This window comes from Passer domesticus, chromosome W (assembly GCF_036417665.1).
Source record: "Passer domesticus isolate bPasDom1 chromosome W, bPasDom1.hap1, whole genome shotgun sequence".
NCBI lineage: Eukaryota > Metazoa > Chordata > Aves > Passeriformes > Passeridae > Passer > Passer domesticus.
Window position 1 is genome coordinate 6,786,735 of NC_087511.1, and position 71,113 is coordinate 6,857,847.

A 71,113-nucleotide genomic window follows, 5' to 3' on the forward strand; every position below is an offset into this window, starting at 1 on the left:
GCAGGAGGCACTTGGCACTGTCAAACCAGCCACAGTTGCCTGTGGGGGCACGTTGCATCTGGGACGTATCCTCATCCGTGCAGAATTTCAGCAGGCCGCCGGCCACTCCGGTCCTAGATGTTTTGGATATGAACCATGGCCTTTCCCCAGAGAAACAAAAGTCACCAGGCCAGATTCCTGATGTCAGTTTGCAGGAGGCACTTGGCACTGTCAAACCAGCCACAGTTCCCTTTTGGGGCTCCTTTCATCTGGGAGCTATCCTGATCCGTGCGGAATTTCAGCAGGCAGCCGGCCACTCCGGGCCACCGGGCACTGGAGAGGAACGATGGCCTTTCCCCAGAGAAACAAAAGTTACCAGGCCAGGTTCCTGATGTCAGTTTGCAGGAGGCACTTGGCACTGTCAAACCAGGCACAGCAGCCTGTGGCGGCAACTTGAATCTGGGCGGCATCCTGATCCGTTCGGAATTTCAGCAGGCAGTCGGCCACTCCGGGCCACCCGGCCCTGGATAGGAACGATGGCCTTTCCCCAGAGAAACAAAACTCACCAGGCCAGGTTCCTGATGTCAGTTTGCAGGAGGCACTTGGCACTGTCAAACCAGCCACAGCTGCCTGTGGGGGTACTTTCGGTCTGGGAGGTATCCTGATCCGTTCGGAATTTCAGCAGGCGGCCGGCCACTCCGGGCCACCAGGCATGGGACAGGTACAATGGCCATTCCCCAGAGAAACAAAACTCAACAGGCCAGGTTCCTGATGTCAGTTTGCAGGAGGCACTTGGCACTGTCAAACCAGCCACGGTTGCCTCTTGCGGCGCCGTGCATCTAGGCGGTATGGTGATCCGTTCGGAATTTCAGCAGGCAGCCGGCCACTCCCGGCCACCCGGCCCTGGATAGGAACCATGGCCTTTCCCCAGAGAAACAAAAGTCACCAGGCCAGGTTCCTGATGTCAGTTTGCAGGAGGCACTTGGCACTGTCAAACCAGCCACAGTTGCCTGTGGGGGTACTTTCGGTCTGGGAGGTATCCTGATCCCTTCGGAATTTCAGCAGGCGGCCGGCCACTCCGGGGCACCAGGCATGGGACACGTACAATGGCCTTTCCCCAGAGAAACAAAACTCACCAGGCCAGGTTCCTGATGTCAGTTTGCAGGAGGCACTTGGCACTGTCAAACCAGCCGCAGGTGCCTATGGGAGCACCTTGCATCTGGGAGGTATCCTCAATCGTGAGGAATTCCAGCAGGCGGCCGGCATCTCCGGGCCGGCAGGCCTCGGATAAGAATGATGACCTTTCCCCAGAGAAACAAGTCACCAGGCCAGTTTCCCGATGTCAGTTTGCAGGAGGCACTTGGCACTGTCAAACCAGCCACAGTTGCCTGTGGGGGTACTTTCGGTCTGGGAGGTATCCTGATCCGTTCGGAATTTCAGCAGGCGGCCGGCCACTCCGGGCCACCAGGCATGGGACACGTACGGTGACCTTTCCCCAGAGAAACAAAACTCGCCAGGCCAGGTTCCTGATGTCAGTTTGCAGGAGGCACTTGGCACTGTCAAACCAGCCGCAGGTGCCTATGGGAGCACCTTGCATCTGGGAGGTATCCTCAATCGTGAGGAATTCCAGCAGGCGGCCGGCATCTCCGGGCCGGCAGGCCTCGGATAAGAATGATGACCTTTCCCCAGAGAAACAAGTCACCAGGCCAGTTTCCCGATGTCAGTTTGCAGGAGGCACTTGGCACTGTCAAACCAGCCACAGTTGCCTGTGGGGGTACTTTCGGTCTGGGAGGTATCCTGATCCGTTCGGAATTTCAGCAGGCGGCCGGCCACTCCGGGCCACCAGGCATGGGACACGTACGGTGACCTTTCCCCAGAGAAACAAAACTCGCCAGGCCAGGTTCCTGATGTCAGTTTGCAGGAGGCACTTGGCACTGTCAAACCAGCCACGGTTGCCTCTTGCGGCACCGTGCATCTAGGCGGTATGGTCATCCGTTCGGAATTTCAGCAGGCAGCCGGCCATTCCCGGCCACCCGGCCCTGGATAGGAACCATGGCCTTTCCCCAGAGAAACAGAAGTCACCAGGCCAGGTTCCTTATGTCAGTTTGCAGGAGGCTCTTGGCACTGTCAAACCAGCCACAGTTGCCTGTGGGAGCACCTTGCATGTGGGAGGTATCCTCAACCGTGAGGAATTTCAGCAGGCGGCCGGCCACTCCGGGCCAGCAGGCCTCGGACAAGAACGATGGCCTTTCCCCAGAGAGACAAGTCACAAGGCCAGGTTCCCGATGTCAGTTCGCAGGAGGCACTTGGCACTGTCAAGCCAGCCACAGTTGCCTGTGGTGGTACTTTCGGTCTGGGAGGTATCGTGATCCGTTCGGAATTTCAGCAGGCAGCCGGCCACTCCAGGCCACCGGGCCTTAGATAGGAACGATGGCCTTTCCCCTGAGAAACAAAAGTCACCAGGCCACGTTCCTGATGTCAGTTTGCAGGAGGCAGTTGGCACTGCCAAACCAGCCACAGGTTCCTGTGGGGGCACCTTGCATCTGGGAGGTATCCTCAACCGTGAGGAATTTCAGCAGGCAGCTGGTCACTCCGGGCCTACAGGTCCAGGATATGAACCATGGCCTTTCCCCAGAGAAACAATAGTCACCAGGCCAGGTTCCCGATGTCAGTTTGCAGGAGGCACTTGGCACTGTCAAACCAGTCACTGTTGCCTATGGTGGTACTTTCGGTCCGGGAGGTATCCTGATCCTTGCGGAATTTCAGCAGGCAGCCGGCCACTCCGGGCCACCAGGCCCTGGACAGGTACAATGGCCTTTCCCCAGAGAAACAAAAGTCACCAGGCCAGGATCCTGATGTCAGTTTGCAGGAGGCACTTGGCACTGTCAAACCAGCCACAGTTGCCTGTGGGAGGAACTTGAATCTGGGAGGTATCCTCAACCGTGCGGAATTTCAGCAGGCGGCCGGCCACTCCGGGCCAGCAGGCCTCGGACATGAATGATGGCCTTTCCCCAGAGGAACAAGTCACCAGGCCAGGTTCCCGATGTCAGTTTGCAGGAGGCACTTGGCACTGTCAAACCAGGCACAGTTGCCTGTGGTCGTACTTTCAGTCTGGGAGGTATCCTGATCCGTGCGGAATTTCAGCAGGCGGCCGGCCACTCCGGGCCACCAGGCATGGGACACGTACAATGGCCTTTCCCCAGAGAAACAAAAGTCACCAGGCCAGGATCCTGATGTCAGTTTGCAGGAGGCACTTGGCACTGTCAAACCAGCCACAGGTGCCTGTGGTGGTACTTTCGGTCAGGGAGGCATCCTCGTCCGTGAGGAATTTCAGCAGGCAGCCGGCCACTCCGGGCCACCAGGCCCAGGACATTTACGGTGACCTTTCCCCAGAGAAACAAAAGTTACCAGTCCAGGTTCCTGATGTCAGTTTGCAGGAGGCAGTTGGCACTGTCAAACCAGCCACAGTTGCCTGTGGGGGCATCTTGCATCCTGGTGGTATCCTGATCCGTGCGGAATTTCAGCAGGCAGCTGGCCACTCCAGACAACCGGGCCCTGGACTCGAACCATGGCCTTTCCCCAGAGAAACAAAAGTCACCAGGCCAGGTTCCTGATGTCAGTTTGCAGGAGGCACTTGGCACTTTCAAACCAGCCACAGTTGCCTGTGGTGGTACTTTCGGTCAGGGAGGCATCCTCGTCCGTGAGGAATTTCAGCAGGCAGCCGGCCACTCCGGGCCACCAGGCCCAGGACAGGTACGGTGACCTTTCCCCAGAGAAACAAAAGTTACCAGTCCAGGTTCCTGATGTCAGTTTGCAGGAGGCACTTGGCACTGTCAAACCAGCCACTTTTGCCTCTGGCGGAACCTTGCATCTAGGCGGTATCCTGATCCCGTCGGAATTTCAGCAGGCAGTCGGCCACTCCGGGCCACCTGGCCCTGGATAGGAACGATGGCCTTTCCCCAGAGAAACAAAAGTCACCAGGCCAGGATCCGGATGTCAGTTTGCAGGAGGCACTTGGCACTGTCAAACCAGCCACAGCTGCCTGTGGGGGCGCTTTTCATCTGGGAGGCATCCTGATCCGTTCGGGATTTCAGCAGGCAGCCGGCCACTCCGGGTCAGCAGGCCTCGGACAAAAATGATGGCCTTTCCCCAGAGAAACAAAAGTTACCAGGCCAGGTTTCTGATGTCAGTTTGCAGGAATCACTTGGCACTGTCAAACCAGCCACAGTTGCCTGTGGGGCCAACTTGCATCTGGGCGGCATCCTGATCCGAGCGGAATTTCAGCAGGCAGCTGGCCACTCCGGGCCACCAGGCCCTGGACAGGTACAATGGCCTTTCCCCAGAGAAACAAAAGTCACCAGGCCAGGATCCTGATGTCAGTTTGCAGGAGGCACTTGGCACTGTCAAACCAGGCACAGTTGCCTGTGGTCGTACTTTCAGTCTGGGAGGTATCCTGATCCGTGCGGAATTTCAGCAGGCGGCCGGCCACTCCGGGCCACCAGGCATGGGACACGTACAATGGCCTTTCCCCAGAGAAACAAAAGTCACCAGGCCAGGTTGCTGATGTCAGTTTGCAGGAGGCACTTGGCACTGTCAAACCATGCACAGTTGCCTGTGGTCGTACTTTCAGTCTGGGAGGTATCCTGATCCGTGCGGAATTTCAGCAGGCGGCCGGCCACTCCGGGCCACCAGGCATGGGACACGTACAATGGCCTTTCCCCAGAGGAACAAAAGTCACCAGGCCAGGTTGCTGATGTCAGTTTGCAGGAGGCACTTGGCACTGTCAAACCAGCCACAGTTGCCTGTGGGGGTACTTTCGGTCTGGGAGGTATCCTTATCCGTGAGGAATTTCAGCAGGCAGCTGGCCACTCCGGGCCTACAGGTCCAGGATATGAACCATGGCCTTTCCCCAGAGAAACAAAAGTCACCAGGCCAGGTTCCTGATGTCAGTTTGCAGGAGGCACTTGGCACTGTCAAACCAGTCACTGTTGCATATGGTGGTACTTTCGGTCCGGGAGGTATCCTGATCCGTGCGGAATTACACCTGGCGGCCGGCCAGTCCGGGCCACCAGGCCCTGGACATGTACGATGGCCTGGCCCCAGAGAAACAAAAGTCACCAAGCCAGGTTCCTGATGTCAGTTTGCAGGAGGCACTTGGCACTGTCAAACCAGCCACAGTTGCCTGTGGGGGCATCTTGCCTCCTGGTGCTATCCTCATCCGTGCGGAATTTCAGCAGGCATCAGGCCACTCCGTGCCTCCGGGCCCTGGACACGAACGATGCCCTTTCCCCAGAGAAACAGAAGTCACCAGGCCAGGTTCCTGATGTCAGTCTGCAGGAGGCACTTGGCACTGTGAAACCAGCCACAGCTGCCTGTGGGGGCACTTTTCATCTGGGAGGCATCCTGATCCATGCAAAATTTCACCAGGCAGCCGGCCACTCCGTGCCTCCGGGCCCTGGACACGAACGATGGCCTTTCCCCAGAGAAACAAAAGTCACCAGGCCAGGTTGCTGATGTCAGTTTGCAGGAGGCACTTGGCACTGTCAAACCAGCCACTGTTGCCTGTGGGGGCACCTTGCATCTGGGCGGCATCCTGATCCGTGCGGAATTTCAGCAGGCAGCGGGCCACTCCAGAAAATCGGGCCCTGGACTCGAACCATGGCCTTTCCCCAGAGAAACAAAAGTCACCAGGCCAGGTTCCTGATGTCAGTTTGCAGGAGGCACTTGGCCCTTTCAAACCAGCCACAGCTGCCTGTGGTGGTACTTTCGGTCTGGGAGGTATCCTGATCCGTGCGGAATTTCAGGAGGCGGCCGGCTGCTCCGGGCCACCAGGCCCTGGACAGGTACAATGGCCTTTCCCCAGAGAAACAAAAGTCACCAGGCCTCGTTCCTGATGTCAGTTTGCAGGAGGCACTTGGCACTGTCAAACCAGTCACTGTTGCATATGGTGGTACTTTCGGTCCGGGAGGAATCCTGATCCGTGCGGAATTAAAGCTGGCAGCCGGCCAGTCCGGGCCACCAGGCCCTGTACATGTACGATGGCCTGGCCCCAGAGAAACAAAAGTCACCAGGCCAGGTTCCTGATGTCAGTTTGCAGGAGGCACTTGGCACTGTCAAACCAGTCACTGTTGCATATGGTGGTACGTTCGGTCTGGGAGGTATCCTGATCCGTGCGGAATTTCAGCAGGCGGCCGGCTACTCCGGGCCACCTGGCATGGGACACGTACAATGGCCTTTCCCCAGAGAAACAAAAGTCACCAGGCCAGGTTCCTGATGTCCGTTTGCAGGAGGCACTTGGCACTGTCAAACCAGCCACGGTTGCCTCTTGCGGCGTCGTGCATCTAGGCAGTATGGTGATCCGTTCGGAATTTCAGCAGGCAGCCGGCAATTCCCGGCCACCCGGCCCTGGATAGGAACCATGGCCTTTCCCCAGAGAAACAAAAGTCACCAGGCCAGGTTCCTGATGTCAGTTTGCAGGAGGCACTTGGCACTGTCAAATCAGCTACAGTTGCCTGTGCGGGCACCTTTCGTCTCGGTGGCATCATGATCCTTGCGGAATTTCAGAATCCAGCCGGCCACTCCCGGCCACCCGGCCCTGGATAGGAACCATGGCCTTTCCCCAGAGAAACAAAAGTCACCAGGCCAGGTTCCTTATGTCAGTTTGCAGGAGGCACTTGGCACTGTCAAACCAGCCACAGGTGACTGTGGGGGCATCTTGCATGTGGGAGGTATCCTCAACCGTGAGGAATTTCAGCAGGCGGCCGGCCACTCCGGGCCAGCAGGCCTCGGACAAGAATGATGGCCTTTCCCCAGAGAGACAAGTCACCAGGCCAGGTTCCCGATGTCAGTTTGCAGGAGGCACTTGGCACTGTCAAACCAGCCACAGGTGCCTGTGGTGGTACTTTCGGTCAGGGAGGCATCCTCGTCCGTGAGGAATTTCAGCAGGCAGCTGGCCACTCCGGGCCACCAGGCCCAGGACAGGTACGGTGACCTTTCCCCAGAGAAACAAAAGTTACCAGTCCAGGTTCCTGATGTCAGTTTGCAGGAGGCAGTTGGCACTGTCAAACCAGCCACAGTTGCCTGTGGGGGCATCTTGCATCCTGGTGGTATCCTGATCCGTGCGGAATTTCAGCAGGCAGCTGGCCACTCCAGACAACCGGGCCCTGGACTCGAACCATGGCCTTTCCCCAGAGAAACAAAAGTCACCAGGCCAGGTTCCTGATGTCAGTTTGCAGGAGGCACTTGGCACTTTCAAACCAGCCACAGTTGCCTGTGGTGGTACTTTCGGTCAGGGAGGCATCCTGGTCCGTGCGGAATTTCAGCAGGCAGCCGGCCACTCCGGGCCACCAGGCCCAGGACAGGTACGGTGACCTTTCCCCAGAGAAACAAAAGTTACCAGTCCAGGTTCCTGATGTCAGTTTGCAGGAGGCACTTGGCACTGTCAAACCAGCCACTTTTGCCTCTGGCGGAACCTTGCATCTAGGCGGTATCCTGATCCCGTCGGAATTTCAGCAGGCAGTCGGCCACTCCGGGCCACCTGGCCCTGGATAGGAACGATGGCCTTTCCCCAGAGAAACAAAAGTCACCAGGCCAGGATCCGGATGTCAGTTTGCAGGAGGCACTTGGCACTGTCAAACCAGCCACAGCTGCCTGTGGGGGCGCTTTTCATCTGGGAGGCATCCTGATCCGTTCGGGATTTCAGCAGGCAGCCGGCCACTCCGGGTCAGCAGGCCTCGGACAAAAATGATGGCCTTTCCCCAGAGAAACAAAAGTTACCAGGCCAGGTTTCTGATGTCAGTTTGCAGGAATCACTTGGCACTGTCAAACCAGCCACAGTTGCCTGTGGGGCCAACTTGCATCTGGGCGGCATCCTGATCCGAGCGGAATTTCAGCAGGCAGCTGGCCACTCCGGGCCACCAGGCCCTGGACAGGTACAATGGCCTTTCCCCAGAGAAACAAAAGTCACCAGGCCAGGATCCTGATGTCAGTTTGCAGGAGGCACTTGGCACTGTCAAACCAGGCACAGTTGCCTGTGGTCGTACTTTCAGTCTGGGAGGTATCCTGATCCGTGCGGAATTTCAGCAGGCGGCCGGCCACTCCGGGCCACCAGGCATGGGACACGTACAATGGCCTTTCCCCAGAGAAACAAAAGTCACCAGGCCAGGTTGCTGATGTCAGTTTGCAGGAGGCACTTGGCACTGTCAAACCATGCACAGTTGCCTGTGGTCGTACTTTCAGTCTGGGAGGTATCCTGATCCGTGCGGAATTTCAGCAGGCGGCCGGCCACTCCGGGCCACCAGGCATGGGACACGTACAATGGCCTTTCCCCAGAGGAACAAAAGTCACCAGGCCAGGTTGCTGATGTCAGTTTGCAGGAGGCACTTGGCACAGTCAAACCAGCCACAGTTGCCTGTGGGGGTACTTTCGGTCTGGGAGGTATCCTTATCCGTGAGGAATTTCAGCAGGCAGCTGGCCACTCCGGGCCTACAGGTCCAGGATATGAACCATGGCCTTTCCCCAGAGAAACAAAAGTCACCAGGCCAGGTTGCTGATGTCAGTTTGCAGGAGGCACTTGGCACTGTCAAACCAGTCACTGTTGCATATGGTGGTACTTTCGGTCCGGGAGGTATCCTGATCCGTGCGGAATTACAGCTGGCGGCCGGCCAGTCCGGGCCACCAGGCCCTGGACATGTACGATGGCCTGGCCCCAGAGAAACAAAAGTCACCAAGCCAGGTTCCTGATGTCAGTTTGCAGGAGGCACTTGGCACTGTCAAACCAGCCACAGTTGCCTGTGGGGGCATCTTGCCTCCTGGTGCTATCCTCATCCGTGCGGAATTTCAGCAGGCATCAGGCCACTCCGTGCCTCCGGGCCCTGGACACGAACGATGCCCTTTCCCCAGAGAAACAGAAGTCACCAGGCCAGGTTCCTGATGTCAGTCTGCAGGAGGCACTTGGCACTGTGAAACCAGCCACAGCTGCCTGTGGGGGCACTTTTCATCTGGGAGGCATCCTGATCCATGCAAAATTTCACCAGGCAGCCGGCCACTCCGTGCCTCCGGGCCCTGGACATGAACGATGGCCTTTCCCCAGAGAAACAAAAGTCACCAGGCCAGGTTGCTGATGTCAGTTTGCAGGAGGCACTTGGCACTGTCAAACCAGCCACTGTTGCCTGTGGGGGCACCTTGCATCTGGGCGGCATCCTGATCCGTGCGGAATTTCAGCAGGCAGCGGGCCACTCCAGAAAATCGGGCCCTGGACTCGAACCATGGCCTTTCCCCAGAGAAACAAAAGTCACCAGGCCAGGTTCCTGATGTCAGTTTGCAGGAGGCACTTGGCCCTTTCAAACCAGCCACAGCTGCCTGTGGTGGTACTTTCGGTCTGGGAGGTATCCTGATCCGTGCGGAATTTCAGGAGGCGGCCGGCTGCTCCGGGCCACCAGGCCCTGGACAGGTACAATGGCCTTTCCCCAGAGAAACAAAAGTCACCAGGCCTCGTTCCTGATGTCAGTTTGCAGGAGGCACTTGGCACTGTCAAACCAGTCACTGTTGCATATGGTGGTACTTTCGGTCCGGGAGGTATCCTGATCCGTGCGGAATTAAAGCTGGCAGCCGGCCAGTCCGGGCCACCAGGCCCTGTACATGTACGATGGCCTGGCCCCAGAGAAACAAAAGTCACCAGGCCAGGTTCCTGATGTCAGTTTGCAGGAGGCACTTGGCACTGTCAAACCAGTCACTGTTGCATATGGTGGTACGTTCGGTCTGGGAGGTATCCTGATCCGTGCGGAATTTCAGCAGGCGGCCGGCTACTCCGGGCCACCTGGCATGGGACACGTACAATGGCCTTTCCCCAGAGAAACAAAAGTCACCAGGCCAGGTTCCTGATGTCCGTTTGCAGGAGGCACTTGGCACTGTCAAACCAGCCACGGTTGCCTCTTGCGGCGTCGTGCATCTAGGCGGTATGGTGATCCGTTCGGAATTTCAGCAGGCAGCCGGCAATTCCCGGCCACCCGGCCCTGGATAGGAACCATGGCCTTTCCCCAGAGAAACAAAAGTCACCAGGCCAGGTTCCTGATGTCAGTTTGCAGGAGGCACTTGGCACTGTCAAATCAGCTACAGTTGCCTGTGCGGGCACCTTTCGTCTCGGTGGCATCATGATCCTTGCGGAATTTCAGAATCCAGCCGGCCACTCCCGGCCACCCGGCCCTGGATAGGAACCATGGCCTTTCCCCAGAGAAACAAAAGTCACCAGGCCAGGTTCCTTATGTCAGTTTGCAGGAGGCACTTGGCACTGTCAAACCAGCCACAGGTGCCTGTGGGGGCATCTTGCATGTGGGAGGTATCCTCAACCGTGAGGAATTTCAGCAGGCGGCCGGCCACTCCGGGCCAGCAGGCCTCGGACAAGAATGATGGCCTTTCCCCAGAGAGACAAGTCACCAGGCCAGGTTCCCGATGTCAGTTTGCAGGAGGCACTTGGCACTGTCAAACCAGGCACAGTAGCCTGTGGTGGTACTTTCGGTCTGGGAGGTATCCTGATCCGTGCGGAATTTCAGCAGGCAGCTGGCCACTCCGGGCCACCTGGCCCCGGACAAAAATGATGGCCTTTCCCCAGAGAAAGAAAAGTCACCAGGCCAGGTTCCTGATGTCAGTTTGCAGGAGGCACTTGGCACTGTCAAACCAGGCACAGTAGACTGTGGTGGTACTATCGGTCTGGGAGGTATCCTGATCCGTGCGGAATTTCAGGAGGCGGCCGGCTGCTCCGGGCCACCAGGCCCTGGACACGTACAATGGCCTTTCCCCAGAGAAACAAAAGTCACCAGGCCAGGATCCGGATGTCAGTTTGCAGGAGGCACTTGGCACTGTCAAACCAGTCACTGTTGCATATGGTGGTACTTTCGGTCCGGGAGGTATCCTGATCCGTGCGGAATTACAGCTGGCGGCCGGCCAGTCCGGGCCACCAGGCCCTGGACATGTACGATGGCCTGGCCCCAGAGAAACAAAAGTCACCAGGCCAGGTTCCTGATGTCAGTTTGCAGGAGGCACTTGGCACTGTCAAACCAGCCACAGTTGCCTGTGGGGGCACGTTGCATCTGGGACGTATCCTCATCCGTGCAGAATTTCAGCAGGCCGCCGGCCACTCCGGTCCTAGATGTTTTGGATATGAACCATGGCCTTTCCCCAGAGAAACAAAAGTCACCAGGCCAGATTCCTGATGTCAGTTTGCAGGAGGCACTTGGCACTGTCAAACCAGCCACAGTTCCCTTTTGGGGCTCCTTTCATCTGGGAGCTATCCTGATCCGTGCGGAATTTCAGCAGGCAGCCGGCCACTCCGGGCCACCGGGCACTGGAGAGGAACGATGGCCTTTCCCCAGAGAAACAAAATTCACCAGGCCAGGTTCCTGATGTCAGTTTGCAGGAGGCACTTGGCACTGTCAAACCAGGCACAGCAGCCTGTGGCGGCAACTTGAATCTGGGCGGCATCCTGATCCGTTCGGAATTTCAGCAGGCAGCCGGCCAGTCCGGGCCACCAGGCCCTGGACATGTACGATGGCCTGGCCCCAGAGAAACAAAAGTCACCAAGCCAGGTTCCTGATGTCAGTTTGCAGGAGGCACTTGGCACTGTCAAACCAGCCACAGTTGCCTGTGGGGGCATCTTGCCTCCTGGTGCTATCCTCATCCGTGCGGAATTTCAGCAGGCATCAGGCCACTCCGTGCCTCCGGGCCCTGGACACGAACGATGCCCTTTCCCCAGAGAAACAGAAGTCACCAGGCCAGGTTCCTGATGTCAGTCTGCAGGAGGCACTTGGCACTGTGAAACCAGCCACAGCTGCCTGTGGGGGCACTTTTCATCTGGGAGGCATCCTGATCCATGCAAAATTTCACCAGGCAGCCGGCCACTCCGTGCCTCCGGGCCCTGGACATGAACGATGGCCTTTCCCCAGAGAAACAAAAGTCACCAGGCCAGGTTGCTGATGTCAGTTTGCAGGAGGCACTTGGCACTGTCAAACCAGCCACTGTTGCCTGTGGGGGCACCTTGCATCTGGGCGGCATCCTGATCCGTGCGGAATTTCAGCAGGCAGCGGGCCACTCCAGAAAATCGGGCCCTGGACTCGAACCATGGCCTTTCCCCAGAGAAACAAAAGTCACCAGGCCAGGTTCCTGATGTCAGTTTGCAGGAGGCACTTGGCCCTTTCAAACCAGCCACAGCTGCCTGTGGTGGTACTTTCGGTCTGGGAGGTATCCTGATCCGTGCGGAATTTCAGGAGGCGGCCGGCTGCTCCGGGCCACCAGGCCCTGGACAGGTACAATGGCCTTTCCCCAGAGAAACAAAAGTCACCAGGCCTCGTTCCTGATGTCAGTTTGCAGGAGGCACTTGGCACTGTCAAACCAGTCACTGTTGCATATGGTGGTACTTTCGGTCCGGGAGGTATCCTGATCCGTGCGGAATTAAAGCTGGCAGCCGGCCAGTCCGGGCCACCAGGCCCTGTACATGTACGATGGCCTGGCCCCAGAGAAACAAAAGTCACCAGGCCAGGTTCCTGATGTCAGTTTGCAGGAGGCACTTGGCACTGTCAAACCAGTCACTGTTGCATATGGTGGTACGTTCGGTCTGGGAGGTATCCTGATCCGTGCGGAATTTCAGCAGGCGGCCGGCTACTCCGGGCCACCTGGCATGGGACACGTACAATGGCCTTTCCCCAGAGAAACAAAAGTCACCAGGCCAGGTTCCTGATGTCCGTTTGCAGGAGGCACTTGGCACTGTCAAACCAGCCACGGTTGCCTCTTGCGGCGTCGTGCATCTAGGCGGTATGGTGATCCGTTCGGAATTTCAGCAGGCAGCCGGCAATTCCCGGCCACCCGGCCCTGGATAGGAACCATGGCCTTTCCCCAGAGAAACAAAAGTCACCAGGCCAGGTTCCTGATGTCAGTTTGCAGGAAGCACTTGGCACTGTCAAACCAGGCACAGTAGCCTGTGGTGGTACTTTCGGTCTGGGAGGTATCCTGATCCGTGCGGAATTTCAGCAGGCAGCTGGCCACTCCGGGCCACCGGGCACTGGAGAGGAATGATGGCCTTTCCCCAGAGAAACAAAAGTCACCAGGCCAGGTTCCTGATGTCCGTTTGCAGGAGGCACTTGGCACTGTAAAACCAGCCACAGTAGACTGTGGTGGTACTATCGGTCTGGGAGGTATCCTGATCCGTGCGGAATTTCAGGAGGCGGCCGGCTGCTCCGGGCCACCAGGCCCTGGACACGTACAATGGCCTTTCCCCAGAGAAACAAAAGTCACCAGGCCAGGATCCGGATGTCAGTTTGCAGGAGGCACTTGGCACTGTCAAACCAGTCACTGTTGCATATGGTGGTACTTTCGGTCCGGGAGGTATCCTGATCCGTGCGGAATTACAGCTGGCGGCCGGCCAGTCCGGGCCACCAGGCCCTGGACATGTACGATGGCCTGGCCCCAGAGAAACAAAAGTCACCAGGCCAGGTTCCTGATGTCAGTTTGCAGGAGGCACTTGGCACTGTCAAACCAGCCACAGTTGCCTGTGGGGGCACGTTGCATCTGGGACGTATCCTCATCCGTGCAGAATTTCAGCAGGCCGCCGGCCACTCCGGTCCTAGATGTTTTGGATATGAACCATGGCCTTTCCCCAGAGAAACAAAAGTCACCAGGCCAGATTCCTGATGTCAGTTTGCAGGAGGCACTTGGCACTGTCAAACCAGCCACAGTTCCCTTTTGGGGCTCCTTTCATCTGGGAGCTATCCTGATCCGTGCGGAATTTCAGCAGGCAGCCGGCCACTCCGGGCCACCGGGCACTGGAGAGGAACGATGGCCTTTCCCCAGAGAAACAAAATTCACCAGGCCAGGTTCCTGATGTCAGTTTGCAGGAGGCACTTGGCACTGTCAAACCAGGCACAGCAGCCTGTGGCGGCAACTTGAATCTGGGCGGCATCCTGATCCGTTCGGAATTTCAGCAGGCAGCCGGCCAGTCCGGGCCACCAGGCCCTGGACATGTACGATGGCCTGGCCCCAGAGAAACAAAAGTCACCAAGCCAGGTTCCTGATGTCAGTTTGCAGGAGGCACTTGGCACTGTCAAACCAGCCACAGTTGCCTGTGGGGGCATCTTGCCTCCTGGTGCTATCCTCATCCGTGCGGAATTTCAGCAGGCATCAGGCCACTCCGTGCCTCCGGGCCCTGGACACGAACGATGCCCTTTCCCCAGAGAAACAGAAGTCACCAGGCCAGGTTCCTGATGTCAGTCTGCAGGAGGCACTTGGCACTGTGAAACCAGCCACAGCTGCCTGTGGGGGCACTTTTCATCTGGGAGGCATCCTGATCCATGCAAAATTTCACCAGGCAGCCGGCCACTCCGTGCCTCCGGGCCCTGGACACGAACGATGGCCTTTCCCCAGAGAAACAAAAGTCACCAGGCCAGGTTGCTGATGTCAGTTTGCAGGAGGCACTTGGCACTGTCAAACCAGCCACTGTTGCCTGTGGGGGCACCTTGCATCTGGGAGGCATCCTGATCCATGCAAAATTTCACCAGGCAGCCGGCCACTCCGTGCCTCCGGGCCCTGGACATGAACGATGGCCTTTCCCCAGAGAAACAAAAGTCACCAGGCCAGGTTGCTGATGTCAGTTTGCAGGAGGCACTTGGCACTGTCAAACCAGCCACTGTTGCCTGTGGGGGCACCTTGCATCTCGGCGGCATCCTGATCCGTGCGGAATTTCAGCAGGCAGCGGGCCACTCCAGAAAATCGGGCCCTGGACTCGAACCATGGCCTTTCCCCAGAGAAACAAAAGTCACCAGGCCAGGTTCCTGATGTCAGTTTGCAGGAGGCACTTGGCCCTTTCAAACCAGCCACAGCTGCCTGTGGTGGTACTTTCGGTCTGGGAGGTATCCTGATCCGTGCGGAATTTCAGGAGGCGGCCGGCTGCTCCGGGCCACCAGGCCCTGGACAGGTACAATGGCCTTTCCCCAGAGAAACAAAAGTCACCAGGCCTCGTTCCTGATGTCAGTTTGCAGGAGGCACTTGGCACTGTCAAACCAGTCACTGTTGCATATGGTGGTACTTTCGGTCCGGGAGGTATCCTGATCCGTGCGGAATTAAAGCTGGCAGCCGGCCAGTCCGGGCCACCAGGCCCTGTACATGTACGATGGCCTGGCCCCAGAGAAACAAAAGTCACCAGGCCAGGTTCCTGATGTCAGTTTGCAGGAGGCACTTGGCACTGTCAAACCAGTCACTGTTGCATATGGTGGTACGTTCGGTCTGGGAGGTATCCTGATCCGTGCGGAATTTCAGCAGGCGGCCGGCTACTCCGGGCCACCTGGCATGGGACACGTACAATGGCCTTTCCCCAGAGAAACAAAAGTCACCAGGCCAGGTTCCTGATGTCCGTTTGCAGGAGGCACTTGGCACTGTCAAACCAGCCACGGTTGCCTCTTGCGGCGTCGTGCATCTAGGCGGTATGGTGATCCGTTCGGAATTTCAGCAGGCAGCCGGCAATTCCCGGCCACCCGGCCCTGGATAGGAACCATGGCCTTTCCCCAGAGAAACAAAAGTCACCAGGCCAGGTTCCTGATGTCAGTTTGCAGGAGGCACTTGGCACTGTCAAATCAGCTACAGTTGCCTGTGCGGGCACCTTTCGTCTCGGTGGCATCATGATCCTTGCGGAATTTCAGAATCCAGCCGGCCACTCCCGGCCACCCGGCCCTGGATAGGAACCATGGCCTTTCCCCAGAGAAACAAAAGTCACCAGGCCAGGTTCCTTATGTCAGTTTGCAGGAGGCACTTGGCACTGTCAAACCAGCCACAGGTGCCTGTGGGGGCATCTTGCATGTGGGAGGTATCCTCAACCGTGAGGAATTTCAGCAGGCGGCCGGCCACTCCGGGCCAGCAGGCCTCGGACAAGAATGATGGCCTTTCCCCAGAGAGACAAGTCACCAGGCCAGGTTCCCGATGTCAGTTTGCAGGAGGCACTTGGCACTGTCAAACCAGGCACAGTAGCCTGTGGTGGTACTTTCGGTCTGGGAGGTATCCTGATCCGTGCGGAATTTCAGCAGGCAGCTGGCCACTCCGGGCCACCTGGCCCCGGACAAAAATGATGGCCTTTCCCCAGAGAAAGAAAAGTCACCAGGCCAGGTTCCTGATGTCAGTTTGCAGGAGGCACTTGGCACTGTCAAACCAGGCACAGTAGACTGTGGTGGTACTATCGGTCTGGGAGGTATCCTGATCCGTGCGGAATTTCAGGAGGCGGCCGGCTGCTCCGGGCCACCAGGCCCTGGACACGTACAATGGCCTTTCCCCAGAGAAACAAAAGTCACCAGGCCAGGATCCGGATGTCAGTTTGCAGGAGGCACTTGGCACTGTCAAACCAGTCACTGTTGCATATGGTGGTACTTTCGGTCCGGGAGGTATCCTGATCCGTGCGGAATTACAGCTGGCGGCCGGCCAGTCCGGGCCACCAGGCCCTGGACATGTACGATGGCCTGGCCCCAGAGAAACAAAAGTCACCAGGCCAGGTTCCTGATGTCAGTTTGCAGGAGGCACTTGGCACTGTCAAACCAGTCACTGTTGCATATGGTGGTACGTTCGGTCTGGGAGGTATCCTGATCCGTGCAGAATTTCAGCAGGCCGCCGGCCACTCCGGTCCTAGATGTTTTGGATATGAACCATGGCCTTTCCCCAGAGAAACAAAAGTCACCAGGCCAGATTCCTGATGTCAGTTTGCAGGAGGCACTTGGCACTGTCAAACCAGCCACAGTTCCCTTTTGGGGCTCCTTTCATCTGGGAGCTATCCTGATCCGTGCGGAATTTCAGCAGGCAGCCGGCCACTCCGGGCCACCGGGCACTGGAGAGGAACGATGGCCTTTCCCCAGAGAAACAAAAGTTACCAGGCCAGGTTCCTGATGTCAGTTTGCAGGAGGCACTTGGCACTGTCAAACCAGGCACAGCAGCCTGTGGCGGCAACTTGAATCTGGGCGGCATCCTGATCCGTTCGGAATTTCAGCAGGCAGTCGGCCACTCCGGGCCACCCGGCCCTGGATAGGAACGATGGCCTTTCCCCAGAGAAACAAAACTCACCAGGCCACGTTCCTGATGTCATTTTGCAGGAGGCACTTGGCACTGTCAAACCAGCCACAGCTGCCTGTGGGGGTACTTTCGGTCTGGGAGGTATCCTGATCCGTTCGGAATTTCAGCAGGCGGCCGGCCACTCCGAGCCACCAGGCATGGGACACTTACAATGGCCTTTCCCCAGAGAAACAAAACTCGCCAGGCCAGGTTCCGGATGTCAGTTTGCAGGAGGCACTTGGCACTGTCAAACCAGCCACGGTTGCCTCTTGCGGCGCCGTGCATCTAGGCGGTATGGTGATCCGTTCGGAATTTCAGCAGGCAGCCGGCCACTCCCGGCCACCCGGCCCTGGATAGGAACCATGGCCTTTCCCCAGAGAAACAAAAGTCACCAGGCCAGGTTCCTGATGTCAGTTTGCAGGAGGCACTTGGCACTGTCAAACCAGCCACTGTTGCCTGTGGGGGTACTTTCGGTCTGGGAGGTATCCTGATCCCTTCGGAATTTCAGCAGGCGGCCGGCCACTCCGGGGCACCAGGCATGGGACACGTACAATGGCCTTTCCCCTGAGAAACAAAAGTCACCAGGCCAGGTTCCTGATGTCAGTTTGCAGGAGGCACTTGGCACTGTCAAACCAGCCGCAGGTGCCTATGGGAGCACCTTGCATCTGGTAGGTATCCTCAATCGTGAGGAATTCCAGCAGGCGGCCGGCATCTCCGGGCCGGCAGGCCTCGGATAAGAATGATGACCTTTCCCCAGAGAAACAAGTCACCAGGCCAGTTTCCCGATGTCAGTTTGCAGGAGGCACTTGGCACTGTCAAACCAGCCACAGTTGCCTGTGGGGGTACTTTCGGTCTGGGAGGTATCCTGATCCTTGCGGAATTTCAGCAGGCGGCCGGCCACTCCGGGCCACCAGGCATGGGACACGTACGGTGACCTTTCCCCAGAGAAACAAAAGTCGCCAGGCCAGGTTCCTGATGTCAGTTTGCAGGAGGCACTTGGCACTGTCAAACCAGCCACAGCTGCCTGTGGGGGCGCTTTTCATCTGGGAGGCATCCTGATCCGTTCGGGATTTCAGCAGGCAGCCGGCCACTCCGGGTCAGCAGGCCTCGGACAAAAATGATGGCCTTTCCCCAGAGAAACAAAAGTTACCAGGCCAGGTTTCTGATGTCAGTTTGCAGGAATCACTTGGCACTGTCAAACCAGCCACAGTTGCCTGTGGGGCCAACTTGCATCTGGGCGGCATCCTGATCCGAGCGGAATTTCAGCAGGCAGCTGGCCACTCCGGGCCACCAGGCCCTGGACAGGTACAATGGCCTTTCCCCAGAGAAACAAAAGTCACCAGGCCAGGATCCTGATGTCAGTTTGCAGGAGGCACTTGGCACTGTCAAACCAGGCACAGTTGCCTGTGGTCGTACTTTCAGTCTGGGAGGTATCCTGATCCGTGCGGAATTTCAGCAGGCGGCCGGCCACTCCGGGCCACCAGGCATGGGACACGTACAATGGCCTTTCCCCAGAGAAACAAAAGTCACCAGGCCAGGTTGCTGATGTCAGTTTGCAGGAGGCACTTGGCACTGTCAAACCATGCACAGTTGCCTGTGGTCGTACTTTCAGTCTGGGAGGTATCCTGATCCGTGCGGAATTTCAGCAGGCGGCCGGCCACTCCGGGCCACCAGGCATGGGACACGTACAATGGCCTTTCCCCAGAGGAACAAAAGTCACCAGGCCAGGTTGCTGATGTCAGTTTGCAGGAGGCACTTGGCACTGTCAAACCAGCCACAGTTGCCTGTGGGGGTACTTTCGGTCTGGGAGGTATCCTTATCCGTGAGGAATTTCAGCAGGCAGCTGGCCACTCCGGGCCTACAGGTCCAGGATATGAACCATGGCCTTTCCCCAGAGAAACAAAAGTCACCAGGCCAGGTTCCTGATGTCAGTTTGCAGGAGGCACTTGGCACTGTCAAACCAGTCACTGTTGCATATGGTGGTACGTTCGGTCTGGGAGGTATCCTGATCCGTGCGGAATTTCAGCAGGCGGCCGGCTACTCCGGGCCACCTGGCATGGGACACGTACAATGGCCTTTCCCCAGAGAAACAAAAGTCACCAGGCCAGGTTCCTGATGTCCGTTTGCAGGAGGCACTTGGCACTGTCAAACCAGCCACGGTTGCCTCTTGCGGCGTCGTGCATCTAGGCGGTATGGTGATCCGTTCGGAATTTCAGCAGGCAGCCGGCAATTCCCGGCCACCCGGCCCTGGATAGGAACCATGGCCTTTCCCCAGAGAAACAAAAGTCACCAGGCCAGGTTCCTGATGTCAGTTTGCAGGAGGCACTTGGCACTGTCAAACCAGCCACTTTTGCCTCTGGCGGAACCTTGCATCTAGGCGGTATCCTGATCCCGTCGGAATTTCAGCAGGCAGTCGGCCACTCCGGGCCACCTGGCCCTGGATAGGAACGATGGCCTTTCCCCAGAGAAACAAAAGTCACCAGGCCAGGATCCGGATGTCAGTTTGCAGGAGGCACTTGGCACTGTCAAACCAGCCACAGCTGCCTGTGGGGGCGCTTTTCATCTGGGAGGCATCCTGATCCGTTCGGGATTTCAGCAGGCAGCCGGCCACTCCGGGTCAGCCGGCCTCGGACAAAAATGATGGCCTTTCCCCAGAGAAACAAAAGTTACCAGGCCAGGTTTCTGATGTCAGTTTGCAGGAATCACTTGGCACTGTCAAACCAGCCACAGTTGCCTGTGGGGCCAACTTGCATCTGGGCGGCATCCTGATCCGAGCGGAATTTCAGCAGGCAGCTGGCCACTCCGGGCCACCAGGCCCTGGACAGGTACAATGGCCTTTCCCCAGAGAAACAAAAGTCACCAGGCCAGGATCCTGATGTCAGTTTGCAGGAGGCACTTGGCACTGTCAAACCAGGCACAGTTGCCTGTGGTCGTACTTTCAGTCTGGGAGGTATCCTGATCCGTGCGGAATTTCAGCAGGCGGCCGGCCACTCCGGGCCACCAGGCATGGGACACGTACAATGGCCTTTCCCCAGAGAAACAAAAGTCACCAGGCCAGGTTGCTGATGTCAGTTTGCAGGAGGCACTTGGCACTGTCAAACCATGCACAGTTGCCTGTGGTCGTACTTTCAGTCTGGGAGGTATCCTGATCCGTGCGGAATTTCAGCAGGCGGCCGGCCACTCCGGGCCACCAGGCATGGGACACGTACAATGGCCTTTCCCCAGAGGAACAAAAGTCACCAGGCCAGGTTGCTGATGTCAGTTTGCAGGAGGCACTTGGCACTGTCAAACCAGCCACAGTTGCCTGTGGGGGTACTTTCGGTCTGGGAGGTATCCTTATCCGTGAGGAATTTCAGCAGGCAGCTGGCCACTCCGGGCCTACAGGTCCAGGATATGAACCATGGCCTTTCCCCAGAGAAACAAAAGTCACCAGGCCAGGTTCCTGATGTCAGTTTGCAGGAGGCACTTGGCACTGTCAAACCAGTCACTGTTGTATATGGTGGTACTTTCGGTCCGGGAGGTATCCTGATCCGTGCGGAATTACACCTGGCGGCCGGCCAGTCCGGGCCACCAGGCCCTGGACATGTACGATGGCCTGGCCCCAGAGAAACAAAAGTCACCAAGCCAGGTTCCTGATGTCAGTTTGCAGGAGGCACTTGGCACTGTCAAACCAGCCACAGTTGCCTGTGGGGGCATCTTGCCTCCTGGTGCTATCCTCATCCGTGCGGAATTTCAGCAGGCATCAGGCCACTCCGTGCCTCCGGGCCCTGGACACGAACGATGCCCTTTCCCCAGAGAAACAGAAGTCACCAGGCCAGGTTCCTGATGTCAGTCTGCAGGAGGCACTTGGCACTGTGAAACCAGCCACAGCTGCCTGTGGGGGCACTTTTCATCTGGGAGGCATCCTGATCCATGCAAAATTTCACCAGGCAGCCGGCCACTCCGTGCCTCCGGGCCCTGGACACGAACGATGGCCTTTCCCCAGAGAAACAAAAGTCACCAGGCCAGGTTGCTGATGTCAGTTTGCAGGAGGCACTTGGCACTGTCAAACCAGCCACAGCTGCCTGTGGGGGCGCTTTTCATCTGGGAGGCATCCTGATCCGTTCGGGATTTCAGCAGGCAGCCGGCCACTCCGGGTCAGCAGGCCTCGGACAAAAATGATGGCCTTTCCCCAGAGAAACAAAAGTTACCAGGCCAGGTTTCTGATGTCAGTTTGCAGGAATCACTTGGCACTGTCAAACCAGCCACAGTTGCCTGTGGGGCCAACTTGCATCTGGGCGGCATCCTGATCCGAGCGGAATTTCAGCAGGCAGCTGGCCACTCCGGGCCACCAGGCCCTGGACAGGTACAATGGCCTTTCCCCAGAGAAACAAAAGTCACCAGGCCAGGATCCTGATGTCAGTTTGCAGGAGGCACTTGGCTCTGTCAAACCAGCCACTGTTGCCTGTGGGGGCACCTTGCATCTGGGCGGCATCCTGATCCGTGCGGAATTTCAGCAGGCAGCGGGCCACTCCAGAAAATCGGGCCCTGGACTCGAACCATGGCCTTTCCCCAGAGAAACAAAAGTCACCAGGCCAGGTTCCTGATGTCAGTTTGCAGGAGGCACTTGGCCCTTTCAAACCAGCCACAGCTGCCTGTGGTGGTACTTTCGGTCTGGGAGGTATCCTGATCCGTCCGGAATTTCAGGAGGCGGCCGGCTGCTCCGGGCCACCAGGCCCTGGACAGGTACAATGGCCTTTCCCCAGAGAAACAAAAGTCACCAGGCCTCGTTCCTGATGTCAGTTTGCAGGAGGCACTTGGCACTGTCAAACCAGTCACTGTTGCATATGGTGGTACTTTCGGTCCGGGAGGTATCCTGATCCGTGCGGAATTAAAGCTGGCAGCCGGCCAGTCCGGGCCACCAGGCCCTGTACATGTACGATGGCCTGGCCCCAGAGAAACAAAAGTCACCAGGCCAGGTTCCTGATGTCAGTTTGCAGGAGGCACTTGGCACTGTCAAACCAGTCACTGTTGCATATGGTGGTACGTTCCGTCTGGGAGGTATCCTGATCCGTGCGGAATTTCAGCAGGCGGCCGGCTACTCCGGGCCACCTGGCATGGGACACGTACAATGGCCTTTCCCCAGAGAAACAAAAGTCACCAGGCCAGGTTCCTGATGTCCGTTTGCAGGAGGCACTTGGCACTGTCAAACCAGCCAGGGTTGCCTCTTGCGGCGTCGTGCATCTAGGCGGTATGGTGATCCGTTCGGAATTTCAGCAGGCAGCCGGCAATTCCCGGCCACCCGGCCCTGGATAGGAACCATGGCCTTTCCCCAGAGAAACAAAAGTCACCAGGCCAGGTTCCTGATGTCAGTTTGCAGGAGGCACTTGGCACTGTCAAATCAGCTACAGTTGCCTGTGCGGGCACCTTTCGTCTCGGTGGCATCATGATCCTTGCGGAATTTCAGAATCCAGCCGGCCACTCCCGGCCACCCGGCCCTGGATAGGAACCATGGCCTTTCCCCAGAGAAACAAAAGTCACCAGGCCAGGTTCCTTATGTCAGTTTGCAGGAGGCACTTGGCACTGTCAAACCAGCCACAGGTGCCTGTGGGGGCATCTTGCATGTGGGAGGTATCCTCAACCGTGAGGAATTTCAGCAGGCGGCCGGCCACTCCGGGCCAGCAGGCCTCGGACAAGAATGATGGCCTTTCCCCAGAGAGACAAGTCACCAGGCCAGGTTCCCGATGTCAGTTTGCAGGAGGCACTTGGCACTGTCAAACCAGGCACAGTAGCCTGTGGTGGTACTTTCGGTCTGGGAGGTATCCTGATCCGTGCGGAATTTCAGCAGGCAGCTGGCCACTCCGGGCCACCTGGCCCCGGACAAAAATGATGGCCTTTCCCCAGAGAAAGAAAAGTCACCAGGCCAGGTTCCTGATGTCAGTTTGCAGGAGGCACTTGGCACTGTCAAACCAGGCACAGTAGACTGTGGTGGTACTATCGGTCTGGGAGGTATCCTGATCCGTGCGGAATTTCAGGAGGCGGCCGGCTGCTCCGGGCCACCAGGCCCTGGACACGTACAATGGCCTTTCCCCAGAGAAACAAAAGTCACCAGGCCAGGATCCGGATGTCAGTTTGCAGGAGGCACTTGGCACTGTCAAACCAGTCACTGTTGCATATGGTGGTACTTTCGGTCCGGGAGGTATCCTGATCCGTGCGGAATTACAGCTGGCGGCCGGCCAGTCCGGGCCACCAGGCCCTGGACATGTACGATGGCCTGGCCCCAGAGAAACAAAAGTCACCAGGCCAGGTTCCTGATGTCAGTTTGCAGGAGGCACTTGGCACTGTCAAACCAGCCACAGTTGCCTGTGGGGGCACGTTGCATCTGGGACGTATCCTCATCCGTGCAGAATTTCAGCAGGCCGCCGGCCACTCCGGTCCTAGATGTTTTGGATATGAACCATGGCCTTTCCCCAGAGAAACAAAAGTCACCAGGCCAGATTCCTGATGTCAGTTTGCAGGAGGCACTTGGCACTGTCAAACCAGCCACAGTTCCCTTTTGGGGCTCCTTTCATCTGGGAGCTATCCTGATCCGTGCGGAATTTCAGCAGGCAGCCGGCCACTCCGGGCCACCGGGCACTGGAGAGGAACGATGGCCTTTCCCCAGAGAAACAAAATTCACCAGGCCAGGTTCCTGATGTCAGTTTGCAGGAGGCACTTGGCACTGTCAAACCAGGCACAGCAGCCTGTGGCGGCAACTTGAATCTGGGCGGCATCCTGATCCGTTCGGAATTTCAGGAGGCGGCCGGCTGCTCCGGGCCACCAGGCCCTGGACAGGTACAATGGCCTTTCCCCAGAGAAACAAAAGTCACCAGGCCTCGTTCCTGATGTCAGTTTGCAGGAGGCACTTGGCACTGTCAAACCAGTCACTGTTGCATATGGTGGTACTTTCGGTCCGGGAGGTATCCTGATCCGTGCGGAATTAAAGCTGGCAGCCGGCCAGTCCGGGCCACCAGGCCCTGTACATGTACGATGGCCTGGCCCCAGAGAAACAAAAGTCACCAGGCCAGGTTCCTGATGTCAGTTTGCAGGAGGCACTTGGCACTGTCAAACCAGTCACTGTTGCATATGGTGGTACGTTCGGTCTGGGAGGTATCCTGATCCGTGCGGAATTTCAGCAGGCGGCCGGCTACTCCGGGCCACCTGGCATGGGACACGTACAATGGCCTTTCCCCAGAGAAACAAAAGTCACCAGGCCAGGTTCCTGATGTCCGTTTGCAGGAGGCACTTGGCACTGTCAAACCAGCCACGGTTGCCTCTTGCGGCGTCGTGCATCTAGGCGGTATGGTGATCCGTTCGGAATTTCAGCAGGCAGCCGGCAATTCCCGGCCACCCGGCCCTGGATAGGAACCATGGCCTTTCCCCAGAGAAACAAAAGTCACCAGGCCAGGTTCCTGATGTCAGTTTGCAGGAGGCACTTGGCACTGTCAAATCAGCTACAGTTGCCTGTGCGGGCACCTTTCGTCTCGGTGGCATCATGATCCTTGCGGAATTTCAGAATCCAGCCGGCCACTCCCGGCCACCCGGCCCTGGATAGGAACCATGGCCTTTCCCCAGAGAAACAAAAGTCACCAGGCCAGGTTCCTGATGTCAGTTTGCAGGAGGCACTTGGCACTGTCAAACCAGCCACAGGTGCCTGTGGGGGCATCTTGCATGTGGGAGGTATCCTCAACCGTGAGGAATTTCAGCAGGCGGCCGGCCACTCCGGGCCAGCAGGCCTCGGACAAGAATGATGGCCTTTCCCCAGAGAGACAAGTCACCAGGCCAGGTTCCCGATGTCAGTTTGCAGGAGGCACTTGGCACTGTCAAACCAGGCACAGTAGCCTGTGGTGGTACTTTCGGTCTGGGAGGTATCCTGATCCGTGCGGAATTTCAGCAGGCAGCTGGCCACTCCGGGCCACCTGGCCCCGGACAAAAATGATGGCCTTTCCCCAGAGAAAGAAAAGTCACCAGGCCAGGTTCCTGATGTCAGTTTGCAGGAGGCACTTGGCACTGTCAAACCAGGCACAGTAGACTGTGGTGGTACTATCGGTCTGGGAGGTATCCTGATCCGTGCGGAATTTCAGGAGGCGGCCGGCTGCTCCGGGCCACCAGGCCCTGGACACGTACAATGGCCTTTCCCCAGAGAAACAAAAGTCACCAGGCCAGGATCCGGATGTCAGTTTGCAGGAGGCACTTGGCACTGTCAAACCAGTCACTGTTGCATATGGTGGTACTTTCGGTCCGGGAGGTGTCCTGATCCGTGCGGAATTGCAGCTGGCGGCCGGCCAGTCCGGGCCACCAGGCCCTGGACATGTACGATGGCCTGGCCCCAGAGAAACAAAAGTCACCAGGCCAGGTTCCTGATGTCAGTTTGCAGGAGGCACTTGGCACTGTCAAACCAGCCACAGTTGCCTGTGGGGGCACGTTGCATCTGGGACGTATCCTCATCCGTGCAGAATTTCAGCTGGCCGCCGGCCACTCCGGTCCTAGATGTTTTGGATATGAACCATGGCCTTTCCCCAGAGAAACAAAAGTCACCAGGCCAGATTCCTGATGTCAGTTTGCAGGAGGCACTTGGCACTGTCAAACCAGCCACAGTTCCCTTTTGGGGCTCCTTTCATCTGGGAGCTATCCTGATCCGTGCGGAATTTCAGCAGGCAGCCGGCCACTCCGGGCCACCGGGCACTGGAGAGGAACGATGGCCTTTCCCCAGAGAAACAAAAGTTACCAGGCCAGGTTCCTGATGTCAGTTTGCAGGAGGCACTTGGCACTGTCAAACCAGGCACAGCAGCCTGTGGCGGCAACTTGAATCTGGGCGGCATCCTGATCCGTTCGGAATTTCAGCAGGCAGTCGGCCACTCCGGGCCACCCGGCCCTGGATAGGAACGATGGCCTTTCCCCAGAGAAACAAAACTCACCAGGCCACGTTCCTGATGTCAGTTTGCAGGAGGCACTTGGCACTGTCAAACCAGCCACAGCTGCCTGTGGGGGTACTTTCGGTCTGGGAGGTATCCTGATCCGTTCGGAATTTCAGCAGGCGGCCGGCCACTCCGGGCCACCAGGCATGGGACACTTACAATGGCCTTTCCCCAGAGAAACAAAACTCGCCAGGCCAGGTTCCTGATGTCAGTTTGCAGGAGGCACTTGGCACTGTCAAACCAGCCACGGTTGCCTCTTGCGGCGCCGTGCATCTAGGCGGTATGGTGATCCGTTCGGAATTTCAGCAGGCAGCCGGCCACTCCCGGCCACCCGGCCCTGGATAGGAACCATGGCCTTTCCCCAGAGAAACAAAAGTCACCAGGCCAGGTTCCTGATGTCAGTTTGCAGGAGGCACTTGGCACTGTCAAACCAGCCACTGTTGCCTGTGGGGGTACTTTCGGTCTGGGAGGTATCCTGATCCCTTCGGAATTTCAGCAGGCGGCCGGCCACTCCGGGGCACCAGGCATGGGACACGTACAATGGCCTTTCCCCTGAGAAACAAAAGTCACCAGGCCAGGTTCCTGATGTCAGTTTGCAGGAGGCACTTGGCACTGTCAAACCAGCCGCAGGTGCCTATGGGAGCACCTTGCATCTGGGAGGTATCCTCAATCGTGAGGAATTCCAGCAGGCGGCCGGCATCTCCGGGCCGGCAGGCCTCGGATAAGAATGATGACCTTTCCCCAGAGAAACAAGTCACCAGGCCAGTTTCCCGATGTCAGTTTGCAGGAGGCACTTGGCACTGTCAAACCAGCCACAGTTGCCTGTGGGGGTACTTTCGGTCTGGGAGGTATCCTGATCCGTTCGGAATTTCAGCAGGCGGCCGGCCACTCCGGGCCACCAGGCATGGGACACGTACGGTGACCTTTCCCCAGAGAAACAAAAGTCGCCAGGCCAGGTTCCTGATGTCAGTTTGCAGGAGGCACTTGGCACTGTCAAACCAGCCACGGTTGCCTCTTGCGGCACCGTGCATCTAGGCGGTATGGTGATCCGTTCGGAATTTCAGCAGGCAGCCGGCCATTCCCGGCCACCCGGCCCTGGATAGGAACCATGGCCTTTCCCCAGAGAAACAGAAGTCACCAGGCCAGGTTCCTTATGTCAGTTTGCAGGAGGCTCTTGGCACTGTCAAACCAGCCACAGTTGCCTGTAGGAGCACCTTGCATGTGGGAGGTATCCTCAACCGTGAGGAATTTCAGCAGGCGGCCGGCCACTCCGGGCCAGCAGGCCTCGGACAAGAACGATGGCCTTTCCCCAGAGAGACAAGTCACAAGGCCAGGTTCCCGATGTCAGTTCGCAGGAGGCACTTGGCACTGTCAAGCCAGCCACAGTTGCCTGTGGTGGTACTTTCGGTCTGGGAGGTATCGTGATCCGTTCGGAATTTCAGCAGGCAGCCGGCCACTCCAGGCCACCGGGCCTTAGATAGGAACGATGGCCTTTCCCCTGAGAAACAAAAGTCACCAGGCCAGGTTCCTGATGTCAGTTTGCAGGAGGCAGTTGGCACTGCCAAACCAGCCACAGGTTCCTGTGGGGGCACCTTGCATCTGGGAGGTATCCTCAACCGTGAGGAATTTCAGCAGGCGGCCGGCCACTCCGGGCCACCAGGCATGGGACACGTACAATGGCATTACCCCAGAGAAACAAAAGTCACCAGGCCACGTTCCTGATGTCAGTTTGCAGGAGGCTCTTGGCACTGTCAAACCAGCCACAGTTGACTATGGGAGCACCTTGCATCTGGGAGGTATCCTCAACCGTGAGGAATTCCAGCAGGCGGCCGGCATCTCCGGGCCGGCAGGCCTCGGACATGAATAATGGTCTTTCCCCAGAGAAACAAGGCACCAGGCCACTTTCCCGATGTCAGTTTGCAGGAGGAACTTGGCACTGTCAAACCAGGCACAGTAGCCTGTGGTGGTACTTTGGGTCTGGGAGGAATCCTGATCCGTGCGGAATTTCAGCAGGCGGCCGGCCACTACGGGCCACCAGGCATGGGACACGTACAATGGCCTTTCCCCTGAGAAACAAAACTCACCAGGCCAGGTTCCTGATGTCAGTTTGCAGGAGGCACTTGGCACTGTCAAACCAGCCACAGTTGCCTCTGGCGGCACCTTGCATCTAGGCGGTATTGTGATCCGTTCGGAATTTCAGCAGGCAGCCGGCCACTCCTGGCCACCGGGCCTTAGATAGGAACGATGGCCTTTCCCCTGAGAAACAAAAGTCACCAGGCCACGTTCCTGATGTCAGTTTGCAGGAGGCACTTGGCACTGTCAAACCAGCCACAGGTTCCTGTGGGGGCACCTTGCATCTGGGAGGTATCCTCAACCGTGAGGAATTTCAGCAGGCGGCCGGCCACTCCGGGCCACCAGGCATGGGACAAGTACAATGGCATTACCCCAGAGAAACAAAAGTCACCAGGCCACGTTCCTGATGTCAGTTTGCAGGAGGCTCTTGGCACTGTCAAACCAGCCACAGTTGCCTATGGGAGCACCTTGCATCTGGGAGGTATCCTCAACCGTGAGGAATTCCAGCAGGCGGCCGGCATCTCCGGGCCGGCAGGCCTCGGACACGAATAATGGCCTTTCCCCAGAGAAACAAGTCACCAGGCCAGTTTCCCGATGTCAGTTTGCAGGAGGCACTTGGCACTGTCAAACCAGGCACAGTAGCCTGTGGTGGTACTTTGGGTCTGGGAGGAATCCTGATCCGTGCGGAATTTCAGCAGGCGGCCGGCCACTCCGGGCCACCAGGCATGGGACACGTACAATGGCCTTTCCCCAGAGAAACAAAACTCACCAGGCCAGGTTCCTGATGTCAGTTTGCAGGAGGCACTTGGCACTGTCAAACCAGCCACGGTTGCCTCTTGCGGCGCCGTGCATCTAGGCGGTATGGTGATCCGTTCGGAAATTCAGCAGGCAGCCAGCCATTCCCGGCCACCAGGCCCTGGATAGGAACCATGGCCTTTCCCCAGAGAAACAAAAGTCACCAGGCCAGGTTCCTGATGTCAGTTTGCAGGAGGCACTTGGCACTGTCAAATCAGCTACAGTTGCCTGTGCGGGCACCTTTCGTCTCGGTGGCATCATGATCCGTGCGGAATTTCAGAATCCAGACGGCCACTCCGGGTCACCAGGCACTGGACACGAACGATGGCATTTCCCCAGAGAAACAAAAGTCACCAGGCCAGGTTCCTGATGTCAGTTTGCAGGAGGCACTTGGCACTGTCAAACCAGCCACAGTTGCCTGTGGTGGTACTTTCGGTCAGGGATGCATCCTCGTCCGCGCGGAATTTCAGCAGGCGGCCGGCCACTCCGGGCCACCAGGCCCTGGACATGTACGGTGACCTTTCCCCAGAGAAACAAAAGTTACCAGGCCAGGTTCCTGATGTCAGTTTGCAGGAGGCACTTGGCACTGTCAAACCAGCCACTGTTGCCTCTGGCGGCAACTTGCACCTAGGTGGTATCCTGATCCGTTCGGAATTTAAGCAGGCAGTTGGCCACTCCGGGCCATCCGGCCCTGGATAGGAACGATGGCCTTTCCCCAGAGAAACAAAAGTCACCAGGCCAGGTTCCTGATGTCAGTTTGCAGGCGGCACTTGGCACTGTCAAACCAGCCACAGCTGCCTGTGGGGGCATATTTCATCTGGGAGGCATCCTGATCCGTTTGGAATTTCAGCAGGTAGCCGGCCGCTCCGGGCCACCAGGCCGTGGACATGAATCATGACCTTTCCCCAGAGAAACAAAAGTCACCAGGCCAGGTTCCTGATGTCAGTTTGCAGGAGGCACTTGGCACTGTCAAACCAGCCACAGTTGCCTGTGGGGGCAACTTGCATCTGGGCGGCATCCTGATCCGTGCGGAATTTCAGCAGGCTGCCGGCCACTCCGGGCCACCAGGGCCTGGACATGTACGGTGACCTTTCCCCAGAGAAACAAAAGTCACCAGGCCAGGTTCCTGATGTCAGTTTGCAGGAGGCACTTGGCACTGTCAAACCAGCCACTGTTGCCTCTGGCGGCACCTTGCATCTAGGCCGTATCCTGATCCGTTCGGAATTTCAGCAGGCGGCCGGCCACTCCGGGCCACCAGGCATGGGACACGTACGGTGACCTTTCCCCAGAGAAACAAAAGTCGCCAGGCCAGGTTCCTGATGTCAGTTTGCAGGAGGCACTTGGCACTGTCAAACCAGCCACGGTTGCCTCTTGCGGCACCGTGCATCTAGGCGGTATGGTGATCCGTTCGGAATTTCAGCAGGCAGCCGGCCATTCCCGGCCACCCGGCCCTGGATAGGAACCATGGCCTTTCCCCAGAGAAACAGAAGTCACCAGGCCAGGTTCCTTATGTCAGTTTGCAGGAGGCTCTTGGCACTGTCAAACCAGCCACAGTTGCCTGTGGGAGCACCTTGCATGTGGGAGGTATCCTCAACCGTGAGGAATTTCAGCAGGCGGCCGGCCACTCCGGGCCAGCAGGCCTCGGACAAGAACGATGGCCTTTCCCCAGAGAGACAAGTCACAAGGCCAGGTTCCCGATGTCAGTTCGCAGGAGGCACTTGGCACTGTCAAGCCAGCCACAGTTGCCTGTGGTGGTACTTTCGGTCTGGGAGGTATCGTGATCCGTTCGGAATTTCAGCAGGCAGCCGGCCACTCCAGGCCACCGGGCCTTAGATAGGAACGATGGCCTTTCCCCTGAGAAACAAAAGTCACCAGGCCAGGTTCCTGATGTCAGTTTGCAGGAGGCAGTTGGCACTGCCAAACCAGCCACAGGTTCCTGTGGGGGCACCTTGCATCTGGGAGGTATCCTCAACCGTGAGGAATTTCAGCAGGCGGCCGGCCACTCCGGGCCACCAGGCATGGGACACGTACAATGGCATTACCCCAGAGAAACAAAAGTCACCAGGCCACGTTCCTGATGTCAGTTTGCAGGAGGCTCTTGGCACTGTCAAACCAGCCACAGTTGACTATGGGAGCACCTTGCATCTGGGAGGTATCCTCAACCGTGAGGAATTCCAGCAGGCGGCCGGCATCTCCGGGCCGGCAGGCCTCGGACATGAATAATGGTCTTTCCCCAGAGAAACAAGGCACCAGGCCACTTTCCCGATGTCAGTTTGCAGGAGGAACTTGGCACTGTCAAACCAGGCACAGTAGCCTGTGGTGGTACTTTGGGTCTGGGAGGAATCCTGATCCGTGCGGAATTTCAGCAGGCGGCCGGCCACTACGGGCCACCAGGCATGGGACACGTACAATGGCCTTTCCCCTGAGAAACAAAACTCACCAGGCCAGGTTCCTGATGTCAGTTTGCAGGAGGCACTTGGCACTGTCAAACCAGCCACAGTTGCCTCTGGCGGCACCTTGCATCTAGGCGGTATTGTGATCCGTTCGGAATTTCAGCAGGCAGCCGGCCACTCCTGGCCACCGGGCCTTAGATAGGAACGATGGCCTTTCCCCTGAGAAACAAAAGTCACCAGGCCACGTTCCTGATGTCAGTTTGCAGGAGGCACTTGGCACTGTCAAACCAGCCACAGGTTCCTGTGGGGGCACCTTGCATCTGGGAGGTATCCTCAACCGTGAGGAATTTCAGCAGGCGGCCGGCCACTCCGGGCCACCAGGCATGGGACAAGTACAATGGCATTACCCCAGAGAAACAAAAGTCACCAGGCCACGTTCCTGATGTCAGTTTGCAGGAGGCTCTTGGCACTGTCAAACCAGCCACAGTTGCCTATGGGAGCACCTTGCATCTGGGAGGTATCCTCAACCGTGAGGAATTCCAGCAGGCGGCCGGCATCTCCGGGCCGGCAGGCCTCGGACACGAATAATGGCCTTTCCCCAGAGAAACAAGTCACCAGGCCAGTTTCCCGATGTCAGTTTGCAGGAGGCACTTGGCACTGTCAAACCAGGCACAGTAGCCTGTGGTGGTACTTTGGGTCTGGGAGGAATCCTGATCCGTGCGGAATTTCAGCAGGCGGCCGGCCACTCCGGGCCACCAGGCATGGGACACGTACAATGGCCTTTCCCCAGAGAAACAAAACTCACCAGGCCAGGTTCCTGATGTCAGTTTGCAGGAGGCACTTGGCACTGTCAAACCAGCCACGGTTGCCTCTTGCGGCGCCGTGCATCTAGGCGGTATGGTGATCCGTTCGGAAATTCAGCAGGCAGCCAGCCATTCCCGGCCACCAGGCCCTGGATAGGAACCATGGCCTTTCCCCAGAGAAACAAAAGTCACCAGGCCAGGTTCCTGATGTCAGTTTGCAGGAGGCACTTGGCACTGTCAAATCAGCTACAGTTGCCTGTGCGGGCACCTTTCGTCTCGGTGGCATCATGATCCGTGCGGAATTTCAGAATCCAGACGGCCACTCCGGGTCACCAGGCACTGGACACGAACGATGGCATTTCCCCAGAGAAACAAAAGTCACCAGGCCAGGTTCCTGATGTCAGTTTGCAGGAGGCACTTGGCACTGTCAAACCAGCCACAGTTGCCTGTGGTGGTACTTTCGGTCAGGGATGCATCCTCGTCCGCGCGGAATTTCAGCAGGCGGCCGGCCACTCCGGGCCACCAGGCCCTGGACATGTACGGTGACCTTTCCCCAGAGAAACAAAAGTTACCAGGCCAGGTTCCTGATGTCAGTTTGCAGGAGGCACTTGGCACTGTCAAACCAGCCACTGTTGCCTCTGGCGGCAACTTGCACCTAGGTGGTATCCTGATCCGTTCGGAATTTAAGCAGGCAGTTGGCCACTCCGGGCCATCCGGCCCTGGATAGGAACGATGGCCTTTCCCCAGAGAAACAAAAGTCACCAGGCCAGGTTCCTGATGTCAGTTTGCAGGCGGCACTTGGCACTGTCAAACCAGCCACAGCTGCCTGTGGGGGCATATTTCATCTGGGAGGCATCCTGATCCGTTTGGAATTTCAGCAGGTAGCCGGCCGCTCCGGGCCACCAGGCCGTGGACATGAATCATGACCTTTCCCCAGAGAAACAAAAGTCACCAGGCCAGGTTCCTGATGTCAGTTTGCAGGAGGCACTTGGCACTGTCAAACCAGCCACAGTTGCCTGTGGGGGCAACTTGCATCTGGGCGGCATCCTGATCCGTGCGGAATTTCAGCAGGCTGCCGGCCACTCCGGGCCACCAGGGCCTGGACATGTACGGTGACCTTTCCCCAGAGAAACAAAAGTCACCAGGCCAGGTTCCTGATGTCAGTTTGCAGGAGGCACTTGGCACTGTCAAACCAGCCACTGTTGCCTCTGGCGGCACCTTGCATCTAGGCCGTATCCTGATCCGTTCGGAATTTCAGCAGGCGGCCGGCCACTCCGGGCCACCAGGCATGGGACACGTACGGTGACCTTTCCCCAGAGAAACAAAAGTCGCCAGGCCAGGTTCCTGATGTCAGTTTGCAGGAGGCACTTGGCACTGTCAAACCAGCCACGGTTGCCTCTTGCGGCACCGTGCATCTAGGCGGTATGGTGATCCGTTCGGAATTTCAGCAGGCAGCCGGCCATTCCCGGCCACCCGGCCCTGGATAGGAACCATGGCCTTTCCCCAGAGAAACAGAAGTCACCAGGCCAGGTTCCTTATGTCAGTTTGCAGGAGGCTCTTGGCACTGTCAAACCAGCCACAGTTGCCTGTGGGAGCACCTTGCATGTGGGAGGTATCCTCAACCGTGAGGAATTTCAGCAGGCGGCCGGCCACTCCGGGCCAGCAGGCCTCGGACAAGAACGATGGCCTTTCCCCAGAGAGACAAGTCACAAGGCCAGGTTCCCGATGTCAGTTCGCAGGAGGCACTTGGCACTGTCAAGCCAGCCACAGTTGCCTGTGGTGGTACTTTCGGTCTGGGAGGTATCGTGATCCGTTCGGAATTTCAGCAGGCAGCCGGCCACTCCAGGCCACCGGGCCTTAGATAGGAACGATGGCCTTTCCCCTGAGAAACAAAAGTCACCAGGCCAGGTTCCTGATGTCAGTTTGCAGGAGGCAGTTGGCACTGCCAAACCAGCCACAGGTTCCTGTGGGGGCACCTTGCATCTGGGAGGTATCCTCAACCGTGAGGAATTTCAGCAGGCGGCCGGCCACTCCGGGCCACCAGGCATGGGACACGTACAATGGCATTACCCCAGAGAAACAAAAGTCACCAGGCCACGTTCCTGATGTCAGTTTGCAGGAGGCTCTTGGCACTGTCAAACCAGCCACAGTTGACTATGGGAGCACCTTGCATCTGGGAGGTATCCTCAACCGTGAGGAATTCCAGCAGGCGGCCGGCATCTCCGGGCCGGCAGGCCTCGGACATGAATAATGGTCTTTCCCCAGAGAAACAAGGCACCAGGCCACTTTCCCGATGTCAGTTTGCAGGAGGAACTTGGCACTGTCAAACCAGGCACAGTAGCCTGTGGTGGTACTTTGGGTCTGGGAGGAATCCTGATCCGTGCGGAATTTCAGCAGGCGGCCGGCCACTACGGGCCACCAGGCATGGGACACGTACAATGGCCTTTCCCCTGAGAAACAAAACTCACCAGGCCAGGTTCCTGATGTCAGTTTGCAGGAGGCACTTGGCACTGTCAAACCAGCCACAGTTGCCTCTGGCGGCACCTTGCATCTAGGCGGTATTGTGATCCGTTCGGAATTTCAGCAGGCAGCCGGCCACTCCTGGCCACCGGGCCTTAGATAGGAACGATGGCCTTTCCCCTGAGAAACAAAAGTCACCAGGCCACGTTCCTGATGTCAGTTTGCAGGAGGCACTTGGCACTGTCAAACCAGCCACAGGTTCCTGTGGGGGCACCTTGCATCTGGGAGGTATCCTCAACCGTGAGGAATTTCAGCAGGCGGCCGGCCACTCCGGGCCACCAGGCATGGGACAAGTACAATGGCATTACCCCAGAGAAACAAAAGTCACCAGGCCACGTTCCTGATGTCAGTTTGCAGGCGGCACTTGGCACTGTCAAACCAGCCACAGCTGCCTGTGGGGGCATATTTCATCTGGGAGGCATCCTGATCCGTTTGGAATTTCAGCAGGTAGCCGGCCGCTCCGGGCCACCAGGCCGTGGACATGAATCATGACCTTTCCCCAGAGAAACAAAAGTCACCAGGCCAGGTTCCTGATGTCGGTTTGCAGGAGGCACTTGGCACTGTCAAACCAGCCACAGTTGCCTGTGGGGGCAACTTGCATCTGGGCGGCATCCTGATCCGTGCGGAATTTCAGCAGGCTGCCGGCCACTCCGGGCCACCAGGGCCTGGACATGTACGGTGACCTTTCCCCAGAGAAACAAAAGTCACCAGGCCAGGTTCCTGATGTCAGTTTGCAGGAGGCACTTGGCACTGTCAAACCAGCCACTGTTGCCTCTGGCGGCACCTTGCATCTAGGCCGTATCCTGATCCGTTCGGAATTTCAGCAGGCGGCCGGCCACTCCGGGCCACCAGGCATGGGACACGTACGGTGACCTTTCCCCAGAGAAACAAAAGTCGCCAGGCCAGGTTCCTGATGTCAGTTTGCAGGAGGCACTTGGCACTGTCAAACCAGCCACGGTTGCCTCTTGCGGCACCGTGCATCTAGGCGGTATGGTGATCCGTTCGGAATTTCAGCAGGCAGCCGGCCATTCCCGGCCACCCGGCCCTGGATAGGAACCATGGCCTTTCCCCAGAGAAACAGAAGTCACCAGGCCAGGTTCCTTATGTCAGTTTGCAGGAGGCTCTTGGCACTGTCAAACCAGCCACAGTTGCCTGTGGGAGCACCTTGCATGTGGGAGGTATCCTCAACCGTGAGGAATTTCAGCAGGCGGCCGGCCACTCCGGGCCAGCAGGCATGGGACACGTACAATGGCATTACCCCAGAGAAACAAAAGTCACCAGGCCACGTTCCTGATGTCAGTTTGCAGGAGGCTCTTGGCACTGTCAAACCAGCCACAGTTGACTATGGGAGCACCTTGCATCTGGGAGGTATCCTCAACCGTGAGGAATTCCAGCAGGCGGCCGGCATCTCCGGGCCGGCAGGCCTCGGACATGAATAATGGTCTTTCCCCAGAGAAACAAGGCACCAGGCCACTTTCCCGATGTCAGTTTGCAGGAGGAACTTGGCACTGTCAAACCAGGCACAGTAGCCTGTGGTGGTACTTTGGGTCTGGGAGGAATCCTGATCCGTGCGGAATTTCAGCAGGCGGCCGGCCACTACGGGCCACCAGGCATGGGACACGTACAATGGCCTTTCCCCTGAGAAACAAAACTCACCAGGCCAGGTTCCTGATGTCAGTTTGCAGGAGGCACTTGGCACTGTCAAACCAGCCACAGTTGCCTCTGGCGGCACCTTGCATCTAGGCGGTATTGTGATCCGTTCGGAATTTCAGCAGGCAGCCGGCCACTCCTGGCCACCGGGCCTTAGATAGGAACGATGGCCTTTCCCCTGAGAAACAAAAGTCACCAGGCCACGTTCCTGATGTCAGTTTGCAGGAGGCACTTGGCACTGTCAAACCAGCCACAGGTTCCTGTGGGGGCACCTTGCATCTGGGAGGTATCCTCAACCGTGAGGAATTTCAGCAGGCGGCCGGCCACTCCGGGCCACCAGGCATGGGACAAGTACAATGGCATTACCCCAGAGAAACAAAAGTCACCAGGCCACGTTCCTGATGTCAGTTTGCAGGCGGCACTTGGCACTGTCAAACCAGCCACAGCTGCCTGTGGGGGCATATTTCATCTGGGAGGCATCCTGATCCGTTTGGAATTTCAGCAGGTAGCCGGCCGCTCCGGGCCACCAGGCCGTGGACATGAATCATGACCTTTCCCCAGAGAAACAAAAGTCACCAGGCCAGGTTCCTGATGTCAGTTTGCAGGAGGCACTTGGCACTGTCAAACCAGCCACAGTTGCCTGTGGGGGCAACTTGCATCTGGGCGGCATCCTGATCCGTGCGGAATTTCAGCAGGCTGCCGGCCACTCCGGGCCACCAGGGCCTGGACATGTACGGTGACCTTTCCCCAGAGAAACAAAAGTCACCAGGCCAGGTTCCTGATGTCAGTTTGCAGGAGGCACTTGGCACTGTCAAACCAGCCACTGTTGCCTCTGGCGGCACCTTGCATCTAGGCCGTATCCTGATCCGTTCGGAATTTCAGCAGGCGGCCGGCCACTCCGGGCCACCAGGCATGGGACACGTACGGTGACCTTTCCCCAGAGAAACAAAAGTCGCCAGGCCAGGTTCCTGATGTCAGTTTGCAGGAGGCACTTGGCACTGTCAAACCAGCCACGGTTGCCTCTTGCGGCACCGTGCATCTAGGCGGTATGGTGATCCGTTCGGAATTTCAGCAGGCAGCCGGCCATTCCCGGCCACCCGGCCCTGGATAGGAACCATGGCCTTTCCCCAGAGAAACAGAAGTCACCAGGCCAGGTTCCTTATGTCAGTTTGCAGGAGGCTCTTGGCACTGTCAAACCAGCCACAGTTGCCTGTGGGAGCACCTTGCATGTGGGAGGTATCCTCAACCGTGAGGAATTTCAGCAGGCGGCCGGCCACTCCGGGCCAGCAGGCCTCGGAAAAGAACGATGGCCTTTCCCCAGAGAGACAAGTCACAAGGCCAGGTTCCCGATGTCAGTTCGCAGGAGGCACTTGGCACTGTCAAGCCAGCCACAGTTGCCTGTGGTGGTACTTTCGGTCTGGGAGGTATCGTGATCCGTTCGGAATTTCAGCAGGCAGCCGGCCACTCCAGGCCACCGGGCCTTAGATAGGAACGATGGCCTTTCCCCTGAGAAACAAAAGTCACCAGGCCAGGTTCCTGATGTCAGTTTGCAGGAGGCAGTTGGCACTGCCAAACCAGCCACAGGTTCCTGTGGGGGCACCTTGCATCTGGGAGGTATCCTCAACCGTGAGGAATTTCAGCAGGCGGCCGGCCACTCCGGGCCACCAGGCATGGGACACGTACAATGGCATTACCCCAGAGAAACAAAAGTCACCAGGCCACGTTCCTGATGTCAGTTTGCAGGAGGCTCTTGGCACTGTCAAACCAGCCACAGTTGACTATGGGAGCACCTTGCATCTGGGAGGTATCCTCAACCGTGAGGAATTCCAGCAGGCGGCCGGCATCTCCGGGCCGGCAGGCCTCGGACATGAATAATGGTCTTTCCCCAGAGAAACAAGGCACCAGGCCACTTTCCCGATGTCAGTTTGCAGGAGGAACTTGGCACTGTCAAACCAGGCACAGTAGCCTGTGGTGGTACTTTGGGTCTGGGAGGAATCCTGATCCGTGCGGAATTTCAGCAGGCGGCCGGCCACTCCGGGCCAGCAGGCCTCGGACAAGAACGATGGCCTTTCCCCAGAGAGACAAGTCACAAGGCCAGGTTCCCGATGTCAGTTCGCAGGAGGCACTTGGCACTGTCAAGCCAGCCACAGTTGCCTGTGGTGGTACTTTCGGTCTGGGAGGTATCGTGATCCGTTCGGAATTTCAGCAGGCAGCCGGCCATTCCCGGCCACCCGGCCCTGGATAGGAACCATGGCCTTTCCCCAGAGAAACAGAAGTCACCAGGCCAGGTTCCTTATGTCAGTTTGCAGGAGGCAGTTGGCACTGCCAAACCAGCCACAGGTTCCTGTGGGGGCACCTTGCATCTGGGAGGTATCCTCAACCGTGAGGAATTTCAGCAGGCGGCCGGCCACTCCGGGCCACCAGGCATGGGACACGTACAATGGCATTACCCCAGAGAAACAAAAGTCACCAGGCCACGTTCCTGATGTCAGTTTGCAGGAGGCTCTTGGCACTGTCAAACCAGCCACAGTTGACTATGGGAGCACCTTGCATCTGGGAGGTATCCTCAACCGTGAGGAATTTCAGCAGGCGGCCGGCATCTCCGGGCCGGCAGGCCTCGGACATGAATAATGGTCTTTCCCCAGAGAAACAAGGCACCAGGCCACTTTCCCGATGTCAGTTTGCAGGAGGAACTTGGCACTGTCAAACCAGGCACAGTAGCCTGTGGTGGTACTTTGGGTCTGGGAGGAATCCTGATCCGTGCGGAATTTCAGCAGGCGGCCGGCCACTACGGGCCACCAGGCATGGGACACGTACAATGGCCTTTCCCCTGAGAAACAAAACTCACCAGGCCAGGTTCCTGATGTCAGTTTGCAGGAGGCACTTGGCACTGTCAAACCAGCCACAGTTGCCTCTGGCGGCACCTTGCATCTAGGCGGTATCGTGATCCGTTCGGAATTTCAGCAGGCAGCCGGCCACTCCAGGCCACCGGGCCTTAGATAGGAACGATGGCCTTTCCCCTGAGAAACAAAAGTCACCAGGCCACGTTCCTGATGTCAGTTTGCAGGAGGCACTTGGCACTGTCAAACCAGCCACAGGTTCCTGTGGGGGCACCTTGCATCTGGGAGGTATCCTCAACCGTGAGGAATTTCAGCAGGCGGCCGGCCACTCCGGGCCACCAGGCATGGGACAAGTACAATGGCATTACCCCAGAGAAACAAAAGTCACCAGGCCACGTTCCTGATGTCAGTTTGCAGGAGGCTCTTGGCACTGTCAAACCAGTCACAGATGCCTATGGGAGCACCTTGCATCTGGGAGGTATCCTCAACCGTGAGGAATTCCAGCAGGCGGCCGGCATCTCCGGGCCGGCAGGCCTCGGACACGAATAATGGCCTTTCCCCAGAGAAACAAGTCACCAGGCCAGGTTCCTGATGTCAGTTTGCAGGAGGCACTTGGCACTGTCAAACCAGGCACAGTAGCCTGTGGTGGTACTTTGGGTCTGGGAGGAATCCTGATCCGTGCGGAATTTCAGCAGGCGGCCGGCCACTCCGGGCCACCAGGCATGGGACACGTACAATGGCCTTTCCCCAGAGAAACAAAACTCACCAGGCCAGGTTCCTGATGTCAGTTTGCAGGAGGCACTTGGCACTGTCAAACCAGCCACGGTTGCCTCTTGCGGCGCCGTGCATCTAGGCGGTATGGTGATCCGTTCGGAAATTCAGCAGGCAGCCAGCCATTCCCGGCCACCGGGCCCTGGATAGGAACCATGGCCTTTCCCCAGAGAAAAAAAAGTCACCCGGCCAGGTTCCTGATGTCAGTTTGCAGGAGGCACTTGGCACTGTCAAATCAGCTACAGTTGCCTGTGCGGGCACCTTTCGTCTCGGTGGCATCATGATCCGTGCGGAATTTCAGAATCCAGACGGCCACTCCGGGTCACCAGGCACTGGACACGAACGATGGCATTTCCCCAGAGAAACAAAAGTCACCAGGCCAGGTTCCTGATGTCAGTTTGCAGGAGGCACTTGGCACTGTCAAACCAGCCACAGTTGCCTGTGGTGGTACTTTCGGTCAGGGATGCATCCTCGTCCGCGCGGAATTTCAGCAGGCGGCCGGCCACTCCGGGCCACCAGGCCCTGGACATGTACGGTGACCTTTCCCCAGAGAAACAAAAGTTACCAGGCCAGGTTCCTGATGTCAGTTTGCAGGAGGCACTTGGCACTGTCAAACCAGCCACTGTTGCCTCTGGCGGCAACTTGCACCTAGGTGGTATCCTGATCCGTTCGGAATTTAAGCAGGCAGTTGGCCACTCCGGGCCACCCGGCCCTGGATAGGAACGATGGCCTTTCCCCAGAGAAACAAAAGTCACCAGGCCAGGTTCCTGATGTCAGTTTGCAGGCGGCACTTGGCACTGTCAAACCAGCCACAGCTGCCTGTGGGGGCATATTTCATCTGGGAGGCATCCTGATCCGTTTGGAATTTCAGCAGGTAGCCGGCCGCTCCGGGCCACCAGGCCGTGGACATGAATCATGACCTTTCCCCAGAGAAACAAACGTCACCAGGCCAGGTTCCTGATGTCAGTTTGCAGGAGGCACTTGGCACTGTCAAACCAGCCACAGTTGCCTGTGGGGGCAACTTGCATCTGGGCGGCATCCTGATCCGTGCGGAATTTCAGCAGGCAGCTGGCCACTCCGGGCCTACGGGTCCAGGATATGAACCATGGCCTTTCCCCAGAGAAACAAAAGTCACCAGGCCAGGTTCCTGATGTCAGTTTGCAGGAGGCACTTGGCACTGTAAAACCAGCCACAGGTGCCTGTGGTGGTACTTTCGGTCAGGGAGGCATCCTCGTCCGTGCGGAATTTCAGCAGGCTGCCGGCCACTCCGGGCCACCAGGCATGGGACACGTACAATGGCCTTTCCCCAGAGAAACAAAACTCACCAGGCCAGGTTCCTGATGTCAGTTTGCAGGAGGCACTTGGCACTGTCAAACCAGCCACTGTTGCCTCTGGCGGCACCTTGCATCTAGGCCGTATCCTGATCCGTTCGGAATTTCAGCAGGCGGCCGGCCACTCCGGGCCACCAGGCATGGGACACGTACAATGGCCTTTCCCCAGAGAAACAAAACTCGCCAGGCCAGGTTCCTGATGTCAGTTTGCAGGAGGCACTTGGCACTGTCAAACCAGCCACGGTTGCCTCTTGCGGCGCCGTGCATCTAGGTGGTATGGTGATCCGTTCGGAATTTCAGCAGGCAGCCGGCCACTCCGGGCCACCAGGCCCTGGACAGGAACCATGGCCTTTCCCCAGAGAAACAAAAGTCACCAGGCCAGGTTCCTGATGTCAGTTTGCAGGAGGCACTTGGCACTGTCAAACCAGCCACTGTTGCCTCTGGCGGCATCTTGCATCCTGGTGGTATCCTCATCCGTGCGGAATTTCAGCAGGCAGCTGGCCACTCCAGACAACCGGGCCCTGGACACGAACCATGGCCTTTCCCCAGAGAAACAAAAGTCACCAGGCCAGGTTCCTGATGTCAGTTTGCAGGACGCACTTGGCACTGTCAAACCAGCCACAGTTGCCTGTGGGGGTACTTTCGGACTGGGAGGCATCCTGATCCGTTCGGAATTTCAGCAGGCGGCCGGCCACTCCGGGCCACCAGGCATAGGACACGCACAATGGCCTTTCCCCTGACAAACAAAATTAACCAGCCCAGGTTCCTGATGTCAGTTTGCAGGAGGCACTTGGCACTGTCAAACCAGCCACAGTTGCCTCTTGCGGTGCCGTGCATCTAGGCGGCATCGTGATCCGTTCGGAATTTCAGCAGGCAGCCGGCCACTCCCGGCCACCCGGCCTTAGATAGGAACGATGGCCTTTCCCCTGAGAAACAAAAGTCACTAGGCCACGTTCCTGATGTCAGATTGCAGGAGGCACTTGGCACTGCCAAACCAGCCACAGGTGCCTGTGGGGGCAACTTGCATCTGGGCGGTATCCTCAACCGTGATGAATTTCAGCAGGCGGCCGGCCACTCCGGGCCGGCAGACCTCTGACAAGAATAATGGCCTTTCCGCAGAGAAACAAGTCACCAGGCCAGTTTCCCGATGTTAGTTTGCAGGAGGCACTTGGCACTGTCAAACCAGGCACAGTAGCCTGTGGTGGTACTTTCGGTCTGGGAGGAATCCTGATCCGTGCGGAATATCAGCAGGCGGCCGGCTACTCCGGGCCGCCAGGCCCTGGACACGTACAATGGCCTTTCCCCAGAGAAACAAAAGTCACCAGGCCAGGTTCCTGATGTCAGTTTGCAGGAGGCACTTGGCACTGTCAAACCAGACACAGTTGCCTGTGGGGGCACTTTCACTCTGGGAGGCTTCCTGATTTGTGGGGAATTTCAGCAGGCAGCCGGCCACTCCGGTCCTATGTGTCCTGGATATGAACCAAGGCCTTTCCCCAGAGAAACAAAAGTCACCAGGCCAGGTTCCTGATGTCAGTTTGCAGGAGGCACTTGGCACTGTCAAACCAGCCACAGTTGCCTTTGGTGGTACTATCGGTCTGGGAGGTATCCTGATCCGTTCGGAATTTCAGCAGGCGGCCGGCCATTCCCGGCCACGCGGCCCTGGATAGGAACCATGGCCTTTCCCCAGAGAAACAAAAGTCACCAGGCCAGGTTCCTGATGTCAGTTTGCAGGCGGCACTTGGCACTGTCAAACCAGCCACAGCTGCCTGTGGGGGCACATTTCATCTGGGAGGCATCCTGATCCGTTCGGAATTTCAGCAGGCAGCCGGCCACTCCGGGCCACCAGGCCGTGGACATGAATCATGACCTTTCCCCAGAGAGAAACAAAAGTCACCAGTCCAGGTTCCTGATGTCAGTTTGCAGGAGGCACTTGGCACTGTCAAACCAGCCACAGTTGCCTGTGGGGGCAACTTGCATCTGGGCGGCATCCTGATCCGTGCGGAATTTCAGCAGGCAGCTGGCCACTCCGGGCCTACGGGTCCAGGATATGAACGATGGCCTTTCCCCAGAGAAACAAAAGTCACCAGGCCAGGTTCCTGATGTCAGTTTGCAGGAGGCACTTGGCACTGTCAAACCAGCCACAGTTGCCTGTGGGGGCACTTTCCATCTGGGAGGCATCCTGACCTGTGGGGAATTTCAGCAGGCAGCCGGCCACTCCGGTCCTATGTGTCCTGGATATGAACCAAGGCCTTTCCCCAGAGAAACAAAAGTCACCAGGCCAGGTTCCTGATGTCAGTTTGCAGGAGGCACTTGGCACTGTCAAACCAGTCACTGTTGCATATGGTGGTACTATCGGTCCGGGAGGTGTCCTGATCCGTTCGGAATTACAGCTGGCAGCCGGCCAGTCCGGGCCAGCAGGCCCTGGACATGTACGATGGCCTGCCCCCAGAGAAACAAAAGTCACCAGGCCAGGTTCCTGATGTCAGTTTGCAGGAGGCAGCTGGCACTGTCAAACCAGCCACAGTTGCCTGTGGTGGTACTTTCGGTCAGGGAGGCATCCTCGTCCGTGCGGAATTTCAGCAGGCGGCCGGCTACTCCGGGCCACCAGGCCCTGGACACGTACAATGGCCTTTCCCCAGAGAAACAAAAGTCACCAGGCCAGGTTCCTGATGTCAGTTTGCAGGAGGCACTTGGCACTGTCAAACCAGACACAGTTGCCTGTGGGGGCACTTTCACTCTGGGAGGCTTCCTGATTTGTGGGGAATTTCAGCAGGCAGCCGGCCACTCCGGTCCTATGTGTCCTGGATATGAACCAAGGCCTTTCCCCAGAGAAACAAAAGTCACCAGGCCAGGTTCCTGATGTCAGTTTGCAGGAGGCACTTGGCACTGTCAAACCAGCCACAGTTGCCTTTGGTGGTACTATCGGTCTGGGAGGTATCCTGATCCGTTCGGAATTTCAGCAGGCGGCCGGCCATTCCCGGCCACGCGGCCCTGGATAGGAACCATGGCCTTTCCCTGGAGAAACAAAAGTCACCAGGCCAGGATCCTGATGTCAGTTTGCAGGCGGCACTTGGCACTGTCAAACCAGCCACAGCTGCCTGTGGGGGCACATTTCATCTGGGAGGCATCCTGATCCGTTCGGAATTTCAGCAGGCAGCCGGCCACTCCGGGCCACCAGGCCGTGGACATGAATCATGACCTTTCCCCAGAGAGAAACAAAAGTCACCAGTCCAGGTTCCTGATGTCAGTTTGCAGGAGGCACTTGGCACTGTCAAACCAGCCACAGTTGCCTGTGGGGGCAACTTGCATCTGGGCGGCATCCTGATCCGTGCGGAATTTCAGCAGGCAGCTGGCCACTCCGGGCCTACGGGTCCAGGATATGAACGATGGCCTTTCCCCAGAGAAACAAAAGTCACCAGGCCAGGTTCCTGATGTCAGTTTGCAGGAGGCACTTGGCACTGTCAAACCAGCCACAGTTGCCTGTGGGGGCACTTTCCATCTGGGAGGCATCCTGACCTGTGGGGAATTTCAGCAGGCAGCCGGCCACTCCGGTCCTATGTGTCCTGGATATGAACCAAGGCCTTTCCCCAGAGAAACAAAAGTCACCAGGCCAGGTTCCTGATGTCAGTTTGCAGGAGGCACTTGGCACTGTCAAACCAGTCACTGTTGCATATGGTGGTACTATCGGTCCGGGAGGTGTCCTGATCCGTTCGGAATTACAGCTGGCAGCCGGCCACTCCGGGCCAGCAGGCCCTGGACATGTACGATGGCCTGCCCCCAGAGAAACAAAAGTCACCAGGCCAGGTTCCTGATGTCAGTTTGCAGGAGGCAGCTGGCACTGTCAAACCAGCCACAGTTGCCTGTGGTGGTACTTTCGGTCAGGGAGGCATCCTCGTCCGTGCGGAATTTCAGCAGGCAGCCGGCCACTCCGGGCCACCAGGCCCTGGACATGTACGGTGACCTTTCCCCAGAGAAACAAAAGTCACCAGGCCAGGTTCCTGATGTCAGTTTTCAGGAGGCACTTGGCACTGTCAAACCAGCCACTGTTGCCTCTGGCGGCACCTTGCATCTAGGCGGAATCCTGATCCGTTCGGAATTTCAGCAGGCAGCCGGCCACTCCGGGCCACCAGACCCTGGACATGTACGGTGACCTTTCCCCAGAGAAACAAAAGTCACCAGGCCAGGTTCCTGATGTCAGTTTGCAGGAGGCACTTGGCACTGTCAAACCAGCCACTGTTGCCTCTGGCGGCACCTTGCATCTAGGCCGTATCCTGATCCGTTCGGAATTTCAGCAGGCAGCCGTCCACTCCGGGCCACCAGGCCCTGGACATGAATCATGACCTTTCCCCAGAGAATCAAAAGTCACCAGGCCAGGTTCCTGATGTCAGTTTGCAGGAGGCACTTGGCACTGTCCAACCGGCCACAGTTGCCTGTGGGGGCACGTTGCATCTGGGACGTATCCTCATCCGTGCAGAATTTCAGCAGGCAGCCGGCCACTCCGGTCCTACGTGTCTTGGATATGAACGATGGCCTTTCCCCAGAGAAACAAAAGTCACCAGGCCAGGTTCCTGATGTCAGTTTGCAGGAGGCACTTGGCACTGTCAAGCCAGCCACAGTTGCCTGTGGGGGCACGTTACATCTGGGAAGTATCCTCATCCGTGCAGAATTTCAGCAGGCAGCCGGCCACCCCGGTCCTACGTGTCTTGGATATGAACGATGGCCTTTCCCCAGAGAAACAAAAGTCACCAGGCCAGGTTCCTGATGTCAGTTTGCAGGAGGCACTTGGCACTGTCAAACCAGCCACAGTTGCCTTTTGGGGCTCCTTTCATCTGGGACCTATCCTGATCCCTGCGGAATTTCAGCAGGCAACCGGCCACTCCGGGCCACCGGGCACTGGAGAGGAATGATGGCCTTTCCCCAGAGAAACAAAAGTCACCAGGCCAGGTTCCTGATGTCCGTTTGCAGGAGGCACTTGGCACTGTAAAACCAGCCACAGGTGCCTGTGGTGGTACTTTCGGTCAGGGAGGCATCCTTGTCCGTGCGGAATTTCAGCAGGCAGCCGGCCACTCCGGGCCACCAGGCCCTCAACATGAATCATGACCTTTCCCCAGAGAAACAAAAGTCACCTGGCCAGGTTCCTGATGTCCGTTTGCAGGAGGCACTTGGCACTGTCAAACCAGCCACAGTTGCCTGTGGGGGCAACTTGCATCTGGTCGGCATCCTGATCCGTGCGGAATTTCAGCAGGCAGCTGGCCACTCCGGGCCTACAGGTCCAGGATATGAACGATGGCCTTTACCCAGAGAAACAAAAGTCACCAGGCCAGGTTCCTGATGTCAGTTTGCAGGAGGCACTTGGCACTGTCAAACCAGCCAGAGGTGCCTGTGGGGGCTGCTTGCATCTGGGAGGTATCGTGATCCGTACGGAATTTCAGCAGGCAGCCGGCCACTCCGGGCCACCGGGCACTGGAGAGGAACGATGGCCTTTCCCCAGAGAAACAAAAGTCACCAGGCCAGGTTCCTGATGTCAGTTTGCAGAAGGCACTTGGCACTGTCAAACCAGCCACAGTGCCAGTGGTTCTACTGTCGGTTAGGGAGCCATCCTCGTCCGTGCGGAATTTCAGCAGGCAGCTGGCCACTCCGGGCCACCAGGACCGGGACACGAAAGATGGCCTTTCCCCAGAGAAACAAAAGTTACCAGGCCAGGTTCCTGATGTCAGTTTGCAGGAGGCACTTGGCACTGTCAAACCAGCCACAGGTGCCTGTGGGGGCTCCTTTCATCTGGGAGCTATCCGGATCCGTGCGGAATTTCAGCAGGCAGCCGGCCACTCCGGGCCACCGGGCCCTGGAGAGGAACGATGGCCTTTCCCCAGAGAAACAAAAGTCACCAGGCCTGGTTCCTGATGTCAGTTTGCAGGAGGCACTTGGCACTGTCAAATCAGCTACAGTTGCCTGTGCGGGCACCTTTCGTCTCGGTGGCATCATGATCCGTGCGGAATTTCAGAATCCAGCCGGCCACTCCCGGTCACCAGGCACTGGACACGAACGATGGCATTTCCCCAGAGAAACAAAAGTCACCAGGCCAGGTTCCTGATGTCAGTTTGCAGGAGGCACTTGGCACTGTCAAACCAGCCACAGTTGCCTGTGGGAGCACCTTGCATCCTGGAGGTATCCTCAACCGTGAGGAATTTCAGCAGGCAGCCGGCCACTCCGGGCCAGCAGGCCTCGGACAAGAATGATGGCCTTTCCCCAGAGAGACAAGTCACCAGGCCAGGTTCCTGATGTCAGTTTGCAGGAGGCAGTTGGCACTGTCAAACCAGCCACAGTTGCCTGTGGGGGCACGTTCCATCTGGGACGTATCCTCATCTGTGCAGTATTTCAGCAGGCAGCCGGCCACTCCGGTCCTACGTGTCTTGGATATGAACCATGGCCTTTCCCCAGAGAAACAAAACGTACCAGGCCAGGTTCCTGATGTCAGTTTGCAGGAGGCACTTGGCACTGTCAAACCAGCCACAGGTGCCTGTGGGGGCTCCTTTCATCTGGGACCTATCCTGATCCGTGCGGAATTTCAGCAGGCAACCGGCCACTCCGTGCCACCGGGCACTGCAGAGGAATGATGGCCTTTCCCCAGAGAAACAAAAGTCACCAGGCCAGGTTCCTGATGTCCGTTTGCAGGAGGCACTTGGCACTGTCAAACCAGCCACAGGTGCCTGTGGTGGTACTTTCGGTCAGGGAGGCATCCTCGTCCGTTCGGAATTTCAGCAGGCAGCCGGCCACTCCGGGCCACCAGGCCCTGGACATGTACGGTGACCTTTCCCCAGAGAAACAAATGTCACCAGGCCAGGTTCCTGATGTCAGTTTGCAGGAGGCACTTGGCACTGTCAAACCAGCCACTGTTGCCTCTGGCGGCACCTTGCATCTAGGCCGTATCCTGATCCGTTCGGAATTTCAGCAGTCAGCCGTCCACTGCGGGCCACCAGGCCCTGGACATGAATCATGACCTTTCCCCAGAGAAACAAAAGTCACCAGGCCAGGTTCCTGATGTCAGTTTGCAGGAGGCACTTGGCACTGTCAAACCAGCCACAGTTGCCTGTGGGGGCAAGTTGCATCTGGTCGGCATCCTGATCCGTGCGGAATTTCAGCAGGCAGCTGGCCACTCCGGGCCTACGGGTCCAGGATATGAACGATGGCCTTTCCCCAGAGAAACAAAAGTTACCAGGCCAGGTTCCTGATGTCAGTTTGCAGGAGGCACTTGGCACTGTCAAGCCAGCCACAGTTGCCTGTGGGGGCACGTTGCATCTGGGACGTATCCTCATCCGTGCAGAATTTCAGCAGGCGGCCGGCCACTCCGGTCCTACTTGTCTTGGATATGAACGATGGCCTTTCCCCAGAGAAACAAAAGTCACCAGGCCAGGTTCCTGATGTCAGTTTGCAGGAGGCACTTGGCACTGTCAAACCAGCCACAGTTGCCTTTTGGGGCTCCTTTCATCTGGGAGCTATCCTGATCCGTGCGGAATTTCAGCAGGCAGCCGGCCACTCCGGGCCACCAGGCCCTGGACATGAATCATGACCTTTCCCCAGAGAAACAAAAGTTACCAGGCCAGGTTCCTGATGTCAGTTTGCAGGAGGCACTTGGCACTGTCAAGCCAGCCACAGTTGCCTGTGGGGGCACCTTGCATCTGGGACGTATCCTCAACCGTGTGGAATTTCTGCAGGCGGCCGGCCACTCCGGTCCTACGTGTCTTGGATATGAACGATGGCCTTTCCCCAGAGAAACAAAAGTCACCAGGCCAGGTTCCTGATGTCAGTTTGCAGGAGGCACTTGGCACTGTCAAACCAGCCACAGTTGCCTTTTGGGGCTCCTTTCATCTGGGAGCTATCCTGATCCGTGCGGAATTTCAGCAGGCAGCCGGCCACTCCGGGCCACCAGGCCCTGGACATGTACGGTGACCTTTCCCCAGAGAAACAAAAGTCACCAGGCCAGGTTGCTGATGTCAGTTTGCAGGAGGCACTTGGCACTGTCAAACCAGCCACTGTTGCCTCTGGCGGCACCTTGCATCTAGGCCTTATCCTGATCCGTTCGGAATTTCAGCAGGCAGGCGGCCACTCCAGGCCACCAGGCCCTGGACGTGAATCATGACCTTTCCCCAGAGAAACAAAAGTCACCAGGCCAGGTTCCTGATGTCAGTTTGCAGGAGGCACTTGGCACTGTCAAACCAGCCACAGTTGCCTGTGGGGGCAACTTGCATCGTGTCGGCATCCTGATCAGTGCGGAATTTCAGCAGGCAGCTGGCCACTCCAGGCCTATGGGTCCAGGATATGAACCATGGCCTTTCCCCAGAGAAACAAAAGTCACCAGGCCAGGTTCCTGATGTCAGTTTGCAGGAGGCACTTGGCACTGTCAAGCCAGCCACAGTTGCCTGTGGGGGCACGTTGCATCTGGGATGTATCCTCATCCGTGCAGAATTTCTGCAGGCGGCCGGCCACTCCGGTCCTACGTGTCTTGGATATGAACGATGGCCTTTCCCCAGAGAAACAAAAGTCACCAGGCCAGGTTCCTGATGTCAGTTTGCAGGAGGCACTTGGCACTGTCAAACCAGCCACAGTTGCCTTTTGGGGCTCCTTTCATCTGGGAGCTATCCTGATCCGTGCGGAATTTCAGCAGGCAGCCGGCCACTCCGGGCCACCGGGCACTGGAGAGGAACGATGGCCTTTCCCCAGAGAAACAAAAGTTACCAGGCCAGGTTCCTGATGTCCGTTTGCAGGAGGCACTTGGCACTGTAAAACCAGCCACAGGTGCCTGTGGTGGTAATTTCGGTCAGGGAGGCATCCTCGTCCGTGCGGAATTTCAGCAGGCAGCCGGCCACTCCGGGCCACCAGGCCCTGGACATGTACGGTGACCTTTCCCCAGAGAAACAAAAGTCACCAGGCCAGGTTGCTGATGTCAGTTTGCAGGAGGCACTTGGCACTGTCAAACCAGCCACTGTTGCCTCTGGCGGCACCTTGCATCTAGGCCTTATACTGATCCGTTCTGAATTTCAGCAGGCAGCTGGCCACTCCAGGCCACCAGGCCCTGGACGTGAATCATGACCTTTCCCCAGAGAAACAAAAGTCACCAGGCCAGGTTCCTGATGTCAGTTTGCAGGAGGCACTTGGCACTGTCAAACCAGCCACAGTGCCAGTGGTTCTACTGTCGGTTAGGGAGGCATCCTCGTCCGTCCGGAATTTCAGCAGGCAGCCGGCCACTCCGGGCCACCAGGACCGGGACACGAAAGATGGCCTTTCCCCAGAGAAACAAAAGTTACCAGGCCAGGTTCCTGATGTCAGTTTGCAGGAGGCACTTGGCACTGTCAAACCTGTCACAGGTGCCTGTGGGGGCTCCTTTCATCTGGGAGCTATCCTGATCCGTGCGGAATTTCAGCAGGCAGCTGGCCACTCCGGGCCACCGGGCACTGGAGAGGAACGATGGCCTTTCCCCAGAGAAACAAAAGTCACCAGGCCAGGTTCCTGATGTCCGTTTTCAGGAGGCACTTGGCACTGTAAAACCAGCCACAGGTGCCTGTGGTGGTACTTTCGGTCTGGGAGGCATCCTCGTCCGTGCGGAATTTCAGCAGGCAGCTGGCCACTCCGGGCCACCAGGCCCTGGACATGAATCATGACCTTTCCCCAGAGAAACAAACGTCACCAGGCCAGGTTCCTGATGTCAGTTTGCAGGAGGCACTTGGCACTGTCAAACCAGCCACAGTTGCCTGTGGGGGCAAGTTGCATCTGGTCGGCATCCTGATCCGTGCGGAATTTCAGCAGGCAGCTGGCCACTCCGGGCCTACGGGTCCAGGATATGAACGATGGCCTTTCCCCAGAGAAACAAAAGTCACCAGTCCAGGTTGCTGATGTCAGTTTGCAGGAGGCACTTGGCACTGTCAAACCAGCCACTGTTTCCTCTGGCGGCACCTTGCATCTAGGCCTTATCCTGATCCATTCGGAATTTCAGCAGGCAGCTGGCCACTCCAGGCCTATGGGTCCAGGATATGAACCATGGCCTTTCCCCAGAGAAACAAAAGTTACCAGGGCAGTTTCCTGATGTCAGTTTGCAGGAGGCACTTGGCACTGTCAAGCCAGCCACAGTTGCCTGTGGGGGCACGTTGCATCTGGGACGTATCCTCATCCGTGCAGAATTTCAGCAGGCAGCCGGCCACTCCTGTCCTACGTGTCTTGGATATGAACCATGGCCTTTCCCCAGAGAAACAAAAGACACCCGGCCCGGTTCCTGATGTCAGTTTGCAGGAGGCACTTGGCACTGTCAAACCAGCCACAGTTGCCTTTTGGGGCTCCTTTCATCTGGGAGCTATCCTGATCCGTGCGGAATTTCAGCAGGCAGCCGGCCACTCCGGGCCACCGGGCACTGGAGAGGAACGATGGCCTTTCCCCAGAGAAACAAAAGTCACCAGGCCAGGTTCCTGATGTCAGTTTGCAGGAGGCACTTGGCACTGTCAAACCAGCCACAGTTGCCTTTTGGGGCTCCTTTCATCTGGGAGCTATCCTGATCCGTGATGAATTTCAGCAGGCAGCCGGCCACTCCGGGCCACCAGGCCCTGGACATGTACGGTGACCTTTCCCCAGAGAAACAAAAGTCACCAGGCCAGGTTGCTGATGTCAGTTTGCAGGAGGCACTTGGCACTGTCAAACCAGCCACTGTTGCCTCTGGCGGCACCTTGCATCTAGGCCTTATCCTGATCCGTTCGGAATTTCAGCAGGCAGCTGGCCACTCCGGGCCACCAGGCCCTGGACATGAATCATGACCTTTCCCCAGAGAAACAAAAGTCACCAGGCCAGGTTCCTGATGTCAGTTTGCAGGAGGCACTTGGCACTGTCAAACCAGCCACAGTTGCCTGTGGGGGCAACTTGCATCTGGGCGGCATCCTGATCCGTGCGGAATTTCAGCAGGCAGCTGGCCACTCCGGGCCTACGGGTCCAGGATATGAACGATGGCCTTTCCCCAGAGAAACAAAAGTTACCAGGCCAGGTTCCTGATGTCAGTTTGCAGGAGGCACTTGGCACTGTCAAGCCAGCCACAGTTGCCTGTGGGGGCACGTTGCATCTGGGACGTATCCTCATCCGTGCAGAATTTCAGCAGGTGGCCGGCCACTACGGTCCTACGTGTCTTGGATATGAACGATGGCCTTTCCCCAGAGAAACAAAAGTCACCAGGCCGGGTTCCTGATGTCAGTTTGCAGGAGGCACTTGGCACTGTCAAACCGGCCACAGTTGCCTTTTGGGGCTCCTTTCATCTGGGAGCTATCCTGATCCGTGCGGAATTTCAGCAGGCAGCCGGCCACACCGGGCCACCAGGCCCTGGACATGAATCATGACCTTTCCCCAGAGAAACAAAAGTTACCAGGCCAGGTTCCTGATGTCAGTTTGCAGGAGGCACTTGGCCCTTTCAAACCAGCCACAGTTGCCTGTGGTGGTACATTCGGTCTGGGAGGCATCCTGATCCGTTCGGAATTTCAGCAGGCAGTCGGCCACTCCGGGCCACCAGACCCTGGACATGTACGGTGACCTTTCCCCAGAGAAACAAAAGTTACCAGTCCAGGTTCCTGATGTCAGTTTGCAGGAGGCACTTGGCACTGTCAAACCAGGCACAGTAGCCTGTGGTGGTACTTTCGGTCTGGGAGCTATCCTGATCCGTGCGGAATTTCAGCAGGCAGCCGGCCACTCCGGGCCACCAGGCCCTGGACATGAATCATGACCTTTCCCCAGAGAAACAAAAGTTACCAGGCCAGGTTCCTGATGTCAGTTTGCAGGAGGCACTTGGCACTGTCAAGCCAGCCACAGTTGCCTGTGGGGGCACCTTGCATCTGGGACGTATCCTCAACCGTGTGGAATTTCTGCAGGCGGCCGGCCACTCCGGTCCTACGTGTCTTGGATATGAACGATGGCCTTTCCCCAGAGAAACAAAAGTCACCAGGCCAGGTTCCTGATGTCAGTTTGCAGGAGGCACTTGGCACTGTCAAACCAGCCACAGTTGCCTTTTGGGGCTCCTTTCATCTGGGAGCTATCCTGATCCGTGCGGAATTTCAGCAGGCAGCCGGCCACTCCGGGCCACCAGGCCCTGGACATGTACGGTGACCTTTCCCCAGAGAAACAAAAGTCACCAGGCCAGGTTGCTGATGTCAGTTTGCAGGAGGCACTTGGCACTGTCAAACCAGCCACTGTTGCCTCTGGCGGCACCTTGCATCTAGGCCTTATCCTGATCCGTTCGGAATTTCAGCAGGCAGGCGGCCACTCCAGGCCACCAGGCCCTGGACGTGAATCATGACCTTTCCCCAGAGAAACAAAAGTCACCAGGCCAGGTTCCTGATGTCAGTTTGCAGGAGGCACTTGGCACTGTCAAACCAGCCACAGTTGCCTGTGGGGGCAACTTGCATCGTGTCGGCATCCTGATCAGTGCGGAATTTCAGCAGGCAGCTGGCCACTCCAGGCCTATGGGTCCAGGATATGAACCATGGCCTTTCCCCAGAGAAACAAAAGTCACCAGGCCAGGTTCCTGATGTCAGTTTGCAGGAGGCACTTGGCACTGTCAAGCCAGCCACAGTTGCCTGTGGGGGCACGTTGCATCTGGGATGTATCCTCATCCGTGCAGAATTTCTGCAGGCGGCCGGCCACTCCGGTCCTACGTGTCTTGGATATGAACGATGGCCTTTCCCCAGAGAAACAAAAGTCACCAGGCCAGGTTCCTGATGTCAGTTTGCAGGAGGCACTTGGCACTGTCAAACCAGCCACAGTTGCCTTTTGGGGCTCCTTTCATCTGGGAGCTATCCTGATCCGTGCGGAATTTCAGCAGGCAGCCGGCCACTCCGGGCCACCGGGCACTGGAGAGGAACGATGGCCTTTCCCCAGAGAAACAAAAGTTACCAGGCCAGGTTCCTGATGTCCGTTTGCAGGAGGCACTTGGCACTGTAAAACCAGCCACAGGTGCCTGTGGTGGTAATTTCGGTCAGGGAGGCATCCTCGTCCGTGCGGAATTTCAGCAGGCAGCCGGCCACTCCGGGCCACCAGGCCCTGGACATGTACGGTGACCTTTCCCCAGAGAAACAAAAGTCACCAGGCCAGGTTGCTGATGTCAGTTTGCAGGAGGCACTTGGCACTGTCAAACCAGCCACTGTTGCCTCTGGCGGCACCTTGCATCTAGGCCTTATACTGATCCGTTCGGAATTTCAGCAGGCAGCTGGCCACTCCAGGCCACCAGGCCCTGGACGTGAATCATGACCTTTCCCCAGAGAAACAAAAGTCACCAGGCCAGGTTCCTGATGTCAGTTTGCAGGAGGCACTTGGCACTGTCAAACCAGCCACAGTGCCAGTGGTTCTACTGTCGGTTAGGGAGGCATCCTCGTCCGTCCGGAATTTCAGCAGGCAGCCGGCCACTCCGGGCCACCAGGACCGGGACACGAAAGATGGCCTTTCCCCAGAGAAACAAAAGTTACCAGGCCAGGTTCCTGATGTCAGTTTGCAGGAGGCACTTGGCACTGTCAAACCTGTCACAGGTGCCTGTGGGGGCTCCTTTCATCTGGGAGCTATCCTGATCCGTGCGGAATTTCAGCAGGCAGCTGGCCACTCCGGGCCACCGGGCACTGGAGAGGAACGATGGCCTTTCCCCAGAGAAACAAAAGTCACCAGGCCAGGTTCCTGATGTCCGTTTTCAGGAGGCACTTGGCACTGTAAAACCAGCCACAGGTGCCTGTGGTGGTACTTTCGGTCTGGGAGGCATCCTCGTCCGTGCGGAATTTCAGCAGGCAGCTGGCCACTCCGGGCCACCAGGCCCTGGACATGAATCATGACCTTTCCCCAGAGAAACAAACGTCACCAGGCCAGGTTCCTGATGTCAGTTTGCAGGAGGCACTTGGCACTGTCAAACCAGCCACAGTTGCCTGTGGGGGCAAGTTGCATCTGGTCGGCATCCTGATCCGTCCGGAATTTCAGCAGGCAGCTGGCCACTCCGGGCCTACGGGTCCAGGATATGAACGATGGCCTTTCCCCAGAGAAACAAAAGTCACCAGTCCAGGTTGCTGATGTCAGTTTGCAGGAGGCACTTGGCACTGTCAAACCAGCCACTGTTTCCTCTGGCGGCACCTTGCATCTAGGCCTTATCCTGATCCATTCGGAATTTCAGCAGGCAGCTGGCCACTCCAGGCCTATGGGTCCAGGATATGAACCATGGCCTTTCCCCAGAGAAACAAAAGTTACCAGGGCAGTTTCCTGATGTCAGTTTGCAGGAGGCACTTGGCACTGTCAAGCCAGCCACAGTTGCCTGTGGGGGCACGTTGCATCTGGGACGTATCCTCATCCGTGCAGAATTTCAGCAGGCAGCCGGCCACTCCTGTCCTACGTGTCTTGGATATGAACCATGGCCTTTCCCCAGAGAAACAAAAGACACCCGGCCCGGTTCCTGATGTCAGTTTGCAGGAGGCACTTGGCACTGTCAAACCAGCCACAGTTGCCTTTTGGGGCTCCTTTCATCTGGGAGCTATCCTGATCCGTGCGGAATTTCAGCAGGCAGCCGGCCACTCCGGGCCACCGGGCACTGGAGAGGAACGATGGCCTTTCCCCAGAGAAACAAAAGTCACCAGGCCAGGTTCCTGATGTCAGTTTGCAGGAGGCACTTGGCACTGTCAAACCAGCCACAGTTGCCTTTTGGGGCTCCTTTCATCTGGGAGCTATCCTGATCCGTGATGAATTTCAGCAGGCAGCCGGCCACTCCGGGCCACCAGGCCCTGGACATGTACGGTGACCTTTCCCCAGAGAAACAAAAGTCACCAGGCCAGGTTGCTGATGTCAGTTTGCAGGAGGCACTTGGCACTGTCAAACCAGCCACTGTTGCCTCTGGCGGCACCTTGCATCTAGGCCTTATCCTGATCCGTTCGGAATTTCAGCAGGCAGCTGGCCACTCCGGGCCACCAGGCCCTGGACATGAATCATGACCTTTCCCCAGAGAAACAAAAGTCACCAGGCCAGGTTCCTGATGTCAGTTTGCAGGAGGCACTTGGCACTGTCAAACCAGCCACAGTTGCCTGTGGGGGCAACTTGCATCTGGGCGGCATCCTGATCCGTGCGGAATTTCAGCAGGCAGCTGGCCACTCCGGGCCTACGGGTCCAGGATATGAACGATGGCCTTTCCCCAGAGAAACAAAAGTTACCAGGCCAGGTTCCTGATGTCAGTTTGCAGGAGGCACTTGGCACTGTCAAGCCAGCCACAGTTGCCTGTGGGGGCACGTTGCATCTGGGACGTATCCTCATCCGTGCAGAATTTCAGCAGGTGGCCGGCCACTACGGTCCTACGTGTCTTGGATATGAACGATGGCCTTTCCCCAGAGAAACAAAAGTCACCAGGCCGGGTTCCTGATGTCAGTTTGCAGGAGGCACTTGGCACTGTCAAACCGGCCACAGTTGCCTTTTGGGGCTCCTTTCATCTGGGAGCTATCCTGATCCGTGCGGAATTTCAGCAGGCAGCCGGCCACACCGGGCCACCAGGCCCTGGACATGAATCATGACCTTTCCCCAGAGAAACAAAAGTTACCAGGCCAGGTTCCTGATGTCAGTTTGCAGGAGGCACTTGGCCCTTTCAAACCAGCCACAGTTGCCTGTGGTGGTACATTCGGTCTGGGAGGCATCCTGATCCGTTCGGAATTTCAGCAGGCAGTCGGCCACTCCGGGCCACCAGACCCTGGACATGTACGGTGACCTTTCCCCAGAGAAACAAAAGTTACCAGTCCAGGTTCCTGATGTCAGTTTGCAGGAGGCACTTGGCACTGTCAAACCAGGCACAGTAGCCTGTGGTGGTACTTTCGGTCTGGGAGGCATCCTGATCCGTTCGGAATTTCAGCAGGCAGTCGGCCACTCCGGGCCACCTGGCCCTGGACAGGAACGATGGCCTTTCCCCAGAGAAACAAAAGTCACCAGGCCAGGTTCCTGATGTCAGTTTGCAGGAGGCACTTGGCTCTGTCAAACCAGCCACAGTTGCCTGTGGTGGTACTATCGGTCTGGGAGATGTCCTGATCCGTGCGGAATTTCAGCAGGCGGCCGGCAACTACAGGCCACCAGGCATGGGACAGGTACAATGGCCTTTCCCCAGAGAAACAAAAGTCACCAGGCCACGTTCCTGATGTCAGTCTGCAGGAGGCACTTGGCACTGTCAAACCAGCCACAGTTGCCTGTGGGGGCGCTTTTCATTTGGGAGGCATCCTGATCCATGCAAAATTTCAGCAGGCAGCCGGCCACTCCGTGCCTCCGGTCCCTGGACACGAACGATGGCCTTTCCCCAGAGAAACAAAAGTCACCAGGCCAGGTTGCTGATGTCAGTTTGCAGGAGGCACTTGGCACTGTCAAACCAGCCACAGGCGCCTGTGGGGGCACCTTGCATCTGGGCGGCATCCTGATCCGTGCGGAATTTCAGCAGGCAGCCGGCCACTCCGGGCCACCGGGCACTGGGGAGGAACGATGGCCTTTCCCCAGAGAAACAAAAGTCACCAGGCCAGGTTCCTGATGTCAGTTTGCAGGAGGCACTTGGCACTGTCAAACCAGCCACAGTTGCCTGTGGTGGTACTATCGGTAAGGGAGGCATCCTGGTCCGTGTGGAATTTCAGCAGGCAGCAGGCCACTCCCGGCCACCGGGCCCTGGACACGAACGATGGTCTTTCCCCCGAGAAACAAAAGTCACCAGGCCAGGTTGCTGATGTCAGTTTGCAGGAGGCTCTTGGCACTGTCAAACCAGCCACAGTTGCCTGTGGGGGCATCTTGCATCCTGGTGGTATCCTCATCCATGCGGAATTTCAGCAGGCAGCTGGCTACTCCAGTCAACCGGGCCCTGGACACGAACCATGGCCTTTCCCCAGAGTAACAAAAGTCACCAGGCCAGGTTCCTATTGTCAGTTTGCAGAAGGCACTTGGCTCTGTCAAACCAGCCACTGTTGCCTCTGGCGGCACCTTGCATCTGGGAGGTATCCTCAACCGTGAGGAATTTCAGCAGGCGGTCGGCCACTCCGGGTCAGCAGGCCTCGGACAAAAATGATGGCCTTTCCCCAGAGAAACAAGTCACCAGGCCAGGTTGCTGATGTCAGTTTGCAGGAGGCTCTTGGCACTGTTAAACCAGCCACAGTTGCCTGTGGGGGCATCTTGCATCCTGGTGGTATCCTCATCCATGCGGAATTTCAGCAGGCAGCTGGCCACTCCAGTCAACCGGGCCCTGGACACGAACCATGGCCTTTCCCCAGAGTAACAAAAGTCACCAGGCCAGGTTCCTATTGTCAGTTTGCAGAAGGCACTTGGCTCTGTCAAACCAGCCACTGTTGCCTCTGGCGGCACCTTGCATCTGGGCGGCATCCTGATCCGTGCGGAATTTCAGCAGGCAGCCGGCCACTCCGGGCCACCGGGCACTGGACACGAACGATGGCCTTTCCCCAGAGAAACAAAAGTCACCAGGCCAGGTTCCTGATGTTAGTTTGCAGGAGGCACTTGGCACTTTCAAACGAGCCACAGTTGCCTGTGGTGGTACTTTCGGTCAGGGAGGCATCCTGGTCCGTGCGGAATTTCAGCAGGCAGCCGGCCACTCCGGGCCACCAGGCCCAGGACAGGTACGGTGACCTTTCCCCAGAGAAACAAAAGTTACCAGTCCAGGTTCCTGATGTCAGTTTGCAGGGGGCACTTGGCACTGTCAAACCAGCCACTTTTGCCTCTGGCGGAACCTTGCATCTAGGCGGTATCCTGATCCAGTCGGAATTTCAGTAGGCATCAGGCCACTCCGTGCCTCCGGTCCCTGGACACGAACGATGGCCTTTCCCCAGAGAAACAAAAGTCACCAGGCCAGGTTCCTGATGTCAGTTTGCAGGAGGCACTTGGCCCTTTCAAACCAGCCACAGTTGCCTGTGGTGGTACTTTCGGTCAGGGAGGCATCCTGGTCCGTGCGGAATTTCAGCAGGCAGCTGGCCACTCCGGGCCACCAGACCCTGGACATGTACGGTGACCTTTCCCCAGAGAAACAAAAGTTACCAGTCCAGGTTCCTGATGTCAGTTTGCAGGAGGCACTTGGCACTGTCAAACCAGCCACAGTTGCCTCTGGCGGCACCTTGCATCTGGGAGGTATCCTCAACCGTGAGGAATTTCAGCAGGCGGCCGGCCACTCCGGGTCAGCAGGCCTCGGACAAAAATGATGGCCTTTCCCCAGAGAAACAAGTCACCAGGCCAGGTTCCTGATGTCAGTTTGCAGGAGGCACTTGGCACTGTCAAACCAGCCACAGGTGCCTGTGGGGGCACCTTGCATCTGGGCGGCATCCTGATCCGTGCGGAATTTCAGCAGGCAGCCGGCCACTCCGGGCCACCGGGCACTGGGGAGGAACGATGGCCTTTCCCCAGAGAAACAAAAGTCACCAGGCCAGGTTCCTGATGTCAGTTTGCAGGAGGCACTTGGCACTGTCAAACCAGGCACAGTAGCCTGTGGTGGTACTATCGGTAAGGGAGGCATCCTGGTCCGTGTGGAATTTCAGCAGGCAGCAGGCCACTCCCGGCCACCGGGCCCTGGACACGAACGATGGTCTTTCCCCCGAGAAACAAAAGTCACCAGGCCAGGTTGCTGATGTCAGTTTGCAGGAGGCTCTTGGCGCTGTCAAACCAGCCACAGTTGCCTGTGGGGGCATCTTGCATCCTGGTGATATCCTCATCCATGCGGAATTTCAGCAGGCAGCTGGCCACTCCAGTCAACCGGGCCCTGGACACGAACCATGGCCTTTCCCCAGAGTAACAAAAGTCACCAGGCCAGGTTCCTATTGTCAGTTTGCAGAAGGCACTTGGCTCTGTCAAACCAGCCACTGTTGCCTCTGGCGGCACCTTGCATCTGGGAGGTATCCTCAACCGTGAGGAATTTCAGCAGGCGGTCGGCCACTCCGGGTCAGCAGGCTTCGGACAAAAATGATGGCCTTTCCCCAGAGAAACAAGTCACCAGGCCAGGTTCCTGATGTCAGTTTGCAGGAGGCACTTGGCACTGTCAAACCAGCCACAGTTGCCTGTGGTGGTACTATCGGTAAGGGAGGCATCCTGGTCCGTGTGGAATTTCAGCAGGCAGCCGGCCACTCCTGGCCACCAGGCCCTGGATACGAACGATGGCCTTTCCCCTGAGAAACAAAAGTCACCAGGCCAGGTTCCTGATGTCAGTTTGCAGGAGGCACTTGGCACTGTCAATCCAGCCACAGCTGCCTGTGAGGGCATGTTGCATCCTGGTGGTATCCTGATCCGTGCGGAATTTCAGCAGGCAGCTGGCCACTTCAGTCATCCGGGCCCTGGACACGAACCATGGCCTTTCCCCAGAGAAACAAAAGTCACCAGGCCAGGTTCCTGATGTCAGTTTGCAGGAGGCACTTGGCACTGTCAAACCAGTCACTGTTGCATATGGTGGTACTTTCGGTCCGGGAGGTATCCTGATCCGTGCAGAATTACAGCTGGCGGCCGGCCAGTCCGGGCCACCAGGCCCTGGACATGTACGATGGCCTGGCCCCAGAGAAACAAAAGTCACCAAGCCAGGTTCCTGATGTCAGTTTGCAGGAGGCACTTGGCACTGTCATACCAGCCACAGGTGCCTGTGGGTGAACCTTGCATCTGGGAGGTATCCTTATCCGTGAGGAATTTCAGCAGGCAGCTGGCCACTCCGGGCCTACAGGTCCAGGATAAGAACCATGGCCTTTGCCCAGAGAAACAAAAGTCACCAGGCCAGGTTCCTGATGTCAGTTTGCAGGAGGCACTTGGCACTGTCAAACCAGTCACTGTTGCATATGGTGGTACTTTCGGTCCGGGAGGTATCCTGATCCGTGCGGAATTACACCTGGCGGCCGGCCAGTCCGGGCCACCAGGCCCTGGACATGTACGATGGCCTGGCCCCAGAGAAACAAAAGTCACCAAGCCAGGTTCCTGATGTCAGTTTGCAGGAGGCACTTGGCACTGTCAAACCAGCCACAGTTGCCTGTGGGGGCATCTTGCCTCCTGGTGCTATCCTCATCCGTGCGGAATTTCAGCAGGCATCAGGCCACTCCGCGCCTCCGGGCCCTGGACACGAACGATGGCCTTTCCCCAGAGAAACAAAAGTCACCAGGCCAGGTTCCTGATGTCAGTCTGCAGGAGGCACTTGGCACTGTGAAACCAGCCACAGCTGCCTGTGGGGGCACTTTTCATCTGGAAGGCATCCTGATCCATGCAAAATTTCAGCAGGCAGCCGGCCACTCCGTGCCTCCGGGCCCTTTACACGAACGATGGCCTTTCCCCAGAGAAACAAATGTCACCAGGCCAGGTTCCTGATGTCAGTTTGCAGGAGGCACTTGGCCCTTTCAAACCAGCCACAGTTGCCTGTGGGGGCACCTTGCATCTGGGCGGCATCCTGATCCGTGCGGAATTTCAGCAGGCAGCTGGCCACTCCAGAAAACCGGGCCCTGGACTCGAAACATGGCCTTTCCCCAGAGAAACAAAAGTCACCAGGCCAGGTTCCTGATGTCAGTTTGCAGGAGGCACTTGGCCCTTTCAAACCAGCCACAGTTGCCTGTGGTGGTACTTTCGGTCAGGGAGGCATCCTGATCCGTTCGGAATTTCAGCAGGCAGTCGGCCACTCCGGGCCACCAGACCCTGGACATGTACGGTGACCTTTCCCCAGAGAAACAAAAGTTACCAGTCCAGGTTCCTGATGTCAGTTTGCAGGAGGCACTTGGCACTGTCAAACCAGCCACAGTTGCCTTTGGTGGTACTATCGGTCTGGGAGGCATCCTGATCCGTTCGGAATTTCAGCAGGCAGTCGGCCACTCCGGGCCACCTGGCCCTGGACAGGAACGATGGCCTTTCCCCAGAGAAACAAAAGTCACCAGGCCAGGATCCTGATGTCAGTTTGCAGGAGGCACTTGGCACTGTCAAACCAGCCACTGTTGCCTCTGGCGGCACCTTGCATCTGGGAGGTATCCTCAACCGTGAGGAATTTCAGCAGGCGGCCGGCCACTCCGGGTCAGCAGGCCTCGGACAAAAATGATGGCCTTTCCCCAGAGAAACAAAAGTCACCAGGCCAGGTTCCTGATGTCAGTTTGCAGGAGGCACTTGGCACTGTCAAACCAGCCACAGGTGCCTGTGGGCGCACCTTGCATCTGGGCGGCATCCTGATCCGTGCGGAATTTCAGCAGGCAGCCGGCCACTCCGGGCCACCGGGCACTGGGGAGGAACGATGGCCTTTCCCCAGAGAAACAAAAGTCACCAGGCCAGGTTCCTGATGACAGTTTGCAGGAGGCACTTGGCACTGTCAAACCAGCCACAGTTGCCTGTGGTGGTACTATCGGTCTGGGAGATGTCCTGATCCATGCAAAATTTCAGCAGGCAGCCGGCCACTCCGTGCCTCCGGGCCCTGGACACGAACCATGGCCTTTCCCCAGAGAAACAAAAGTCACCAGGCCAGGTTCCTGATGTCAGTTTGCAGGAGGCACTTGGCACTGTCAAACCAGCCACAGTTGCCTGTGGGGGCATCTTGCATCCTGGTGGTATCCTGATCCGTGCGGAATTTCAGCAGGCAGCTGGCCACTCCAGACAACAGGGCCCTGGACTCGAACCATGGCCTTTCCCCAGAGAAACAAAAGTCACCAGGCCAGGTTCCTGATGTCAGTTTGCAGGAGGCACTTGGCACTTTCAAACGAGCCACAGTTGCCTGTGGTGGTACTTTCGGTCAGGGAGGCATCCTGGTCCGTGCGGAATTTCAGCAGGCAGCCGGCCACTCCGGGCCACCAGGCCCAGGACAGGTATGGTGACCTTTCCCCAGAGAAACAAAAGTTACCAGTCCAGGTTCCTGATGTCAGTTTGCAGGGGGCACTTGGCACTGTCAAACCAGCCACTTTGGCCTCTGGCGGAACCTTGCATCTAGGTGGTATCCTGATCCAGTCGGAATTTCAGTAGGCATCAGGCCACTCCGTGCCTCCGGTCCCTGGACACGAACGATGGCCTTTCCCCAGAGAAACAAAAGTCACCAGGCCAGGTTGCTGATGTCAGTTTGCAGGAGGCACTTGGCACTGTCAAACCAGCCACAGTTGCCTGTGGGGGCACCTTGCATCTGGGCGGCATCCTGATCCGTGCGGAATTTCAGCAGGCAGCTGGCCACTCCAGAAAACCGGGCCCTGGACTCGAACCATGGCCTTTCCCCAGAGAAACAAAAGTCACCAGGCCAGGTTCCTGATGTCAGTTTGCAGGAGGCACTTGGCCCTTTCAAACCAGCCACAGTTGCCTTTGGTGGTACTTTCGGTCAGGGAGGCATCCTGGTCCGTGCGGAATTTCAGCAGGCAGCTGGCCACTCCGGGCCACCAGACCCTGGACATGTACGGTGACCTTTCCCCAGAGAAACAAAAGTTACCAGTCCAGGTTCCTGATGTCAGTTTGCAGGAGGCACTTGGCACTGTCAAACCAGCCACAGTTGCCTCTGGCGGCACCTTGCATCTGGGAGGTATCCTCAACCGTGAGGAATTTCAGCAGGCGGCCGGCCACTCCGGGTCAGCAGGACTCGGACAAAAATGATGGCCTTTCCCCAGAGAAACAAGTCACCAGGCCAGGTTCCTGATGTCAGTTTGCAGGAGGCACTTGGCACTGTCAAACAAGCCACGGTTGCCTGTGGGGGCACCTTGCATCTGGGCGGCATCCTGATCCGTGCGGAATTTCAGCAGGCAGCCGGCCACTCCGGGCCACCGGGCACTGGGGAGGAACGATGGCCTTTCCCCAGAGAAACAAAAGTCACCAGGCCAGGTTCCTGATGTCAGTTTGCAGGAGGCACTTGGCACTGTCAAACCAGGCACAGTAGCCTGTGGTGGTACTATCGGTAAGGGAGGCATCCTGGTCCGTGTGGAATTTCAGCAGGCAGCAGGCCACTCCCGGCCACCGGGCCCTGGACACGAACGATGGTCTTTCCCCCGAGAAACAAAAGTCACCAGGCCAGGTTGCTGATGTCAGTTTGCAGGAGGCTCTTGGCACTGTCAAACCAGCCACAGTTGCCTGTGGGGGCATCTTGCATCCTGGTGGTATCCTCATCCATGCGGAATTTCAGCAGGCACCTGGCCACTCCAGTCAACCGGGCCCTGGACACGAACCATGGCCTTTCCCCAGAGTAACAAAAGTCACCAGGCCAGGTTCCTATTGTCAGTTTGCAGAAGGCACTTGGCTCTGTCAAACCAGCCACTGTTGCCTCTGGCGGCACCTTGCATCTGGGAGGTATCCTCAACCGTGAGGAATTTCAGCAGGCGGTCGGCCACTCCGGGTCAGCAGGCTTCGGACAAAAATGATGGCCTTTCCCCAGAGAAACAAGTCACCAGGCCAGGTTCCTGATGTCAGTTTGCAGGAGGCACTTGGCACTGTCAAACCAGCCACAGTTGCCTGTGGTGGTACTATCGGTAAGGGAGGCATCCTGGTCCGTGTGGAATTTCAGCAGGCAGCCGGCCACTCCTGGCCACCAGGCCCTGGATACGAACGATGGCCTTTCCCCAGAGAAACAAAAGTCACCAGGCCAGGTTCCTGATGTCAGTTTGCAGGAGGCACTTGGCACTGTCAATCCAGCCACAGCTGCCTGTGAGGGCATGTTGCATCCTGGTGGTATCCTGATCCGTGCGGAATTTCAGCAGGCAGCTGGCCACTTCAGACATCCGGGCCCTGGAAACGAACCATGGCCTTTCCCCAGAGAAACAAAAGTCACCAGGCCAGGTTCCTGGTGTCAGTTTGCAGGAGGCACTTGGCACTGTCAAACCAGCCACAGTTGCCTGTGGGGGCATCTTGCATCCTGGTGGTATCCTGATCCGTGCGGAATTTCAGCAGGCAGCTGGCCACTCCAGACAACAGGGCCCTGGACTCGAACCATGGCCTTTCCCCAGAGAAACAAAAGTCACCAGGCCAGGTTCCTGATGTCAGTTTGCAGGAGGCACTTGGCACTTTCAAACGAGCCACAGTTGCCTGTGGTGGTACTTTCGGTCAGGGAGGCATCCTGGTCCGTGCGGAATTTCAGCAGGCAGCCGGCCACTCCGGGCCACCAGGCCCAGGACAGGTATGGTGACCTTTCCCCAGAGAAACAAAAGTTACCAGTCCAGGTTCCTGATGTCAGTTTGCAGGGGGCACTTGGCACTGTCAAACCAGCCACTTTGGCCTCTGGCGGAACCTTGCATCTAGGTGGTATCCTGATCCAGTCGGAATTTCAGTAGGCATCAGGCCACTCCGTGCCTCCGGTCCCTGGACACGAACGATGGCCTTTCCCCAGAGAAACAAAAGTCACCAGGCCAGGTTGCTGATGTCAGTTTGCAGGAGGCACTTGGCACTGTCAAACCAGCCACAGTTGCCTGTGGGGGCACCTTGCATCTGGGCGGCATCCTGATCCGTGCGGAATTTCAGCAGGCAGCTGGCCACTCCAGAAAACCGGGCCCTGGACTCGAACCATGGCCTTTCCCCAGAGAAACAAAAGTCACCAGGCCAGGTTCCTGATGTCAGTTTGCAGGAGGCACTTGGCCCTTTCAAACCAGCCACAGTTGCCTTTGGTGGTACTTTCGGTCAGGGAGGCATCCTGGTCCGTGCGGAATTTCAGCAGGCAGCTGTCCACTCCGGGCCACCAGACCCTGGACATGTACGGTGACCTTTCCCCAGAGAAACAAAAGTTACCAGTCCAGGTTCCTGATGTCAGTTTGCAGGAGGCACTTGGCACTGTCAAACCAGCCACAGTTGCCTCTGGCGGCACCTTGCATCTGGGAGGTATCCTCAACCGTGAGGAATTTCAGCAGGCGGCCGGCCACTCCGGGTCAGCAGGCCTCGGACAAAAATGATGGCCTTTCCCCAGAGAAACAAGTCACCAGGCCAGGTTCCTGATGTCAGTTTGCAGGAGGCACTTGGCACTGTCAAACCAGCCACAGGTGCCTGTGGGGGCACCTTGCATCTGGGCGGCATCCTGATCCGTGCGGAATTTCAGCAGGCAGCCGGCCACTCCGGGCCACCGGGCACTGGGGAGGAACGATGGCCTTTCCCCAGAGAAACAAAAGTCACCAGGCCAGGTTCCTGATGTCAGTTTGCAGGAGGCACTTGGCACTGTCAAACCAGCCACAGTTGCCTGTGGTGGTACTATCGGTAAGGGAGGCATCCTGGTCCGTGTGGAATTTCAGCAGGCAGCAGGCCACTCCCGGCCACCGGGCCCTGGACACGAACGATGGTCTTTCCCCCGAGAAACAAAAGTCACCAGGCCAGGTTGCTGATGTCAGTTTGCAGGAGGCTCTTGGCACTGTCAAACCAGCCACAGTTGCCTGTGGGGGCATCTTGCATCCTGGTGGTATCCTCATCCATGCGGAATTTCAGCAGGCAGCTGGCCACTCCAGTCAACCGGGCCCTGGACACGAACCATGGCCTTTCCCCAGAGTAACAAAAGTCACCAGGCCAGGTTCCTATTGTCAGTTTGCAGAAGGCACTTGGCTCTGTCAAACCAGCCACTGTTGCCTCTGGCGGCACCTTGCATCTGGGAGGTATCCTCAACCGTGAGGAATTTCAGCAGGCGGTCGGCCACTCCGGGTCAGCAGGCTTCGGACAAAAATGATGGCCTTTCCCCAGAGAAACAAGTCACCAGGCCAGGTTCCTGATGTCAGTTTGCAGGAGGCACTTGGCACTGTCAAACCAGCCACAGTTGCCTGTGGTGGTACTATCGGTAAGGGAGGCATCCTGGTCCGTGTGGAATTTCAGCAGGCAGCCGGCCACTCCTGGCCACCAGGCCCTGGATACGAACGATGGCCTTTCCCCAGAGAAACAAAAGTCACCAGGCCAGGTTCCTGATGTCAGTTTGCAGGAGGCACTTGGCACTGTCAATCCAGCCACAGCTGCCTGTGAGGGCATGTTGCATCCTGGTGGTATCCTGATCCGTGCGGAATTTCAGCAGGCAGCTGGCCACTTCAGACATCCGGGCCCTGGAAACGAACCATGGCCTTTCCCCAGAGAAACAAAAGTCACCAGGCCAGGTTCCTGATGTCAGTTTGCAGGAGGCACTTGGCACTGTCAAACCAGTCACTGTTGCATATGGTGGTACTTTCGGTCCGGGAGGTATCCTGATCCGCGCGGAATTACAGCTGGCGGCCGGCCAGTCGGGGCCCCCAGGCCCTGGACATGTACGATGGCCTGGCCCCAGAGAAACAAAAGTCACCAGGCCAGGTTCCTGATGTCAGTTTGCAGGAGGCACTTGGCACTGTCAAACCAGCCACAGTTGCCTGTGGGGGCACGTTGCATCTGGGACGTATCCTCATCCGTTCGGAATTTCAGCAGGCAGCCGGCCACTCCCGGCCACCCGGCCTTAGATAGGAACGATGGCCTGGCCCCAGAGAAACAAAAGTCACCAGGCCACGTTCCTGATGTCAGTTTGCAGGAGGCACTTGGCACTGTCAAACCAGCCACAGGTGCCTGTGGGGGCACCTTGCATCTGGGAGGTATCCTCAACCGCGGGGAATTTCAGCAGGCAGCCGGCCACTCCGGGCCCCCAGTCCCTGGACACGAACGATGGCCTGGCCCCAGAGAAACAAAAGTCACCAGGCCAGGTTCCTGATGTCAGTTTGCAGGAGGCACTTGGCAATGTCAAACCAGCCACAGTTGCCTGTGGGGGCATCTTGCATCCTGGTGGTATCCTCATCCGTGCGGAATTTCAGCAGGCAGCTGGCCACTCCAGACAACCAGGCCCTGGACACGAACCATGGCCTTTCCCCAGAGAAACAAAACTCACCAGGCCAGGTTCCTGATGTCAGTTTGCAGGAGGCACTTGGCACTGTCAAACCAGCCACAGGTGCCTGTGGGGGAACCTTGCATCTGGGAGGTATCCTTATCCGTGAGGAATTTCAGCAGGCAGCTGGCCACTCCGGGCCTACAGGTCCAGGATATGAACCATGGCCTTTCCCCAGAGAAACAAAAGTCACCAGGCCAGGTTCCTGATGTCAGTTTGCAGGAGGCACTTGGCACTGTCAAACCAGCCACTGTTGCATATGGTGGTACTTTCGGTCCGGGAGGTATCCTGATCCGTGCGGAATTACAGCTGGCGGCCGGCCAGTCCGGGCCACCAGGCCCTGGACATGTACGATGGCCTGGCCCCAGAGAAACAAAAGTCACCAAGCCAGGTTCCTGATGTCAGTTTGCAGGAGGCACTTGGCACTGTCAAACCAGCCACAGTTGCCTGTGGGGGCATCTTGCCTCCTTATGCTATCCTCATCCGTGAGGAATTTCAGCAGGCATCAGGCCACTCCGTGCCTCCGGGCCCTGGACACGAACGATGCCCTTTCCCCAGAGAAACAAAAGTCACCAGGCCAGGTTCCTGATGTCAGTCTGCAGGAGGCACTTGGCACTGTGAAACCAGCCACAGCTGGCTGTGGGGGCACTTTTCATCTTCGAGGCATCCTGATCCATGCAAAATTTCAGCAGGCAGCCGGCCACTCCGTGCCTCCGGGCCCTTTACATGAACGATGGCCTTTCCCCAGAGAAACAAAAGTCACCAGGCCAGGTTCCTGATGTCAGTTTGCAGGAGGCACTTGGCCCTTTCAAACCAGCCACAGTTGCCTGTGGGGGCACCTTGCATCTGGGCGGCATCCTGATCCGTGCGGAATTTCAGCAGGCAGCTGGCCACTCCAGAAAACCGGGCCCTGGACTCGAACCATGGCCTTTCCCCAGAGAAACAAAAGTCACCAGGCCAGGTTCCTGATGTCAGTTTGCAGGAGGCACTTGGCCCTTTCAAACCAGCCACAGTTGCCTGTGGTGGTACTTTCGGTCAGGGAGGCATCCTGGTCCGAGCGGCATTTCAGCAGGCAGCTGGCCACTCCGGGCCACCAGACCCTGGACATGTACGGTGACCTTTCCCCAGAGAAACAAAAGTTACCAGTCCAGGTTCCTGATGTCAGTTTGCAGGAGGCACTTGGCACTGTCAAACCAGCCACAGTGTCCTTTGGTGGTACTATCGGTCTGGGAGGCATCCTGATCCGTTCGGAATTTCAGCAGTTAGTCGGCCACTCCGGGCCACCTGGCCCTGGACAGGAACGATGGCCTTTCCCCAGAGAAACAAAAGTCACCAGGCCAGGTTCCTGATGTCAGTTTGCAGGAGGCACTTGGCACTGTCAAACCAGCCACTGTTGCCTCTGGCGGCACCTTGCATCTGGGAGGTATCCTCAACCGTGAGGAATTTCAGCAGGCGGCCGGCCACTCCGGGTCAGCAGGCCTCGGACAAAAATGATGGCCTTTCCCCAGAGAAACAAAAGTCACCAGGCCAGGTTCCTGATGTCAGGTCGCAGGAGGCACTTGGCACTGTCAAACCAGCCACAGTTGCCTGTGGTGGTACTATCGGTCTGGGAGATGTCCTGATCCGTGCGGAATTTCAGCAGGCGGCCGTCAACTACGGGCCACCAGGCATGGGACAGGTACAATGGCCTTTCCCCAGAGAAACAAAAGTCACCAGGCCAGGTTCCTGATGTCAGTCTGCAGGAGGCACTTGGCACTGTGAAACCAGCCACAGCTGCCTGTGGGGGCGCTTTTCATCTGGGAGGCATCCTGATCCATGCAAAATTTCTGCAGGCAGCCGGCCACTCCGTGCCTCCGGGCCCTGGACATGAACGATGGCCTTTCCCCAGAGAAACAAAAGTCACCAGGCCAGGTTGCTGATGTCAGTTTGCAGGAGGCACTTGGCACTGTCAAACCAGCCACAGTTGCCTGTGGGGGCATCTTGCATCCTGGTGGTATCCTGATCCGTGCGGAATTTCAGCAGGCAGCAGGCCACTCCAGACAACCGGGCCCTGGACTCGAACCATGGCCTTTCCCCAGAGAAACAAAAGTCACCAGGCCAGGTTCCTGATGTCAGTTTGCAGGAGGCACTTGGCACTTTCAAACGAGCCACAGTTGCCTGTGGTGGTACTTTCGGTCAGGGAGGCATCCTGGTCCGTGCGGAATTTCAGCAGGCAGCCGGCCACTCCGGGCCACCAGGCCCAGGACGGGTACGGTGACCTTTCCCCAGAGAAACAAAAGTTACCAGTCCAGGTTCCTGATGTCAGTTTGCAAGGGGCACTTGGCACTGTCAAACAAGCCACTTTTGCCTCTGGCGGAACCTTGCATCTAGTCGGTATACTGATCCAGTCGGAATTTCAATAGGCATCAGGCCACTCCGTGCCTCCGGTCCCTGGACACGAACGATGGCCTTTCCCCAGAGAAACAAAAGTCACCAGGCCAGGTTGCTGATGTCAGTTTGCAGGAGGCACTTGGCACTGTCAAACCAGCCACAGTTGCCTGTGGGGGCACCTTGCATCTGGGCGGCATCCTGATCCGTGCGGAATTTCAGCAGGCAGCTGGCCACTCCAGAAAACCGGGCCCTGGACTCGAACCATGGCCTTTCCCCAGAGAAACAAAAGTCACCAGGCCAGGTTCCTGATGTCAGTTTGCAGGAGGCACTTGGCCCTTTCAAACCAGCCACAGTTGCCTGTGGTGGTACTTTCGGTCAGGGAGGCATCCTGGTCCGTGCGGAATTTCAGCAGGCAGCTGGCCACTCCGGGCCACCAGACCCTGGACACGAACGATGGTCTTTCCCCCGAGAAACAAAAGTCACCAGGCCAGGTTGCTGATGTCAGTTTGCAGGAGGCTCTTGGCACTGTCAAACCAGCCACAGGTGCCTGTGGGGGCATCTTGCATCCTGGTGGTATCCTCATCCATGCGGAATTTCATCAGGCAGCTGGCCACTCCAGACAACCGGGCCCTGGACACGAACCATGGCCTTTCCCCAGAGTAACAAAAGTCACCAGGCCAGGTTCCTATTGTCAGTTTGCAGAAGGCACTTGGCTCTGTCAAACCAGCCACTGTTGCCTCTGGCGGCACCTTGCATCTGGGAGGTATCCTCAACCGTGAGGAATTTCAGCAGGCGGTCGGCCACTCCGGGTCAGCAGG